This window comes from Mugil cephalus, chromosome 13 (assembly GCF_022458985.1).
Source record: "Mugil cephalus isolate CIBA_MC_2020 chromosome 13, CIBA_Mcephalus_1.1, whole genome shotgun sequence".
Classification (NCBI taxonomy): Eukaryota; Metazoa; Chordata; class Actinopteri; order Mugiliformes; family Mugilidae; genus Mugil; species Mugil cephalus.
The window spans coordinates 19484613-19548876 of NC_061782.1; the positions used below are offsets into that span (position 1 = coordinate 19484613).

Sequence of the window (64264 nt, forward strand, 5' to 3'; positions counted from 1 at the left end):
TTGAAGACCTATGATTTAACTTATTTGCATCTATAGCCAAACAAAGTATTGATGTCAGTCATGACGCACTAACCCAATTCTGTCTTCTGTTGGAAGGAGGAACCAGCCCTAATACTTTCTATCATAGCCAAGAATCAACACAAAGGAGACACAAGAAATGAATCAGATCAATAAGGCAATAGCAAGCCTGTAGTATTTACTTACCACTAGAGCAGCATCTTGTGAATGTTCATTGTAAATTAACGGTTTTGTTCGCATAGTTTGATAAAGACTAATGTTTTTTTCCCCCCAAATACTTACCTCCGATGTCAGCTAAGATATTTAAAGGAACAAATATGCACATCGACGCATGCAGTTAGTAGATGTTCACGATTACAACAAGAGGGACAATTTGTGTTAATTTGAAGTTCCCTTCCACACCAAACGTTTTCCTTGCTATTAACACCCGATAACACTGCAGTCTTTATGGGCTGACCACAGTGCTTCAAACTTCTAATACTTTTTTTTTGACAGGTGGTCTGAGAAATCCGAGATCGACAGAGAAAGTCCTATTCACTGCTCGATGTTTTCTCAGCAGGACACGTTTACAGCTGTGAGAACTATTTTCTCTGCTCCTCTGTGAAAAAAGTTAAGATGATTTTCTGTCCACCTGAATCTCCGCGGCTTGATCACGGACAAAAGGCGATGAAAGGGAGCCCTCCACGGCCACTTGGGGCGTTTCTCTTTGTTAATTTGTCTCTTAGAAAGTCTGACATTCATTTCATGTCTCGCTTACCGTCAATTTTCTTCACATTTCACCGAAGCCTCAAGGCACACCTGAGCTCACTCCGTCACACAACGGTCGAGAACCAGTGCAGCAGAGGATAACAGAGAAGTACACAACTTCTCCCGCAGTTACTCTGCTTCTTATCACAGGCTCATTACTGGTCAGTGTTTGACAAAAACTCCGAGGGGCAGCGGTAGCTGGCAACCAGATTGCCTGTCCCATCTGTGCGCGCACGTTTAGAAGAGAGAGGAAAATTAAAGGCGGCAAAACCAGGGAAGGTGCTGTGGGAAGCTGTGTTTACTAGTACGAGTACATGTGTTCCCCGAGACCGAAAATGCTGGAAACATTAAAACAAGAGGCGATGCCAAGCTACGGGATAGGAGATCAAAACAAAGAAAAGACAACAAAATGACAAGCGGGAGTTGACGTCAAACGAAATGAGGCACCTTGATTTGAAAGAGAAATTCCTTTCAAAAACGGGCAAATATGAAGAACGACTGTGCATTTTTTCTCAGATCATCACAAAGCAGCACTGCCAGTACTGATTAATGTTGAACGAACATCTCTTTGTGTTTGTGTGCCTAGAATATATTCCATTTGTTGCCCCAAGGGAAGGTGGTGGAGCAGCAGCACTTTACGTATTCTGCATCCAGTATAAGGTTTAGCACCGGGGACCGCAGGCTTTCTCTCAACCATATTTTATGTATTTTTTTTTATTTATTCCAGTTTCATAAAGATAAACAAATTAGATAATGCGGATGGGGAGTCTGGGATTAATTTTGACGCCGCTGATTAGTGTGTGTTTGTGTGTGTGCCACAGGATAATTGTGTCTGGGACCATGCCTAAATAGCCTTTAGGCTTTGGTGCAGTCTGGGAGATAGAACCACTCCCACTTCTTTCCTACTATCCCTTTTCTTTTCCACCTCCCCCATCCTAACCGTTGTGCGTTTTCAGATTTTCCTGTTGTCTCAGGGAAAACAAAAACTTGTTCTTTAACTGGTGGCTTCTTTCCACCGTCCTATCCTCCCTGCCTCATGCCAACATCTTTCTGTTCCACACTTGCTCATGCCCCCGCTTCTCCAACGCGAAGGTCGCGCTGCGGAAATCTGTTTTGAGGGAAGGTAAATCAAAAAAGCAAGGGATCTTGGAAATATTTTAATTTCAAAACCTACTCGAAACCAAATAATACAGAAGACATGGCTCCTTTAGAAACTCTGCAGAAAAATACAGAACAAAATATGTACATAGTTTGGAGAGTTGAATATTTACTTAACTGTGTGTGTAAAGTGTATGTTTTATTGTGTTTATAAAAAAAATAAACATTACTTATGAGGCTAGAACGAGGGGTTCTCCCTCGCCGAGTTTCCTCTAAAGATCAAAGATGTGCAGAACGCTAACCAGGAAGTCAACAGACAAGAACAGACTAGCAGGTTTAGTGTTCATTTCAGAAGAAATTACTTGAAAAGATAAACAGGAATCATGACATTGAGTACTACGTGGAAATTTTTCTTCATGGGGAAAAAAGTGGTCCAGCCTCTAACTGTAAGGAGGTCAGTCGGAGTTTTTTGTTTGTTTGTTTCAACAGCTCTTCTTAGAGTGGAATGAAATACATTTCCTCGATTCACTCCTTTGTAAGTGCGGTTTAAATACTTCAAAACCTTGAAAAGAATACAGAAATTTGTTGAACTAAAAGGATATTTCTAGAAATAAACTAAACAGGTTTCCTGTTAAAGGTAAATGTGTTGTCTCTCTTCTAAGAACGATGTCCGCTCTCACTCAACTGTTGTAAACATTAGTAATTTGTCTCCCAGTAGGTTCGAGTTGCTTTTTCTGTCACCAGTCCGATGTGAATTAGGTGAATCTACTGCAGGACCCTGATCAGGTCCAGCCCGATACGTCCCCTCTGGGGGTCGACGTTCAGGACCCGTACCTCCACCCGCTCCCCGGGTCCCAGAGCCAGGCTGCGGCGTCGCTGGCTGGCGGGCAGCTTGTCCAGGGTGATGTGGCTCTTGTGGATGAGGCCCGCGCGGCCTACACCGATATCTACAAAAGCCCCGAACAGAGTTGTGTTGTCCACCCGGCCCGTCAGCACCGCACCCACCCGCAGATCGCTCATCGACACAATGCCCCGCTTAAAGTCGGCCTGCCCAAAATCTGGAGGTGCCAAAAAGAGAGAATATCAAAAATGTGAGGCGGCTCGATGGAAGTGGGGTGGAGAAATCTATGACAAAATCTGTTCTAAGCTGTAAAAAAAAAAAAATGTTTGGGAAGGGGGAATGCAGAAAAAGCAGGGGGCAGGGAAGCAATGGCAAAGAGATATTACATTTCAAACAGTAACTCAATACCTGCGTCTACATACTTCCACGTTTCTCAGCATTCTAGTCAAACCCATTTTCCACTTTCCCCGTTTATAAGATCTTTTCCCTTTCTGTAACATTAACACAAACAAGGAAGGCTTGCACTCCAGGAAATAGTCTGGTCCAATTATCCTCCCCACAGCACTGATTTCATGCGGTAGCCTCAGCCCATCTGTTTACTCAGCTGAGCGCAGGCTAGGAGGCCAAGCATAGTGTTCTGCAACCGAATAGGGCCAACCTGAGAATGAACCTTGTAGCTGCGTTCCTTAATTTTAAGAAGAGTTAGCCAGAACTCACTGGAAACACATGGTTGGCTTTTTTTTTCTTCTTCTCATGAAACTGTATGAAAAAAGGGAACCTAATAAAAAGGCATGGGAACGATTTGGTATGTAACTGACCAGTTTGATCATTGTCTCGCGCTTTCACAGAGGAATTGTCAATTTTATTGACTGTTCAGTCTTTATCTTATATAGCTGTTGCTTAGCAATGAATACGCTTGTTGAATCACACATAATAACTGTAACACAATATACCGGCATCATATGAGATTGGAAAATAGAAGCGGCGCAAAAATTTTCTTAAGAAAATAAACAGCAAAACTGAAGCTGAATTTTTATGCGCTGTTATTGTTGGTATGTTTATCCTTGATGTGTCTCAAGAACTCGAGATTAAGGTGAGAAACAGAGTTCTTTGTGCGTTTGTGTATGCCTGTAAAGATACTCCTATTGTGCAACAACACAATCTGCTGGACCCATCACACCCTGTCAGGAACATACTGCTTGTATTGTTGGGCTACAGGGAGGAAGCCACAGCACTGTCCTATCAAGTTACACTGCCAAGACATGCTTATTATAGTGAAGGCATGAAAAGTCAGAGTGTGTTGTAAGTAGCAAACCGGTCCAAGGTCTGGACAAACATGAGTTCGGTTTTCTAAGTCAGTGGGGACGTGTAAAAGAAAATTATAAGAGAGTAGGAGAGGTTACCATAGCTGATAAGTTGCAGATAAATGTAGTCTATGAAATTTAAGATGTTTCAAAATGCTTTTGAGTCCCTCACTGGGTTTTACCCTTTTAAAGAACTGCACAGATATTGAGTTTGAAAAGTTTTTCCCAGGATTTTTGCCTTTTGGGTTCATGTTCTTTCTTGATTTTAAACCCCTTTGTTTTTGCAGACACTCAGTTGAACAGTAGATATCACTATATGAGTGTGAGCGTGAACCGTAGGAACCTTACTCTGACGTATGTCGAACCCAGGGGGCTGTGTCAGACCGTCTATGATGAGTTGGAGCGTCTCAGGTGTGGTATCCACTTTTTGGGCCAGCTCCTCAACGCCACTCGTCCTGACTTTGCTCTCCACACACTGTCGCAGGACTGCACTCCCAATTTGGTCCAGGCTCCCGCCAACGAGGGACAGAAATCTGGACAGGAAGAAAAAAAAAAAATATATAAAGTGAATGTTAATATAAATATAAATTACACACCAAGCAAGAGTGTTAAACGTAGACTTTTAAAAGTTAAAAAAAAAAAAAAAAAAACACTGACAGCTGTGAGGAATGGAGTTTTTGTAAAGGGAAGGGATAAAGGGAGAGATGACAAAATGAGAAGAATGACGACAAAAAGAAAAACAGACCTGCCAAAAAAAAGTAGATTAAGAAAGAGAAATGCAAAAAAAACAAAAAAAAAACAGTACAAGTTAAAGCAGGTAAAGTGAGTGGGAGCTGGGAGCTGGGGGTGGAAGTGGGGAGGGCAGCAGAACTGTGCTGAAAGAAAACACAAATACACATTTAATTTATCCCCTGGATAAATCAGATGAATCCAAGTCAGCTGTAAACGCCCCGACGCCTTGTCTTGTGAAACTGTCTCTTCTATGCTACGGCTCAACTGTTTATCTATCTGTCAACTGCCTGTCTGTCAAGCACACATGCTTCACTTTACTCCAGCGCGATGTCCCACAACATAACGTCTAGACAGTCAGTCGGGTCACACCATTTCAAATCCACCCGGTCTGAGATGTATAAATCCAAAACTAATTGGCTGGTCTCTAAACAGACACAGTAACTAGCAAATAGGTGCTAAGGAAAAATGTGAGATGTGCGTGGTTGTGTGCGCATTGAGAATACTGTATATATTATTTACACTAGGCCCTCAGCACACGGTGATGGATGTGAATGCATTTGCCTCTATGCATGTGTTCATGTGTGGACCAGTTGGGTAGCTCTCGTGATGGATGTCGCTCACTGGCGGCCTGACGCCAAACTGACTCGGCAGCTGTCCACCCCGTGATGGACGGAACAGGTGGACGCGCACACACAAGAACGCACACGCACACACGGTTGATTCATGCACAGTGTTGTGCAGAAATGCTCATTTGGCAGTGGTGGGGGGACAGTGCCGATGTAACTTGAAACAGCTTGTGTACAAACTATGTGTGAGACAGCTGGGAGTTGAGAGGCCTTTCCACAGTCACCGTCTACCGTCCAAAAAAAGGAGACAAGCGGAATCAATCCCTCAACGCCAGCGAGCCAGATCGGAACAAAATAGTTGCTAAGTATGTGCCAGAAATGGCTTAGTGGTGAGGAAACAACACCTTTGGACTAGAATGAAAGTTTGTCTAACACTAGGGCCTTTGCTCGTGTTTCTCTCTTAGCTTCTTATCTTTACAACCCTACGTGTTTTTAAAGGAATAAGAATCTAGCCAGAGATAGACGACTGGCCAAAAGGTAGGTTACTAGAGCGGAGTACATCTGTTTGTTTGTATTAAAATGCGGCCAAAGAGGGAGTATTTTTTTTCTCCAGTCAAGATGAGCAGAACCACCAAAATTATGTCATAAGGCTCATTTGTAATATTTAAGTTGTCCCCTTCGCGCACACTGAGGCAGAAACGCAACCTTTGCTCCAGTGGTGCTAAAAACCCATTCAAACCATCCCTTAAACTTGAGCTGCAACAAGTATTCCAGGTCTGAGAAGCGAGGAAGTCGAGGAGATGTATTGGGAGGGTGGTGGGTTATACTTTCGCGTGTGTGTGTGTGTGTGTGCGCATGTTGCCCATCTCATTTTTCAGCGGTGTATGTTAGTATTTAAGGGGTACCAGGAGTCCAGAGGCCTACACCACTGTCGGGTTCATACTCATGTAATTACTACCAACACCGTGTGTGCATATGCGCTGTGTGTCTGAGTGAACACGGGGTTGGGTGGGCTATAATATAGATTTTATCCAGGCCCACAGCAAGAATCCACTCTGTCTTGTGTTATAGTAATATTGGGCCCCGACTGTTACTTATCATAGAAATATTCGGCCTAGAGTGGAGGCCCTCTGCGTCACATCAGATTAATACTTAATATCTCAAGGAACGGACCCAGCAGTTTCACAAGAGTACACTTATATATTTATGTGAAATACTCAAACAGATAAGTCAACTTGAAGCTAAATACTAACAGAGCAGTTTCACTTTTAGCGGACAAATTGCCCTACTTCAGAAATAAAGGTGGGTAAACCGTGTCTGTGCCTTTGTGTCCTCGCCTGCGTGTGTGTCTGTGTGTTGTATATGGTTACAAAAAGGGGTTGATGTGTGGGCTGCGAGCTGTAATGGAGGATCCAGTTCCACTAATGTGATGAACATGATATTCCTTATACGCCGTAAACACACACAGGGAGATGCACACACACAGCATTCCTTCACCATCATCCCTCCTAGCGTTTTGTTTTGATCAGTTGTAGGTGAGGATGTGGGAAGATCTGTGAGACATCTCAGCGGTGCCTTCACAAGGAATAACGCACACAGCTTCAGATGTTTGATTTCGTGAGGTTAATTCGAGCCCTCGCAAGTGCTTCCTAAAAAAAACAATTCACACGCTTCACACCGGTATTCACCAAAACAGCACACGAATCAAAGGCTACCGATTACAGTTGCGCTCTGAGGGTGTATGTGAGCCTCGCTGACTGAATCAGCAACGAGCTGTGACAAAATAACGAGACTCACGGCCGGTCGGCTCAAAAAGCCGTGCCTTGTTGTTTAACAGCTGCACCTCGCGCACACTCACCGAAAAAACAATGGTCTATTTTGCCGAGGCATGATGTAACCTCTGATTTAAAGATCAGCAGTAGATAATTATTTTCCATCCCATCAAAGGCCCTGCTATCTAAGCTTGAAGAAAAAACAAAAACAACACAAGTACTGGCACGCCTGTGTTTTCCTTTAGTTGGTGTTTAACACAATATTCACACCCGGGGAGAGATGTGACACACTCTGTAACCACAAGACACACTTGGGATGCTTTTATGTATGTGTATATGTAAACATTCTCAAATTCTACATGGGTTTGCAGATTTAAGACCATTGCAAATTGCATCAATATAAAGTGTAAAACTGAATCCTTACTGAACTGAGTAAACTCCCAGAGCTGGATAATTATACAGCCAGAACAAAGGATTCGACATTTGCCAACACAATATTACAAATTCTGGATTTGAAATTATAAAAGCATAGAAAGATAAAGAGACTGCTGAAAATTAGAGAAGAAAATGATATAACTAAAATAGAGAAAGAATGTGTAGTTCATGCAGACACATTTTAGAACACATAAACCCACAAAAAGTTTCATACGAGCATAGAGACACATCCCCCCGCACACATGTACAGAGGCCATTAAAGGCACATCAGCATGAGGGGAGCAATGCTTAAAGCCACTAGTGTCAGAACTTATGTAGACTAAACACAGTTGAGTGACTACAGCTGCAGGAGAGAGGACCCACTCTCTGTTTGTCTGTCCATCTGTGTCTCTGTCTCTCCCTCTCTCATTCTCACACACACATACACACACAAATACGCACACTCACTCAGGACATAGAAGTCTTGGGCACATGTTCAATGTGGTTTTGATATCAGCATCAGGAGCACTGACAATCAATTCTCTCACACACACACACACACACACACACACACACACACACACACACACACACACACACACACACACACACACACACACACAAAGCAAATGCCTCCTCTCTTGTATCCCATGTCTGCGTAAATCAAATCACAGCCTCCACCTCTATAACCAACCCCATATGAGATGGTGTCAAAATCAGCTCCATCGTAGCCTGAACATGTTTTGGCCAGTGGGGGTGATGTGCTGCACCAGTTTTTGTGTGTGTGTGTGTGTGTGTGTGTGTGTTTAGATGTTTGTGTGTACTGTACCTCTGGGCCACGTGGTAGGACTCTGGGTGTATACAGGTCTGGTCCAGGGGGTTAAATGAGGACGCTATGTTGACACCAGTCTTTCCTTTGCACTTCTTGGCCGCTGGTTTGTCTGGCACCGCCGGTGTAGGGAGAGGGGACGATTTGGCACTGGCAAGAAAGATATGTTGTTTTGTTTTGTTTTTTAAATTCGTGAGCTAGTCAGGACTTCCCTAACGTTGTATTTTCTATCTAGTTATATTTAGCAATTTGTCAAAGGGCACAACAAACATGAATCAATACGAGCGGTTGCATCCATGTTCGGCATGTTGTTGGTATATAAAAGGTGTTTAAAACTCATACACACAAACATACAGATCAACACATATGAATAGAGACAGAAGCATCTTCATCTTCCTCAAGTCCTCATTGGTCTGTATATACAAGATGCAAGATAGAAGATACCTGTGTAGGGTTTGAGGGTTGATTCTGATGAAGCCAGCACACTGCTGGAAGGTCTTGGGGCCCATGCCTTTGACGAGTTTGAGTTGCTCCCTGTTGCTGAAGGGACCTTTCTGCTCCCTCCACTCGGCAATGTTCCGCGCCCTGCCCGCATTTAAGCCTGCTACATGCCTGGGAGGTAACACAGCAGATGAAAAAGGGATTACGCAATCGTTTTTTTGCTGAAATAATGTCTGGAGGTTTGTTGAGATGCACTCGCTTAATTCTGCAGTATCTGATCTCAACTGTCCCATGAAATAACTAATAACTAGTGTTGTCAAACCATTACAAATTTTCAGGTTAATCACACGGTTGCTCTGGATTAACTTCTATTAATCACAATTAAATATTATTTATGTAAATTTAATCTATATCATTTGCATTTCACCCAAGAAATAAGGGAACATATACAGTATATACTAATGTAGTCTATTCTATTTATGAACTTAACGTGTTCATTAAACAACTTCAACAGTTTCAACAAAACAATTTGAAACACCTTCACAACTTTTCGTCTCTTTTTTTAAAAACAAACATTTCTCCACATTAATGTGACCCTGTCCCTCCTCTTTCAGCCAGAAGACAAACTAACTTGTTGACATTGCCTGAAAGGAGAACTGACCGCTTGTTATTTAAAATGTTGCTGCAACTGAGGAGCAGTCTCTCGCATGGGACAGTGGTCAGAGGAGCGGGGAGACGTTTGCAAGGCGGCACTGCCAGCTCGTCTCTGTCTCTGTCTCGGTTTGTCTCAAGCTGGGCGACGCTTTAGCCGAGGCGCTAGCAGAAACTCCGACTAATGTGTGCTTTGCGTATATGTGGCATTTTGAGGTGGAAGTGCTTTCATGAAAACAAAACTCGTTCCTGCAGAGTGTGCATAACACTTGATGTGGGTCAACTGCTCCGTCTTGGTTTTGCTGTACGAAAATTACCAACGTGCTGTTTGGTTTGGTTTTGGTTCTGCTGCCTGTCACTACTGGATCAACTGCCTGTTTGTGCACGAGCGTCGGTGACTACTCGGACAAACTGCCTGAGATGCGTTGCCAGTGATGTTCAGAGTCATTCTACACTGCCGATGGGTGAACTGCGTTAAAATTTTTAATCAGGTTAACTGTGATGATGACTTAATCCGCGTTAATGCGCTAATTTTGACAGCCGCAGAAACAACGCTCGACTCTGGATTATTTCTCCTCGAACGAGGTACAGAACCAATTTCTATAATACGCCAACAAACAGATGAAATTCTTCGGCCGTGACCTGGCATTTAATCATGCGCTGGAAACACAAGAGACACACATGGGCCAATATTTTGTATATTTGTCCAATTTTGGCTAGAAGAGAGGTGATTTGAAACTCAATTAGGTGAGCTCTGTTAATGCCCACAGTGACTCACTCACGCTAAAACATACTGCTATGTCAACACTCGGCATAATACCTCAGTCATCAACACGTCTGTGTGTTTAATGTGTGTGCAGCATAACTTCTGGCAGGAATGGAAAAAGCTCACTCTCAGAGCAGACAGGTAAACAGATGACCTGATGCCTGCCCTACAGCTAATGCCAGCTCATTTCATACAGGGGAAAAAAAAAATGGTGTGTATATCAGATTTGCGCATTTCCTCGACTTTATGCATGCACTGCATAAGTTACACAATATAAGTACATATGTGCGCGCAACGCGGGATTACACCAATGCTTTTGTGACTACACGGGCATATTTATATAAACGCTTCCTTCTCTGCATGTATGTTTCCGCGTGTGTGTAATTGTGTGTAACAGTGTCAAACTTGCCTAATCCGCTCTCTTGATTCCAGTCAGGTCAGTAAGTGGGGCCAGGGTGTGAAGCATTAGTCTAAACAGAAAGCTGGCAAACCATCTGTGTATTTGTGTGTGCGTGTCAAGAATGTGTCTGGGTGTGAATGAAGATTTGCCATGATGTGACCATTAAGGGAAAGTATGTCAGAGGTCTGAGCCCTACTTCATCTCTTTTTCAAAATCTGAATGTGCGTCTGGACGCGTGAGTGCTTGTGTGCGCACATTTATGCGGAGTCCTGCAAAAACTTTAGGCACTTAAGATGTTTCAGTTGTTATCCATCACACAGTAACTTCGGGGAGTGCGACTATCTTCACTGACAAGATGGACATGAAACGTCACAACAGATGGCTTGGTCCCCACAGAGCCCGGTTCTCAAGATCTCGGGCTGGTGCCGGGTTACACGAAGAATCATAAGCAACTGAGACAACCCAAACAGAAGCACTGTGGGAAGTTTCACAAAACGCTCGAAGGAAAACCTGACACGTATTTTGAAAGGTCGCGTACCAAGGAAAACTGGTGCGGCTTTAAAGGTAAAAGGTGGACACACCAAATAATTTTCCTGTTTCCTGCACTTTGTCGGACTTGAACCGAGAAGTGAAAACTGCTCATGTCATTGGTGTTTTTAGTTTAAACAGTGATGCACGTCTCCCTCTGTGTCATCTACCTCATTAGCATCTCGGAGCAGATGTTGATGTCCACCCCCACGAAGCTCACACACTCCTGCACCACTCCGTCCAGCGCTGCCTTCAGAGCTCCAGCTGACACGTCATGCTACAAAAACACATTAACCAAATCACCACTTCAATACACACACAAATATACACAGATGAGAATAACATGAAATCACTTTGTCTGTTGCAAAAAAAAAAACTAAAACAGACACACACACACTTCATCACAATCAGTGTCCACCTGGAATGTCTAATTATATAACTATATGTTTTTTTTAATGGGCTTTTAACTTAACGCAGCACACTAACTCACTATGTCACTCCAAATATTTATTCCATACGCTACTTATCCGGTCCTGGTTAGGCACAATTTCCCCAGTCGGATTAGTAAAATTTCATTCTTAAAGAGATAAACATGTTAGCAATAAAATACAAGAGGAGGCCACTTTGAATGGCAGGTAGTACGGCGAGAGAGAGAGAGAGAGAGAGAGAGAGAGAGAGAGAGAGAGAGAGAGAGAGAGAGAGAGAGAGAGAGAGAGAGAGAGAGAGAGAGAGAGAGAGAGAGAGAGAGGATTGACAGACGGAGAAAGAGCAGATGCGAAAAGAGACCGGAGAATGTTTAGTTTGGCTTGTCAGCAATCTATCTCTTCTTGCTAGAGTAGCTCTCTGTCGATACAGATCCTCCAAATGAACCCTTCACGCTCCTCAAACGCCGGCCAATCAGAGAAGAGAAGAGAAGAGAAGAGAAGAGAAGAGAAGAGAAGAGAAGAGAAGAGAAGAGAAGAGAAGAGAAGAGAAGAGAAGAGAAGAGAATTTTTCGGTATACGACAAAAATTCAAATATTAAATTAATCAAAACAAAGGAGTCAAATGTGATTAAAGAAACTCAATGAGCTCCAGCAGTTGTCTCTGGAGACAAAGAAGCAATGGGCCGTGGGACAAAGCCAAAAACCGAGGAGTTCAGCTGGAGACTGATGTCTCAGCAACTGCCTGAGGATTAGCTGACACTCTAAACTAGACTACTGTGTCTCTGTGTATGTGTGTCTGACAGAGCAAGTCATGTGTATGAGCGTGACTGAGACTAGCATGGGTCGCCCTGTAACACGATCAACCTCTGAACAAACACTGACTTGTAAACAGATAACAACAACGCCAGCTAGCAAACACACCCTCATCTGTCAGCAATAACAGGACAGATGAGGACAGAGAGGAATCTGTGAGCAAGACGACACATGCGACTGGGATACAACCCGTCAATACAATCCTTTATTATAAACAACCCATCCGCATTCCGATTATAACAGGTGCTATTTTATTATTAATACCTAAAGCAAATTAGAGGAGCACTTCTTTAATTTAATAAAAACACTATGCACCTCTCAGTGCTTCGTAAGTATGTGATGAAAAAAGAAAGAACCTACACAAGACAATTGTGTTTTAATCAAAGCTCATCAGTGGTACTTGGATTTATTCATTCTATGCCAACAAACTATTAGTCACACCAATAAAATCCATTTAATCATAATATGCTGGAGGGTATAAAAGTAAAAAAAAAACAACAATATAAATCATCCCCATGAATTACTAACCCTGAGCTCCACTTACTACTTTCAGAATTTCTTAAGCTTGTGACACTGGTACTTTTAATTAAATTAATGATCTTAATTACAAATTTTATCACTGTTTACAATTGGATGCATGTATGAGCGAATGTTTCCCTCTAAAAATGCATTTTAGTAATTAACCACTGATCCCGACCCTAATGAACTCGTAACCAATTCTTGTAGCATCAGCAATAATTACAGGATACAAGGAGGATGATACGTCTCACAAAGAGGAAGAAAGGGATGAAGCAGTACTAGAGGCTGCACAGCAGCCCTGATGAGTCATTTAGTGCCCTGCAGTCTGGTTCTTCGTGAGAATGCCGTTTTACTACAGCCAGAGGCTTTCTGGAGATAATAAAAATAACTTTCCATAAAGGAAGAAGTTCCCATAAACGTGGCATTGAAAGATTTACGATTTCTGGTGAGTGGCTACAGAGAGAGAAGAGGGTCAGAAATAGTCGGAGAGGAAATCACCTGTAATGTCACACCACAAAAGAATGTTTTCACACGAGAAAGGTGGAGGTGTGCGAGGCAGCGCGAGCTTTACCCTGCAGTAAAACCCGGTGAATGTGGTCTCGCGTTCTTATTGAAACCTTATAGAGGTGAGAGCAACACAAGAATATTTGTGCATCGCTACGTAACAGCTCAAATGGGGATGAGAAAATTTAACGAGTACTGATTCCATTCAGATCAAATAGAAATGCAACGGTGAAAAACAGTCACGTCACCTGACACAGCCCCAGGTCAGTAACCGATTTGGAAACATGATTTATGAAGCATTAAGTAAATCATTTCCAACACATATATTTTAATATAACACTGGTGTTTATGATATTAACCGATATTCAAATCCCTGAGGATATAGCTATAAGCAGAGTATTTATTTATATCTATACATACAGTATTTGTTTTGTTTTTTATCGCGTGAATAAAGTTTTTTGTTTGTTAATGACTCTTCTGTGGCATATAACAGGACTATTCTATAAGCAAAGACAAAACCAACACAGTCTGATTTCTAATTTAAGCTCAGTAACATGTAGTTTGATTTCAAAACTAGATAAACAAAACATTAATGACTGATCATTTAAATATATATAAATAAAAGCTCTCTGATATCGCTTAATATTAATAGGAACTGTTTCATGCCTAATGGATAGGCACAACTCAGTTACTGTTACATGGTAAAAAATTGATCCCATGTATGCAAATATAGTGAAATCATAAGGCCAGACAAGCAGCTCATACACACAACTAAAAGAAAAATAAGTTTTAAAGGATATAACTTGAAAAGCTAAGATGAAGAAGAAATCTGACAAAAAAAATGTTTAAAGAAGTGTGTCTGAGGTATTTGAGATATTCAAAAGCTGAAGTGAAAGACAGTAACTGTTCTGCTCTATTAAACACACAGTATGTACTTATACCTAGACAGCAGAGGCCCTCATGGTTTTCCACTCTACTAAAGACGCCAGTGGAGCATGATGTCCTGCATCTTGGCACCTCCTAATCCTGTATCCTATTTTTAGAAATCACATACGCAACTTCAAAAAATGTGCTGAGCATTCACATTCAGAAGAACCCTCTTTTTCCTCTTCCTTTATTATTTCATTTCATCTCAACTCCGTCTCTGCTCTCCCGTACCGCCGTTACTCAGCTGCGCGGGGGCACAGAGAACAAGATTAGCAAGAAAAGGTGGATACTCTATTATCCAAATCACCTTCACTCCCACATTCCTCGGCCCCAACTTCCAGACCCCAAACCTCAAAATCATCCAGAACCAATGGACTGGATCCCTATGTGTGAAGGTCATGTTTTGATTGGCCGGAAACCAACTAAAGCCAGCCAACCAATACGCATGGACAAAGTGCTTCTGTCTGCACCTTGAGTACTTAAATGCTGCCGAGTTACCGCATGTCAATCAGAGAGGGAGGGAGAAGCAAAAAAAGACAGTGGTGAAAAACCCGGGAAAGAAGTTTGAAATCAAAACGAAAAGTTAAAAATACTGAATTTTCTGATATACACACATAGAAGTTTCATATCATGAAGGATCTATAATCAAAGGCACTAATTACAGAGAGGCAGCGAGGGTGAGAGTGAGAGGGGAAAAGGGGAGGTGTTGACTGGCGACGATGACAGAGGAGTATGGGCTGAACGCAGACTGAAATACCGTCTATGAATGATGCCACTGAGAGCTGAGAGGCAACTAGAACCCTGCTGGAGACAGAATGGAGACATGTACCAAGAGCCTAAGGAAAGTAATAAAGGAAGGTTACCTGTAAGAGGAACACAAAGTGTGTTATTAAATGCCCTTTAGGCTCTCTTCATTGCATTCAACCTGGTACATGAGGAGCTATTTTCCTGTCTTACAAATTAGGGTCATTTTCATGTGTCCATTCTTTTAATGTGTGGGGCCGTGACTGTGGAAACAGGCTCGTGTTCTGTTACTGTTCGACTATTGTGAGCAGAGTAATTCCCAAAATCAGAAAATCAGAGACCTGAAAAAATATTTTCATTTGCAAAAGTTCACTAAAGGTTGCTACAATTTGAGAATTGAAGAAATACACCAGTGGTCTTCAACGTTTTTCAGGCCAAGGACCCTAAACAGATGGAGAGATTAAGTAGGGACCCCCAACCTACTATATGTGTTCTATATTGAACTCGGAATAGTGGTATTCATAAATATGCATTATTATCATTTTGCATTCAATATTAAGCTATTCAAACATTGCATAGGTTCAAAAAAAAAAAAAAAATATATATATAATTTTTTTTTTTTCAAAAATGTGCAACAGTAGGGTGGCCGTGCAACTGCCGTAAACATAATCATACCTGACATAAACACACGTACCTACATGGGATTTCACCTGGGGACTGAATAGTCTCTTTAAAATTGTGGGGGAAAATAAAAAAAAAAAATATATATATATATATATATAAAAATGCCTAATCAACCAAAGATTTTGTGACCCCGCCCACCTGCAGTTCCTTCATGGACTCCCTAGGGGTTAGGGTAAGCTCAAAGGGGTTTGAAGACCTATGGCCTACACTCTGATTTGAGGTGGGGGGGAAATACCCCTACAAGACAATCATGGGGACGAATGAGGCTGCAGGGAAGTTTTAACAAGCAGATATAACGAAGAGGAGCAACTGGACCTCTATGACACCTGAAACCCTTCACTCTGCTTTATCAAGAGAACAAAGACCAGAAGCTCCCAGAAACAGTAGGGGTTCATTTTGATGGTACAATGACAAAGAAGGAGGCTTTGGGAATATGTATGGGCGTCTCCAGGCACACTGATACACTGTATCAGTGAGGTGTAAAGTTCAAAAGAGTTCTTTAAAGGGGAATATAGATGAACAAGAATTAACGACAAACACGCTCACTACTGCTGCAGGACCTTGTTCGGAAAGAGGTGGATATCAACCCAACTCCCACCTGTTTACACCTTGTAGCTGTGAACGGTTCACCATAACTGCACTTGGCATCAAATTATGACACAGCTGGTAGATAAAGGATAAAAACGCCAAACTGTCTGGAGGCGTAACACCGCCACAAAAATAGGATTTCACAACTGCTAATAGGAAGTAATAAACTTAGAGTGTAATCAGTTTTAATGTGCGCTGTGTTTATGTGACAATTGAGTGAAACCCCCTCAGTCAGTGAATAATCAGTGAACTATGTAGAAATGAACACGGTGCCTGGGGTTACCTGAAGGTCATGTTCTTCTTGATTGACAGCCTCTCTAAGGCCTATGAGAACTTCTTTATGAGAGAACAGCTCAGGATTTTAGGCACGTAGGGCTGGCAGAGTATGTGTGTGAGTGCGCGAGCGCGCATGTGTGTGTTTGTGTGTGTGCGTGATTGTTATGCAGGAAGTTGAGAAACAGCCATTAGGCTTTCATGAATGGTGTTGGAAAAACATAAAACCATCTCCTTGCCGTCATATCGCTTTCAGCTGTTGATTTATGACTGATATTTAACTATTTTATTATGCATGAATTCACAAAACCGCCTGTGCACACACAAACACACACACCTTCCCAGAGGGCCCAAGAAGTGAACATGAGAAAATCGGCAAAAAATAAAAAATAAGTCTAAAGACAGGCACAGGAACCCAAAATGACTTGAACAGGGTTTTTACTAAAAATGAGTTGAGAATGTTTCATAAGATTTTTTACGATACATAAATTGGACGGGGATGGAAGCAATTTCTGGTCAAGAAATTAGGGGAAACATTCCTTGTCGCAAGAGTTGATTACAAACATTAAAAACTTCACTTTTACTTGTCAAGTTTTGATTTCCTTTTTCAGAAAGTCTAGTATTCTGATGTAAGTGTGTTTGCATTTCCAGCCCTGAGATTATTTCCTTCTATAAACCCTGTGACAACCTCAGTTTTTTGCGCGCAGTTTTTAACATGGAAACACAAACATCCTTACTTAACGTAAACGGTAAGCACCATAATAATTAATCTGACAAGCCAGTATATGTATTATCAAATGCAGAGAATTGGCATGAGCCTGTGTAAATCCATTAAAGAACAAGCAACGATACAAGATTTACTCATCTCACAACCTCACACACGGGCTCTGAAAAACATGCCGGGACAAATGGAAAGGAAATAATTAAAAAAAATATCAGATAATATTTGGCAGCTCCTGTCTCCGATGAAGCTTTTAAGGACCTGTTTTTCTTTTCCCACGCCTTAAAATGTCGAGGCAAAGGCCATCAATCACTGTCAGGCCTCCATTTCTCACTCTTCTTCCTTCCCTCTGCTCTGTCTGCTCCTGTCTCCCCTGTAGGCACTACCATTCAAGAGTGAAAGATAGTACGCTCATGCATGCACATGCACGCACACACACACACTCGTACACACACGAGGCGCTATAAGATTAGTGGGTTTGGTGTGAAAGTGACATCACTCGCACTGGCTCCAGGCAGAAACCTCAAAATCAGTCAACGCAATTTCTTAAGTCGGTCGTGCTTCAAGACGCAGTTTTTCTTAAGTAGAAAGAATCTTATCACTGGTAGGGAAAGAACAATAACTTCTTTTATCCACAAGGTCTGAATACCTTTTTTTACTAGACAGACAGGTCTATCAGGTGTGGAGAAAGTACAGAGTCATGTTTTAGAGGCTGATTCATCACAGTTACTGTGTACTGGTAACAGCCTGTGCTCCGCGGCTTCCTTGTCCGACCTCATTCTGACGCCGAACTCTGGTCCAAACAACTGTCAATGCGGTGTCAAGACGGCGCGATGAATACGACGCTGCCATACATTAGACCTAGGCCCGCAACACGTCGACATGTTGAGAGGAAAACATGACCCGAAAACGAAGACAAATGAACGGGAGACATTGGGACGGGAGAAGGAAAATTTAGGCAGGAAAAAAGGTTGGAATGGAGGGGAGGAGAACGGTTGAAAGAGGTGAGGAGAAGAGTGACAGTTTCTTTAATATCCGGCTGGCGGGCAATGTTTTCTTACACAGCAGTGTGTGTCTGTGTGTGTATTTTCCAGTAGCAGTTAGTTTCGCGGCCCTGGGGATTACCCAGCTGTCAACAGACCATAGCAACATAAAGAGCTGATTGACAGATGAAGGATTTGTTCAAAGGCCACACCGACTAAGTGCCTAATTATGGAGGACACAACACTCCTAATGTTTTTCTATGCAAATGCTCTGAACCGTGACAATTTATCTAGAAATTTGTTTGGTATTTAAAGTGCTGAAACAACTAATAACCCCGTCTCTCCGTTCGAACGCGCAGCTGGCAGAATCGCCACGCAGTAAAAACCTGTCAGCCGGCGGAGCTGTCGTGAAAAACGGTGTTCCCACACCAATACTTAGGTTCAATCTGATTTTAATGGGCCTCACTTTTTTAGCCCTCAGCTCATTTCCGCCTTTCTCTCAGAGCTGTCACTCACTGGGTCAGCAGAGGGGGAGAGAGAGAGAGCGCACGCTGTGCCAGTTGTCTAGAGTTACATCTGCCTTTATGCTTTTTGGGTCTAATGGCAATAAACTTTCAGAAAGCTCAAAATGCCATGAACCACAGAAAAGATCTTTGCTAGAAAACACAGTGGGCGCACTTTTCTCACACATACACGGCCACGCATACGCTAACACCGGCGTATACGCGCACACACAATCGCATACACGTTACCCCCATTGACTCGAGAGAGAGAGGGTGTGTGGGTGTTGGTGTGAGCTCACACACAGGTCAAAATGATGTCCCTTCTCATATCTGTCAGCACAGAGAGTTTATTTACTCGGTTATATTATCATTTGTTGATCTAGTCACATGATCTGAGAGCAGGAGGTGCAGAACCCCGGGCACCCCAGGGATCCCAGTCAGGAGGTGATGAGAGACACGGGCCTGTGACCTAACACACTCAGCCACACACACACACACACACACACACACAGGCACACATGACCTACTCCTTTCACTCTCAAATGTCCATTTTCCCCCTCACATTTGAATCTCCGTCTCCTTTTCCTTTGACTTTTGTCACCCTCTGCTGTCCTTTTTAACCCCCCTCTCCTTCTCTTCTGCATCTAGTGAAGTGCTTTCTTTGCACTATTCTTCTTATGTTAGCACAAGAATAATATTGGCAAACAACAATAAAAAAATACTATGCATGGTGCTGTTATATCTTCTTTAGTTATATATGTTGGAGCCTGTGCATATACCATGAGTATTCTGTCTGATGATTTACTCCATATTGGTTCCATCATGCACAGATGTGAGACTAATACTTTCACCGTCTTGGACTGTGTCACTATCAGTCCCTTCTGTTGTCTTCACATTTCCATTCCCTCATGCTCTTTTCTTCCACGACCTACCATACATGGAGAATAACGCTGCATGTATAGATGATGTGAAAACACGAGCTCTGACCTAATGCTTATCTTGCCTTCCTCACAAAATGACATACATGCTGGCAATGCACAAAATCAACACTGAGCGAACTATTGCTTCATCCGCACACACACACAGAGACACACACACACACACACACGGATGAAGAGCCGCAATCACACAAGCAAACACAAATGTCCAAACATACGTCATGTCTGATCTCCATTAATTAAATTAGTCATCCCCGGCATCATCTGTTGACACAGCCCTCAGACAAGTTTATCTTCTCTCCTGCTTGCCTCTCAACCTGTTTGACTGTTTTCCCCTCATCATTTGTTCTCATATGTCACATCTTCTATCCCCCACTCGAATTCCCTACATATGTCCAGTTGCCTGAAATGTGGAAGTCACACTCAGCAAGGCATTTAAGAAGAAATAACAACACGGCAGAATGGACACTGCTGAGAAGGACAAGATACATGTTTTTAAACACATAAGTGTTGAAATGGTCAAGTGCAAAGGTTTGATTAATACCGTTTTTTTTTCTGATAAGTCAGGACTAACAGTCCGACAACACTATTAAAAACACAAATGACAAATGACAAATCCAAAATATTAATGTCAACATCATGAAATCTTACCTGGTATGTACCGATGCCTATGTGCTTGGGATCAATCTTCACCAGCTCAGCCATTGGATCTTGGACACGTCTTCCAATGGACACTGTCAACATGCGCACACACACACACAAGCACACACATACAGAAGAATGTGAGAGGTCTCATGAGAATCTATGATTTGTGTTTTCATGAACTTCCTATTTCAGTTATTGAATATGCAAATTCGTATTATTTATAATTACTGAATATGCTAATTGCCTGCATATTATAACAGCGGCCTGAGGGCAGGCCAAACCTAATTGTCATTCTTCCACCCCCAGTGATAATAATTAAAGCTGGCGTTCAACTGGAGTCTCTGCACCTGTCATTTAGCTTCTTGATAGATGCAGGAGCCGTGAACCTTTAACGCTACTAATTTATCCAGCCTTATGCCCACTGGCACACGCAGCTAAACGCAGCGCACCGATAATAAACACAGCCTGTATCGACCAGTGTGGGATTGCTTTTAATGATGGAGTGTGTTAAGGCTCCGGCCCGCTATTGTTGATGAAGTCAAATGTCTTTTCCATGATTGTGCTGGCAAGGCCCAGTGACAAGGAGAAAAATTACAAACAACTCGACTCACATACACATGACATCACCGTCGAACACACACAGAGAGGGGGAGAATAACACAACCAAACAACTGTTCACTTTCACCTCCCTGCAAAAGACAAAGGACGCACCAGCTCTGTCTCAACACTATGCCACTGTTACTTCTTTTTTTATTATTATTTTTCAGAAAATGACAATAAAAACTAAAATAGTTTTCTGTGTTGAGGTATTTAATGGTTTAATATTTACCAAGGAAAACGCGATACAATCGAAAACTACAGTCCACAGTTTGTCCCTTCTTTTGTTCTGGCGCTTCCAGCTGTTTCGCACACACACGGTTAAATTTCACCGAACAGCGTGGATGCAGCGTGCTGCATGAGACGCATCAGATTTAGATCTTTGAGGCGGAACGAACAGACAAAGAGAAAGAGAAGGATGGGATGTAATAGAGGGAGTATGTCTGGAATCAATGGCTCTCCTCTCTCTTCTCTGGCTGCGGCAGGAGGCTGCTGCCTGAGATAATATTTAGACAGGGATGGAGTTTCAACCCTCGCCTTGCTCTCTGCACCACCAAAACTCTCCAATACACTTTCCATCTATCCTGCCTCTGACTCTCCCCCTTCTCCCTCCATCTCTCTCTCCCTCTCTCTCTCTCTCCGAGGGGGAGATGATTTGTAAATGGAGTACAGCAACGCTCTCCAGCACTTATTAAAAGTTTATGAGCCAAATACAGTACTACAAAAAAGGGAAGCAATGGAGAAAGCAGCTAGAGATGAAAGCCCTCTTCAGACATTTTGCTCAGGAATGAGAGTGAGGCATTCTGGTGAGACAGCGATAATGAGGCCGCATGGTTTTTGTTGCAGGGCATACGCTATAAAAAAAGTGTCAGCGCAGCTCAACTGTCATTAAAGAAAGTGAGTGACCAGTCCTCAGATGAGAGGAGATAAAAAAAACCCAACAGAAACTCATCTATCACCACTAGGTGTCCCCTTATCACACAACAACCATCGCTGGTGTCTATAACTTACAACTCACAGTACACGATGCTACATGGTTGCTCACGTAGACAGAGACATAAAAACATATACCCCGGTGGGCGATGTGTGTCATAGCGCCACGGCTCAGAACAGCATTGTTTCCCCCACCCCATCTAAAGTCAAGTGTGGTAGATTTCTCATTACTTTCGTTAGGGGTATAAAATATGTCTCTTTGCAGCTCTCTGTGCTGCTGACCACAGGAAACTAGCGAGGAATAATCCAGCCAAGCTTGATTTATGGATTTTATAGAGGAAGTCTGCTGGAAACATTTGTTCTCCAAAACTGTGATTTTTTTTTTTTTTTTTTTTATTCCACTGTGTTTTTCAATGATGTACTATGTGGTGTGAGTTAGGGAGAACTGGCAAGGGAGCAGGAGAGGTACAGCTAAACAGGGGAGAGACATAGGAGAACCGGATAGCAGTGCCAGAAATCCACTGATAATATGACAGCGACGAGTGTTGCTGGAAAATGGGAGTTAAATTCGCGTGTACATTTTCTGAGTGCCCACATAACAGAAAAAAAAAATAAATATTAGTAAGTGCTGAGTAACAGAAAATTATAAAGTAATACAATTTGATTGCACCAATTTTGAATTATATGGGTATAAACCTTTTCCTTGTGTCCCATACTTCAGGTTCAATGAGAATTAAGTGAAAGGATGAATCTTATAGTTTACAGTTAGAGTTAAAATGCTCTAACTAAATCAGATAATCACATTAATCTTGGCACTGTAGTTCTTATCTGCTCTGAAGATGTCTCCATGAGCTATAAGAAATTATAGGTTATTTTTTTTATTTATTTTATATTTTTTACATTTAATCAGCTGACAACATAATCATGATATGTGGCCTTGAACACAATGTCTTCCAAAAGTTTTGCCACATACACATACTGTTTAAAAGCTCAGTAAAAAATAAAATCCATTCAAATTGGCGTACCTGCACTTCTAAGGTTAGGGTCCAAATCTGGCATCTCCTTGACCGCCTCAGGGCTCACACTGTAGATAGATGCTCCGGCCTCATTGGTTATACTAGGAAAACAATGTGTAGAAAAAAAAAAAGTAAAAAATCAAAGACTGACAGCAAAGAACATACCATATACCATTCAGGTTGACCAGTGAGGGAGAACGTTTGCAACAGTGCAAAGGGAGCAAATTAGGGGGTGAGAAGAGACAGGAAAGAACAACAGCTCAGATATGAGTGACTGAAAGAAATAATGGTAGCGCTGTTAAGGAAAATCACCACTGCCTTCTACCTTAAATAATATACCTGACAACATCTTAAATCGACTCTTCATTTGACTCTAGTCGCCCCCTTGACACCACCACAAACATGACGGCTAAAATAGCACCATGACTAATCATCCTGCCTTAACATTAACAGCACAATTACAAGCTTTCAAATACCTTTAGGCTTTCTGACACTTTCTGACACAGCAGATTTACAGAACAGCATACACTCCAAAAGCATGTACGCAAGCTATTGACTTATAATGAGCAACAATAAATACTTGTTCAGAAGAGGTCATGTAGTCATTAAATCAAATAACTGATTGAACTAATGGTACACACTTTGTTTAAGTATAGATTCCCAATCTTTTTTTCCTTTCCTTTTTCTTTCTCTCTGTTATTTAGATTGGCCACTGTTTTAACTGGTTATGGTTGACATTTTCATAAAAGCCAGTGTCTCTTTCTGTGTATGTGTGAACGGTCAAGTACAGTCCAGAAAGTCTGGGGAACTCTTTGCTGCAATTCGTGTGACATGACTGCCATCCAGAGGCTATTGGGGTGAACTGCTATTTGTCAGAATCTTACCAGTTAAACAGATTTTTGTGCATTTTTTTGTGTTGCTTTTTTTTCTTACAAATACCAATCCTGTTAGTATATCAGTTCTGTTGTACATAATACTTACACCATTTGTACAGATTAGATGGCACTTGATTATTGTATTTCTTACTTTCACATTCATTGTATATCTTTTAAGTAATCTATTTAGGTATTATACTGAAAAAAAAATATTTATGTAAGGGATATTTTTGTGAAAAGATGACAAGTTATAAACTAGAATGTACAGTGTAAAAACAGTGAATTCACCAATATTTTAAAGCAACTTAATACAAATGCTTTACAGATTTAATTAATTAACTTGCAAATAGGTTAATTATTTCAGATGAAATCACACTACGCATATTTCTGTGATGAAAAAAATGATCCTAAACTAAAGATACAAATGGCCGTGTTAATGTATTCGGTCTAAAGTAGACTGCTTATCGTCTATCACCACACGGACAGGACAGTGGTGCAACAAAGACACTGATACCCGTGTTAATGCCGGTGACACACAACGGAACCTGTCATGTTGTTCAGTCTATCTGTTCTCTCGGGTGGATGGAGATATGGGGGGGGGGGGCAATTACATGAAAAGAAAGAAAGGGGAGTTTCCTCGGGGCTAACTAATATGACAAGGGGGTCAGGACCTCCCCTATGTCCAAACGTAAGGCCTTCTGTGTTGGACACACACACACACACAGACATAATATCCCAGAGGCCTGGACCTTGCCACAACAACCTTGCCAATTATAAGTATCTTGTTAATGAGGAGTGGCAGAGGCCTTCTGATGAGAATCACATTTAAACGAACTTGTCGCTCCCTCCCTCCTTTTCTTTCTCGTTCCCATCTTCTCTATTCATCCCTTCCTCAGCCCCACTGTTCTTTTTGTCATCTCCCTGTCCATCGCGCTGACAGCTGACATATCGCCATGGTGACGCCACTAACGAGCACTGGCACATGACCTTCAAGGAGGTCAGAGCGGAGCTGGTCATTAGCCTGACACACTGTGTCTCTCACACACACACGCGCACATAAAAGATACCACATCAATATATGAATATACATGAATGCGCCAAACGCACAACACGCTCCATGTTCCAACTTTATATCCACACGTTAACACGGCTTTCAATAATGCAACAAACTTTCATAAAAAAAAAAAAAAACACACACCCAACACACTGAGCTCCCTCATTACCCTCACTCAAAGATAGGACAATGGAGGTCAAATGGAAGACAGCCGGGACCACACTACGGTGTGTTCGAGGAAGAAAGAGCAGGAGAGATGGGTCAGACAAAAGTAAAAACCAAAGTAAAAAGATGTCATTAAGAACACATGGGACATATAGTAAAGGAGAATATGGACGCGTGGCCACAAGCCCCTATAACGTCGAACTTAATTAAGACTACTGCTGGGGCATCTGGGTAACGGCACTGTCATGGATACAGCTCTGAGCCCTCGTCACCACAGCGTCCATGGCTTCCGCCACAGCGAGGGCATCACCCTGGCAGCCAGCAGAAGGTCGTGTGTAGATGGACGGTCGAGGCATGGACAGGGACACACACACACACTTAAAGACACAAAGTCAGTGGTAGCCTCTTGGTGTAAAGCGATGACTTCTGGCCCTGTAGGGTTATCATTTATTCGCACTTTTGTTTGCTCTCTTAATTGCACACACACACACACACTCACTGTACAACAGAGGCCTGCCTTTAGCCTTGTCCCTTCCCGGGGCAAAGTCACAAACTGACTACCCAAACCGTTCCCCTACTGGTTGTGTTTAAGACGCACCCCTGGGGTTGACACACACATCATGACTGGCCTCCTGCCGGCCATCAACAAGCCTAATATTGGAGGAGATAGATACACAATTTGATACCTTGTTACAGCCTCCTGGCCCTCTTGCCCCCAATCTAAATTAAAATCAGCTCATCAGATCAGTCATAAAAAGAATAGGGGCAATAATATCATCAACTGATATGATGTATGGGATAAAAAGTTAGGGGGAGCCGGAAAGGGGGGATAAGTTGATGATTGGCAAGACACCAAGCTACATACAATAGATGCAATATGCATGTCAGTGGTAGAGCAGTGAAAATCAGTGCACTCACTTCATTAGTTATTCTGCAAAATAAAATACATCTGCATATGTGTGACTTATCTAACTTGGAGAGATTGGCCCGAAAAACAACCCGGAAACAGTGCTGTACTTTGATGATGAAGTTTCTATGTTCTAAAGTATTTTAGGCCAATAGATAAAGACAATTAGTGAACATGTTAGCTTAAAAAAAATAAAAATCTTTACAGGCTCTTAAAACTTAAGCTTTTCTTTTGTCATTTTACAGAATTGTCATTGTGGCTATGTACAGGCGTCATTCACTGAGATTACTCCACGGTGAAATAACCAACAATACAAAAGGCACACTGCTAGCAAGCAACATGATTTTGAACTTTTGCTAATTCACTGTTTAGGTGGACACAAATAGCTTGAAATGAAGGTAATTGCACTGAAGACAAGTAAGCTACTAAACACCTGCTGATGTCTTTGGGAGTGCAAAATATTATATATAAAACAGAAATGAATACAAAAGCATACACCTATTAGACATATCATTATGTCCACCTTCCTAATATTGTGTGTCGTGCCTCTAAAAGTTGTGACTCATCAGAGAATGGACATGGGTCCCCTGAGGGTGTCCTATGGTGTCTGGTAACAGCATGTTGTTAGTGGGGGCCTTTGGGTCCTATGAGTTGAGGGGAGGGGCCTCTGTGGATCAGGCTTGTTCCAGTTCATCCCAAAGAATTTGGTGAATTTGGAGGCCAGGTCAACACACTGCGTTGTTGTACAACCTTGTCATATTTTTTGAGATGTTCCTAAACTGTTTTTGTGTGCGTCTGTGTCAGGCTGCATCCTGCTGGGGGTGGCTGCTGCAATCAAGGAGTGTCATTACTATGGGGTGGGGGCGTCTGGTCTGGTCTAGATGGGTGGTACATGTCTAAGGAACATCCACGCAAATACCAGGTCCAAAAGTTTCCCAGCAGAACATATTGTCACAAGATGGACAGTGTTATTTACTTCTCCTGTCAGTAGTCATAACGTTGTAACAGACTGCTGTATGTCCACATTAATAGTTTACATGTTGATGTAAATCCACTTAAATTAAAGTTGTTTTGGAATCCATTCGTGTATTTCAAAAAAAAAAAAACATGGTACGGAACAAGTAACCAAAATGTGTAACAAATAAACACGGTCATGCTCGTGACTGTATATTCTACAACGGCAAGATCTCTCCCACAACTCTGCGACCGCTCTACTTGGACTGGCCTCAATTTACTGCCTTAGAAGCAGGATGTTAAAACCCCAAAATGTTTTCATATAAAAAAACACGCACATAACACAGTAAGTTTCTCTGTCCCGGCTGCTCAAACAGCTTGAAACCATTGTTCAGTCAGCTGCAAAGCTTGACCTCGGGGAGACAAATTGAGGGATGTGCCATCTCTCCCTCTCTCTCTCGTACGCACAAAGACACACACACACGTCAGGTCTGAAGACGATGACATTTTTCACAGAGAAAAGCGTCCAAATGGCAGGTGTCAGGGGCCGTCAGTCTCCATCGAGGCGCTGGCAGGCAGGCATACACACACACACACACACACACAGACACACAAACACGCACAAACTCCAACTGCCAGTGCGAGGCTCGTCTGAAAAGAGCAAAACCTCACAGACACTCATGTCAATCTGGTAGCGGGAAAGCACTGCACTCGTGTGTCACACACACACACACACACACACACACACGCATGCAAGAACCACATGTAAACGCACCCTCCCAAACGACAAACACACACATGGCATGTTGCACAGACCCATCACACATGTTTGTAACACGCAAGACCATCGCAGGGAACACTGTAACCCGAGGGAAGGATGGTTGGTGGAAGGAGGGGAAGCAGGAGGGACAGACGCTGACCACCAGTGAGGCATGGTGGGAGAAAAGAGGAGGGTGTGCGTGATGCGGATGAGACAGGCAGATACTCAGCGTCCACCACCTGTAAATGCCAAGTCCTCGGCCTAAACCTCCAGCCAGCCATGTCAAATACAGTCTTGAAATAAACATCTTGTTTTACCAACAGCTGTAAACTAGATTTTATTCATTATTTCCATTAATCATTTAAGTAGATCTCCCTTTCCTTCCTACACCCCTCTCCCACCGTTCACTCCTGGTCACTTGAGGGATGTTCAGTCCCCCATCAGTCCCACTGACAGGTTTTACCTACAGACACTCCTACTACTTCACAAGCTTAGTATCTGAACCCAAGACCTACATCCATCGACAGTCTTTCCCTGTAGATCATCTTGCTCCAACCAATGTCTATATGTTTTCAGTGCCATACGTAATTATATGTGTCTTCCTCAAATATGCATGGCAAATGATGAACAGCTGTAATATTCTCCGCTTTCGGACCCAGAATTAAGTCAGACTCCTTTTCATTTCCACAGACACACTGCATAATGAGACCGAGACCTTCCCGTGCCTCCAAATTCCTCCGTCCCTCTGCACCTACTTCCGCCCAACCCTCAAACCCTCAGCGAGGCCTGAGTGCCTGGATCCCGCTCAGTCATCGCTCACCCTGCCACTGTATGTTCATCACTCGCTCGGCCTGGCCCCAGGGGGCATGCCTGGACACAGGACATGACAGGGGATACACACACCCGCGCCCGCACCGAGTCATAAATACAGTCTCCACCGCTGTCCTCCGTGTCCATCAGCTAGCCAGTAATAATGATCTCATCCAGGAGTGAGCTAGAGGGCGAGACAGTCAAGGACTTATCGTTAGCGTGTCTGTGTCAGAGCAGGCGGGCGGTGCTAGCTATGAGCGTGGTTTCTGCTGCAATGCCCTGTATTACTATCAGACACCTCTAACTATGAGCAAACCAAGGGAAAACATATGACTACTACTACAAAGACGGACGACCTTCCACTCCTAACAGCTACAAGGCGCACGTAAAGAAGCCCAAATAAACTGGTAGAAAGTTGCGATGTAGCATTTGTTCTGTTTGTTTCAAACTGTTTCTCACTAGGCTCATATCTATACATTGTATTCATCAAATAATTAAATTGAAAAACAAACAGGACTGGTAACTTCAAGGCCCTCGAGGGTCTAATCGTGTGTTTATGAAAAGGAGTAAGAGGGTCGGTCATTTCACAGCCTTCAGGAGCGACTGAGCAAGTGGTCAAGAAATTGGATGTGGTTTCTGTTTGCCTTCAGCTGTGGTCACAGTGTGTGTATGTGTATCATCGCCACTGCCCAAAGATCTCCCTAACCTTAGCCCACATATTCTTGCCCTCTGATATCTTTAACATCAGCCGGTTACAGCCAAACACTGTCAGCTTGTCATCCGTCATGCACACAACCCGAAGCACGCATGACGAAAACTCAAAATGTGTGACAGCTCAATGCCAACACTGCGAGAGCAAATGATGTATTAAGTTTAGTTCAGCAAGCAAAGTGACCGTCGCATACCTCAGCCAAAAAAATGAAACATTTGGACAATGATGCTCTGGTTTAAAAAAAAAAAAAAAAAAAAAATAGATTTTTTTTTTTCTTCTGATCTTTACATCTCAGTCAAACATAAGAGCCTCCTTCAACCACAGACCACAAACATCCAGCATTACTTCTGCCTGTGACGCATTTCTCAAAACACTTACAGGAATATTTATTTTGCTCAAAAGACAAGCTATGGCTGCCACAAACCATAACCAAGCATGAAAGAACACGACTAAACACGACTGCTCTCTGTGTGGATGTTAAAGTTAAGGCACCTGTATTTATAAAGATATTTAGGTTTGTTAGCCAATTATTCATTTCATTAAAACTCCAGCTCTGCATGTTTGGATAGTATTTAATGTTTAATGTAATGTTGATGCAGTTGCCCAATATACATATAATCTAGATCAGGTGTCTTCAACATTTTTCAGGCCAAGGACCCTCAAACTGATGGAGAGATTAATTAGGGACCCCCTACCTACTATACGTGTTCTATATTAAACTCAGTCTGGTGCTAATAATAAATATATATTAATATTATTATATTGGATTGATGTTAATGTGTATTTAAAGAAATTTAAATTTGTGGGGGAAAAATTAAAAAATATCTAAAAATGTCCAATCAACCGAAGATTTTGTGACCCCCCTCCAGTGCATTTGCAAACCCCCAAGGGGTCGCGGACCTCCTGTTGAAGACCTATGATCTAGATAATTATATTATTTACAAAACATGCAAAAAAAACAAAAAATTAAAATCAGGACTCGGTTCAACCCAGTCTCAACACAGAAAAAATAGATCAGACTGGCCGAACACAAATTGATCAGGATATCACTACTAGATTGATCTTTGCATTACTTCCAATTTTACCATCTTCTCAAAAGTTATATATTGCATGTCACTGGATCAGGGCCGTGTGTATGTTTTTGCCTTTCCTAACGATCGGCTTCCCCCTCACAAAAACCTAGAATCACCACCGTCCGACGAGGTGACACAGAGCACTGCGTGACACCAGGCAAAGCGCTGCACTGCAAACCACCGATGCACACGCAGGCATCTGTCCGACCAGCGCTGAGAGCTCTTATGAGCTTTGACAAAGCCTGCATGCTCTGTCGGTGTTAAAACACAATGACAGCCAAGGTCACGCTGCACTGGCCTGTCAGCGAGCCGGAAAGAAAGACACAAACGGTGGCCATTCGAGCTATCCGTGAGCACGTGTTAATGAGAACGGACAAACACTTCACTCACATTTATATACACTGGTTGGATTGGGCCACCTACAAACTTAAAAATTATTTACGGAAGTCAAGCGTGGAGTTTTTTTTTTTTTCCCCCTGAATTAATGTGTCACAAACTGATGGGCAGCAGGAGGTCTTTAAATTATCGGGGCACAGCTGTATGGCAAGTAACCTAATGTGCATTCAGTGAGGGTCATCACAGGCACAGACAAACCTTGTCAGCTTAATAATACCTCATGCTGTATAATGTCCTGCAGGATGCTGGTTATCCATAGAGGCTTTGTTCAAGCTTAATCATGTAAGGTTACTTTGTTGTAAAACTAATGGGGGACCGTGAACTGGGTGATTTAACAGAGAGCTGAGAGAAAACACTGGTACATCTGAGCCACTTGACTTATACTGATTATACTCACCATTCTAAATATTAAGATCTATTATGCAAGTGCATAATATGCAACTACTTCTGTGCTTGATAAAAAGCTATGTAAAAAATGTTGTTTACTTGCTATTAAGCTAGTCTAGTCTGACTGGCCTTGAGTTACTGCACTTGTAGCTTATACTTCTGTAGTTTGCATTAGTTTCTCTCTGGTATAAAAGCCTTTATGTAGTTTCTATTTAATTATTTATAATTCAATTGAATTGTTTAATTATTTCTGTATATTAAGTTAATAAACAAGGACGACCAGGTACACTGAATATGAATAAAAGTTGGTCTGAGAGAAAATAAGTGAATTTGAACCTGTATAATAATCCAATCCAAGACACACATATCAAAGGCAATTGACGCAATATAAATCTAGAAATATATAATATAAGTTCAGGGGTGATAACAGCAACCTGCTCAAATATTTTAGGAGGTCATATGCTTTTTAATAAAACACTCTAAAGTAAGCCATCGTTTGAGTGTAGGATGAAAAATAAAAATAAAAAAATGTAAATGAGCCAGGTTTTACTGGAGCTGCATGCAAATTAGTGCTGAAAGCGACAAAAACATCCAAAGAGAAGAGCTTTCTAAATGTGAGAATATGCTGCTTTCCCATCATGAATTTCTAGGTTTCTGACTGTTTACAGGACAAAATTGAAATGAAAAACAAGTTAGTACGGGTTAATTTCACATTATGTAAAATTTACAAAGAATTTAAAAACAACTGTCAAACTCAAATCAACAAATTAACTTGCTGGTCAGACTCAAATTAAATTACATGAGTGGTGTAATTGTCCTGCTATAATCCTGAAATTATCCCACTTACACAGCTGTATACATGTTCACACCTATCCATCCAAAATGGCAGTACGTCACAACACACACACACACACACACACACACACACACAAAGACACACGAATCCGTGCCCTTTTTTGGCTGTCGCTAGAAAAGGCCACGCTTCTAAAAACGATGGAAGAGGTGACGCTATGAGTACGATGAGTCTACTCAAACAGGACTAAGGCAATAAAAACTCCACGCGCGCACACGCGCACACACACACACACACACAAACACACACATACACACACACAAAATACAAGTAAGGATGTCCCGCAGGCTGCCATTTCTGGCTGTCATTCCAGCTGAGCACTGAGGCAGAAGGGCAGGGAGAGAGAGGGAGACAGGCGGGTGGAAAAGAAAGGGTGGAGGAGGGTGGGGGTGGTGACACAATGAAGGCTCACAGGGAGACAGGAAGCAGACGGTGCAAATGAGGCTGAGGACTTTAATGAACTACCGCACAGTCGAGGCTGACAGGAGCGCAGAGGAAAGCAGAGGAGATGGAGGCTCAAATACCTAAACATACAAGCACATGCGTTTACATGGGCACACACAGAATATGGATACACACATTAACCAAATCTATATCACACATCTAATCGCACATAAATTGGAATAATAACCTAAAAAGGTTTCAGCGCTGGTAAATTTACACTTTCACTGGCTGACCCCGCTAAACAAGGTAATGATGTTTAAAGTTCCCATAATATAACCTCCCTCTTGCTCTTACTGTTTATTGCGCACACAAACATGATTGTGTACTTTCCTTTGGAAACAGAAAGCAAGAGGATGATAGTTGCTATTTGTTGCAGCAGATGTCAAAGAAAAAAACCAGAAGGGAAGCCAAAGGAACGTGGCCTCTAAGGCAGAGATGGAAAGAGTCGGCCACTCTTTCCACTTCTAGAATAGTTTGTCTATTTAAGGTGTCCGTAGGTTTTGGTGGTTTTCCACCGCCATGACTGAGCCAGCTGCAGATGCATGGACTGCTTGAAAGACTTTTCTACACCTGTCAATCAAAACCTGCCGGGTCACGCATATAGAAACACACATGGCGGCGAAAGAAAACCAGAAACTGGGTCAATTAATTACACTGCAGACATTCACAGTGAGCGCGAAGACCCCTCGCTGTTTCTTATGCTACATCGCTAAACCCCGCCACTGCCATCATCCTCGTTGTCGAGGTAATGAGGTTTTCTGTATGGCAAGTGGAGGTCAGCCGTGGGTCAGACAGCAGGGGAGTAAGAGCCTTATAGATAAACCATCATCTTCCTTTAAGGGATATTGTAGTTAAAGTTGACACATTAGAGGTCAGCCTCCATCCATATATTTAAGGAGTCTTAAATATATGTAAAAGAAATCATTGCTACCTTAACAGTGATGTGTGACACCACAACAAATAAAGCAAAGCGGAATGAATACCACCTCCAAAGCCACTTCCCTACATTTCATAACCATGAACAAGGATAAATGAATGTTTAATTAATTGATTATATGTTCATTACATAAACTCACCGGCCGGTTCATTTGATATGAAACTCATTGAGTATTTGTTTAAAATTAGAGAGCTGCTGATTCAACTGTGTTTTCATTTTTCAGGCTGTGGCTTGTAGTACTATTCAACTGTATTGTGTTGTACAGACACATCTTTCTCTTATTATGACAACACTGTTTTAGTCGGGGGGCTAAATAACAGAAACAGCTGTGTTGAATTCATCCAGTTTGGTGTATGTATTTCTTTTCACTTGTGTAGCTACTAAAGAGGCCGGCGAGCGTACAGGCAATCTGAGGTTACCCACCAACCCAAGAAGTACACTGATCAGGCATAACATTATGACCGCTGACAGGAGAAGAGAAACGCAGAAAACTAGTTTTCCAATGTGTAAAAACATATGGACAATCGAGATTCTCGTTCGAGCTGAGAACCGACGACGATGATGGAGAGAACAGAGAGGAGGTTGTAAATGGTAATGAGACGAATGAGGCAGAAGATGGAGAGAAAGGGAGGGCAGAGAAAAGAGTAGCAAGGGGGTAAATTTTAAGCGAGACACACAGATTCAGCTTTTACATCTATTTTCCATTTATGAACTAAAATCAGCCACAGTCCGAAAAAAAAAACAAAAACAAAGCGCGGCATAAGACCAGACGACTCCAGAGTGATATCATCTGGATAACAGCAACCATATTCTGATGGCTAATGTCAAAACAACATCTTTCTGCTCCTCCAGAGTTCATGCACTTGCAAAAGCTTTTATTCAACAAACCGTACCAAGGAAAAGGCAGACTATTTACACATGTGTGCAAAAATGCAGTTAATCACATTGGGCGATATAGGACATTCAGCTCGCACCACATCAAACAGAAGTCTGAGTTTCTCATGTGTTGTGAAAAGCGCGAATGCCAATAGCTGCAGCAACCGAACGAACAAGAGAGACATTATATCAAGATGTGAAATTCAGCTGCTCTGGAGGTGCTCAAAAGGGCTGTCATGAAAATAATCAAGTAGACGTTAACTTAATAAACGCCTCACTCTGTCTGTTTCTGCTCTCGAAAATGGAATTTTAGTGAAGAAATATGGGCTATTACACCGAAAGTATGACCTCTGAATTGTTCATGTGTGCGAACTTAAAAGATACCGGGAGAACTATGCACACACATTCACACACAGCCCTGAATCATTTTAGGCTGAGGTCCCGCTGCAAACCTCAAGTCAACAAACACACATGGAACTAAGAAGAGAGTGAAAGAGGTGGAGCGAGGAGAGGCCACTGGTTATTATGCTTGGATGGAGGATCTGCGCCGTTGTATTCTGAAATTTGGACCGGGCCCGCGCACAGACACGACGTGGGCCACAAAACGTCTCTTTAATTGGACTAAAGCGAAACGAAGTCCAGATGGCTTTAATAGAAAATATTCACTTGAGGACAAATTCCAATTTGTCTTTCTCTCCATCTCTGTCCCGCTTTCTCACTCCCACGTGTATTTCAGCTCAGTTTTTTTCGCTCTTACACATCCCTTACCCCTCTGTCCTCAACACTTCTCTTTATTTTCATACCAAGGTCAACACTTCTTATTCATCATTATCATCATTCCTGATCTCAGTGGCACCCAAGAAACATAATTGAGGATTTTTCCAAACAGTGAGAAATATCAAATGAAGTTTGTTTTACTGAAATATATGAAATGCAATGTACAACATCAACATATAATACCTAATGGGTCCTATTCTGGGGGGTGGTGCAACAACCGCTGAAAACAGCACTGACAGTTTCCTGGCCGTGAAATCTGCTTTGCGCAGCGCTGTGGTATTTTGATGCCGAGTACACACGGGCTGGAAGAGAGGTTTTTGTTGGTCTTTCATACTTTTATTTATATATATTTGATGGGTTGTAGTGGAGAGAGACGGTAAGTGATTGGGTGAGAGAACGGAGACAAGTGCAGTGAGGATTGTGGCCTCAGTTCGTAGGGCGCCCCCTAAATCTTTACACAGTCAAATCAAAGCCAGCAGATAAATGAATGATAAATGAAATATATATTTATATAATTGTGTTATAAACTGGAATGTTAAAACTTCAACGGATCAGAGGATTCTAGGTTTGACTCCTGGCTGGCTCGTTTTGTACTAAATTTCCCTCGGGATAAATAAAGTATTAATCTAATCTCTAATCTAATAAAGCTATTCTTAGAGTAACCGTGGTCCACATCGCCTTCACGCTGCATCACAGTGCTCTACTTTCTTTGACTGAAGCAAGGTATGTACAAGTCTGTCGCAGACACAGGGTGCAGAGCTATTACACGTGAATATCAGCGATGTGTTGTTACATTTATGTGGGAGATTTCAAGTTATAAAGGCTGAAGTGAAATTTCATATTTCGTCAGAACAAAACGCCTTTCTTGTACTGACATCAGCAAATACATGCTAACATTACAGCATCACTTCTTAAAGTTATATTATCTCTATTTAAGGTGTGAGAGACAGTGAATCAGTAAATATCAAACTGTCATCCACCAATCTTCTATGTGCACGTACGTCTGTTCACGGTAACGACTGGATTAAGACCTTACCAGTAGGACACATCCAGTGGGTGGAAGTAACATCTGGAGATGAGGTCAGCGAAGAAGGACTCTGTCTCACGACACGCTGTCCCATTGCCAATGACAACCTTGCTACAACTGGTTTGGACAAGACGAGGATTAACAAAGAACTTAAACATTACTAAAACATGGCAAGGTTCACAAAATCCTTTCCCGGTTGATAATATTTGCTTCAGTGACTGTAACAGCAATACCTGTATTTGATCATGAGGTGGCGCAGTTTGTCAGCTTCTCTTTGCTGGCCTGAATTATGCAGGTACACAACATCAGTATGGAGAATCTGACCTTAGAGACAAGCAGAAAGAGAGAGGAAATAAAATAAAGTTAAACAGTAAACAGCCCATGTTTCTCCACAGTGTGCTGTTTAATAAGGCAGCAATGCCCTTAATAAATTAAATAACTGATGAACTCAGCATTTGCTCCGTGTAAGCCACCACAGGAAATCCAGCGGCTGCCACTTCACTGCTTCCTCCGAGGAGGAGTGTAGATGTGAGTGGACAGCAGTGACGGGAAGTGAAGTGGGATAGAAGCCACCACACCGGTGACCACATCGTGCTGGGCCTGACACCTGATATATGCCTGTGGTACCTATTGTCAGTGTGTCAGCATGACTTGTGGCCACACAATCAGTCACCCAGAGGGTGGGATATTCCCTCGCGCAGTGTGAAGCCGCACCCACTGAGAAACGTGCCAGGACATACAGTAAAGTAGACACAAAAATGAGCGCGCACACACATAAGCGTGGACGCATTATTCGCTCTCCAGGGTCAAGCCAGCTACCATCTAGTGTCTAACGTGCGCACACACCTTGGAGGGGATAAAAAATGTCCTGGTTACCTAGTAAAATAGCATCTTCTCTTATATTTTAGGCTTCATCTCCACGTTGTATAATACAGCGTGGCTTTTCAGTACTTTCATTATTAGGTTTGAATTATAAATAGCAACATAAACAAGAAGTGCGGGTTTGGCTTCATTCAGAGAGAAACATAAGAAAGAAAGTGAAAATTAAACTGATTTGTCAGCAATGTGTGGGGACATGTGGTGTGATAACGTAACGTGTGGGAGAGCAACTCTGTACAGGAATCAGGTCGGCGCATTGTCTGCACAAGTGTTCATGAGTGAAACAACTTTAACGATGTTCCTTAACCATTTTATTAGTCAAGATTCAAGGTACTTTTTATTGTAATTTTTCACTGTGTCATCAGAGAAAAACTAAATATGGTTTCTCGTCCATGGTTTAACTGTTAGAAGGGGGGTTAGAAGGCCTTGTTTCATTAATGGAAGATGTTCCGCCATTATTATTTTAAAATAAGAACCGGGAGTAAATAAAATCTAACTAACATTACTTTGGTCATCTCGTCCAGAGACCTCTGAAACGATAGCTGTACGGAGTGAATCACACCAGCAGCTGAGGGTGGAGTGACGTCTGTTTTAGTCTGTCAGATAAGGATTCTTCTTTTTTTTTAAACATTTTTTTTTCTTTACGCGAGTTCTTGAGTAAAATGTTTGCTTCAAACTGTCTAAAAGAAAGCAAAACACAGAAGCAGCAGATCTTTAAATGACAAAAAGAGGCAATGAGTATTGTGACTATAGTTTATTGATGACCAATAGTAGTTTTGGGCGGCTGTGGCTCAGCTGGCAGAGCAGCTAATCCACTGACTGTGAGACTTGTGAGCACCTTGTATGGCAGTTTCAGTCGTTTACGTGTGAATGAAGAAACTGAAACATGCTTTGAGTACAACTGAGGTAGAAAAGAATTATGGAAGTGCAGTCCATTTGCCTTTTAAAAAATGTTTTGGAACGTGTGTCAGATCTTGTTTCTAGCCAAATGGAAACTCAGATCAAATTTGATGCTTGGCAGATGTTAATCTTGGGCCCAGTTCCCAGGTTATAATGGATCTATTAACTTTACTCATTTTTTTAGATGCACGTTATTTTATTTTGTGTTGTGGGGGCGTTCCTCATCTTGATTGAATCTCTGAGTCTGTTTTTTTATTCTGACTTTTTAAGCAGTGCCTTCATCAGTTTCATCTCCAGTGGGTCTACAGAGATCATAAGATCTATACTGCTAAATACAGACTACTGGCTGAAACACATGTCTAATATTAAAGGCGTCTTATCGTTGTATTTTAAGGATAGAAGAAGCCCACATGATTTCTACTGCTCAAATTATCCTTAATGCAAAAGTAAGTGACACTAACTCTGCATCTAATCCAGTACATTTGTGCTTATTTACCAGTGGGGGAGAGGACAGCCAGTTTACAGCCATGTCTGAAGCCGGGGTCCACACCCATGATGACACAGCCCCTGACCGGACAGACCAACAGGCGCTGGCGGAGGTTGCGGCCGAACATTGCGATTGACTCCTTCTGTGCTGCACTTGTCAGCTTGGTCCTAAAGAGGGGAGAAAACAGATGGGGTAAATAAACAAATAAATGTATGGTAAAGGAAAAATGCTCAAAACACAGAAAATAGACATAGAAAATGCTTATAGCACATATAAAATACCTGTAATTCCTAGTGAGGAAAGGCAGAATAAGCCTTTTATAAGAGTCCTCTACTGCATTCTTGATGATTGTACGAAGTTCTTCTCTTGCAAATGTCTTTGGCCTCCACCTGCATCAAAACCATGGGAGATTTAGTTTTTATTATTATTATCTATTATCTACCAAAGCTCTCAGGAGAAAATGTGCAACACATATTACACCCTCAGCACAATCTGAACAAAGAAATATTTTTAATTATAGTTCAATTTAACTGGAGTGTACTATTTCACAAACAAATAACAGCTTCATGATTCCATATGAAACATATCTTATTTCTAACGCCTTTATTTGCATAAAATGAGCTGAATGGGGAAACAATCAATAAAAGTCATATTTCTCATACTGTATGGTATTCCAAACATAAAGCTTATGATATTCAAATTTAAAACTAAATAAAATACAGTTCTACACAGAAAAAAAAATAATCCTTTAAATTGCTCTTTAACGAAAAAAATCTTATAGCTAAGAGAAAAGGGTTCTTTCTTTTTTCTCTCAAATCACTTATTCCTCAAGGTAAAATCTCCCCTACAAAGCAGTAATAATCTTTGGTCAATAAATGAGCAGATAACCAATAATGACGTCCTATATATGAGTCACTGAAAAAGTATTTAATGTTTCAGCACTAATGAGGTGCCTATTTCAAAGAATTTTATTCATTTTCTTTTCTTCTTCTTTTTTTTTTTTTTAAATCTGTCGTCATACTGTATTGTTAAACCCGTCCACTTCGTATGCCCACCCATAAAACAAATGATCACAGCAGATATATTGTTAACAAAGGCTCTTGTGTGTTACTGCGTTTCTAACCTGTTGTTTATGCACCACCGCATGAAGTCGCTCTTCACCCTGTCGGGAATGTTCACCTTCACTGTCAGAATCTTCAGACTCTCACCTCGGTTAATAGCCAGCGTCTGTACACATGCACAGATGAATTTTCACCTATTAATGCAACGCAATGGACTGTTTGAACGTATAAATACATAGATGAATATTCTGAGAAGCAATGCATTAAATCCACTCTGCAGTCATTTCTATGTAGTTTGTCTATAGCTTGTAATTTACTATTTTTAAACGTTACACTTAATGTGAAGTTGCAATACACACATGAGCACATGGTTTCTTAACAACCATAGGAAAAACATCTTAACTCTCCACAAGCGTGAAAAAAAAAAAAAAAAAAAAAGCGATGAGCCTAGGAGTACATCCAGTGGCCGGGCCTGTTGTGTTGCGCGGTGGTTCCCCCTCGGAGGAACTGTTACATGCTGTTAAGCAAACAGTAGTAAGTGTCTGACCTTTTCAGTGGGGAACCTTTAGCCTGCCACAGAACAGGGCCAAGAAACAAGACATCAATCTGGAGCCCAAGCGGAAGAAGCGAGCTGACAAATGCCACCACTATGCCACCATCAGCACTGGGACCGCGAGGCCAACCCCCACCCACACCCACACCCACACCCGCACCCGCACGTGGTGCCACAACCATTACCACTCAGCAGCACCCTTGGCTGTAGTGCACCCATATGTACCACACACATACAAAAATAAAAATATACAAAACAGCTAATGGCACGGTAAGATAAGGATTAATGCGGCCGGGTTTGCTTGAATAACGATGAAAGTTAGATTTCTCTTCTGTTGGCATGTTAAAGCCCCGGGCCCCCTCGCCGACTGCGACGAGATTTCTCAAACAATCTCCATCAAAGCGCTGAAGTTTAACGTGATGTCAAAGAAAGCAAGCAGAACACTGTCAAATTAAAGTAGTGGAGAGAAAGCAGCCTCGCTAAGTCTGAGTTCGGAGGGTTTGGTGTTTAAGCTTCTCGTATAATGAAGGGTGACACTTATTTTTTTTAAAGGGTCGTCATGCATTATAGGCCAATTCCTGCACTGCTGTCGGTTAAATGCAGGGATGTATTTAAAAAATAGGAAATGATGATAAAGAAAAAAAAAGTACTTAAATATAACATTTGGATGTTCTAGGCAAAACACTATGATGCATGGACAATATACTATTTAGATCCTCTTTTCTATCTAATAAAAACCACTGAATTACCGCATCATTAAAATTGTTGTCTGCATAATGAGCACACATTTGAACTACAGAAAAGCTGCGGCCCATTTAACCCAAGGCAGCTGTTGCTTGTTTGAATCCTGTAATTTCATTAGGGCAAAATAAAAACGGGGCTAACACAACTGCACCCCGAACAAAGATTTAAAACGTCCGTGCTCCCTTTAAACTGGTGATAAACAGTATAGCGTTTCTGTCGGGGGTTGGGTCACTGGTGGGAGGCAAATCTGAAGGGAAGGGCGACAGAAGACAGAGAGAAAAGTGTATTTGTGTGTAAGACGGTGGTGACAGGTAGCCAAGTGCTCGCCAAGCTCTGACGAGACCGGACACACTGTCTCTCCTCGATGCCCCTTAATCCTTCCACCAGCCCCGCGAGCGAGGGCAGTCAGCCAGCAACTATCCTCTCTCTGTCTGTCTCCTCCTCTCTCTCACTATTCCTCTGGAGGAATACTGTCATCAACACATCTAACCATCCGACATATTGAGGATAAACAAACACTTGGTGACCTGGCTGACACGCGTAGCGCACACACTGTGGAGGTCTGATGAATGTGGTTGTATAACGGCAGAATGCCTTGTGTTCCAACAATATGAGCTAAAATGTGTTCAAGGAGGGAGAAACAATGAGAAATAATGAGAAAAGTATTCTTTAGAAAGCACAATTCCATATAAAGTTCAACAATCGGTCCAGCAAGAAATTTTTTACAGGAATCTAATAGATGGAATCTTAATCAGAAACAAGAACGACTTCTTTGATGGTCATGACTCTACATGTTATTATTATCTTGGTTCAAGTATGTGTAACATATGTAACTATTGTGTTTCGTTCATAAGTGTGAAAAATGTATTTGTACATGTACAGCAAATACATAACGTATGTACTGCAACCAAAACACCACTAGAAGAAGTTAACTTTTAAAGCGTTTGAGTAAACAGACGCCACAGATGTTTCTTGTGTTCTTGACAATGCAAAGAAACTTGTCTTTCTTCACCTCTCCATCAAAAAGGAGCGATTAATTGATGAAACAGCTCCATAGACCAAAGCTCCTCTGCAGGCGAGCCTCTGACTGGAGCGCTAAACTACCATTTCATCACGACACAAATCGCATTAACAAAAAAAAAAAAAAAAAACCTTACCCGTTCAACAAATCTACCCTGGCATACGCGAGCACGTACAGGCTGATAATAGCTATAAGGTAAATGTGAACCTTTCGACGAGGACCTCAAATCAAATCAGAGCTGATGGAATTAAATCTGAGCATCATGCTTCAAGACATAGTGAATATCAGAGCTTTCTATACACTTAGACTAATGCTGGATAGATTTATTACAAGGTTGGATCATTTTAGAAAGGAATGTAGTGGGGAAATGTTTACTTTTTTCGCTACATTAGACCACATTTACAATAGAAAACACTTTAAATACTTTTCTTGGCTCCTCTTTTCACTTGCAGATTTACAATATTAGAATGTCTTCGGATAAAACCAGCAATTTGGTAGCATAATACCAGACAAGTAATGTAGATTACTTAAACTGTATGAAGAAAATATAAAGTAGCATTAGTTGCAACCCCATATTTTTAATCCCAAAGTCAAACAGGCAGTAAATGCTTAATTTGATATAATAAAATAAAAAAAATAGGTCAGGAGAATTTTTTGGCTACAGTATTTCTTGCTTTTACAAAATGCATTGGTCTTTGTATGTAAACGTAATCTTAACCACATATAAATTCAATTTGAATCTCACCCTTTGTCCTCTCCATCTGTAAAACACAAATCTTATGATGGATTTTATTCAATAAGCAATTTTGTTTTCCACCACAGGGTTTTTTTTGCCACCTACACATGAACTTGTTCACTGGAACAACTCTTACATCACTCCGCCCCCGTTCAACGCCCCGTCCTTCGCCTTTAACAAACCACCGGGGCCGGGGCCCTTGATAAAAATGTGTTAAAGCAAACGGGCAAGTTTGTGCTCACACACATGCCTCCTGTCAAAACACATCTCCCACCTGCTACCACCGCCCCGCCAACTTGACGGCTAGAAAAGGTTCATTTTAGCCGGAATCTGACAGCTAGCAGGGTCACAGCAGCCTGTGGATTAACGCTCCGTGACAAAGGCGAGTCATCGAATTAAAGGCCTTGCGTACGCGGGAGAGGGGAGGGGGGGGAGTGGATGGGAGGGCTTAGTCAGAAAAAAAAGAGGGAGGGAGACAGATGAAAGGAGAGCAAGAGAGATAAGTGAGGGACCCACCTCAACGCCGCTCATCTGCTCAGGCTCCCCCTCCTCTTACTGCCCCCCCCCCCCTCCCTCCCTCCTTCCCCACCCTTTCCACTGCCCGTGGGCCCAGCAGCAGTAGCTGTCACTACAGGAGGGCGCCTGTCAATCAGGGCTTCCTAATCCAATGGCATGTCGGCAGGGGACATGTCACATATGTTAAGAGGAGAGAATGAGGGGACTTGCAGGGTGTGCGAGCGAGTGTGTGTGTGTGTGTGTGTGTGTGTGTATGTGACTAAATGACTGTAGGGCAGAGTGCGGTTGCCAGAGAGTGTGGTGTGGCAGAGACAGCGGGTGATGGAAGCTGTGGTGACACATGAGGCCCAGGACCAACTCTGAGTAACCCACCAGTCACTAGAGGGACGGAGGGGGGAGCAGAGCAGGGCACAGGAGGGGTAAATATGAAGGCGCAGACAAGACTAACTGCGACTGACGTGGCTAGCGTTCAGAGGAGGCGCGCATGAAGCAGACGGGATTTACACAAGCAGATGGTGTGCATTTGTTCGTGCGTACGTGCGCTTGCGAGCATCATTTAAGTCACGGCGCACAATACAGGTGTAAATGACGTTATTTGCTTCGTATTCATTTTCTTAACGTTAGTTATTTTTCCTGACAGTAACAGTGCCTTCAGGTCAAAATAAATGGCCACTTTTTGTTTAAGGACTCGGTTGGTAAGAACCTAAAATTTGTCAATATATTACGTGTATTAATATGAGTAACATTTTATTTTTTTGGTAAGACTAAAAAATGGGTATACACAGTGGGTAAGAAAGAGCTATACAGACTATAACAGACTTATAATAGACTATAAGCTATATTAGACTACGACACGGCAATTCTGTAAACATTATTAGGCAGAAGGAATTCTTTGATTAATTTACACTTGCTAGATTCTCAGCAATTTAGGTCATGGTCCCTGAGAATAAATAAATGAAAAAGAGCAAAGGCAACAGAACTTGTTGTGTTTCCTTGAAAACGTTTCACCACTCTTGATAAAACGTCCTTAAGGAATCTCAACAAGTCAAGTTGCCTTATCTTATCTTATCATTTATCTTAACCATAACAAACGATTAAATAAAAAGAGTAAAGATTAAAAGTGATTGAGATTAATGTGCATAAGTAACTGACCTATTTTCTGAGGTTTAAAACAAAGGTTCCTATTCCCTATTTGTGATTTTTTCACGTTGCTGAAGGTACACCATTGTGTATCATCAGTAGAGCTGAGAACCAGTGAAATTGTTTTAACTGGGTTTTAACTTTAAATGCTAGAATAGGACCAGGAGAGTAAACCATCAGACAGTTTCTTGTTTTTGTTTGTTTTTGATTTCTTTCATCAGCTCTTTATTTGTGCTACATTTGTTCCAACTTGTGAGAATACCTATACTGAATAATCTATAAACTCTCCACATTAAAGGAATAATAGCTTTACCGGTGTATAAAAGTAGCATATTAATTGTTCAGTTTTCCAGAGACTATACGAGTACAAATAGCTAACGCTCTAGCCAGGACCTGTCATTCAGACTGCTACAGTGCAACTCAAAAAATGTAATGGTACCACAGAAATATGCATACTATCCTCCAGACTGCTGCCCAACTTTGCCTCAGTGCTTAAGAGGCAACAAGGACAAAGAGAAGGGTGGGGATGATCAGTAGTTATGCTGGGAGAATGCTAAAGTGGGGGCAGACTACCTGATGAGGCTGGATGCGCTGGACGTTGCAGTTGAAGTCAAAATAGAGGTGGAACTTGTCAATGTCCTTGTTTTTGTTTTGCTCAGCTCCTGATTTGTTGTGGCCTTGGAACGGTTTATTTTCTTCTTTTTCCTTTAGGGCTGACTTAGAAACAGAGGACTGGAGGGTCACAAAGCTCTTCTCACATCTGACGAGGAAAAAGAAAGACGAGAGTAGAACACAGAAATATAGAGAAACATGAAATACACAGTGCTGTTAAAAATGTATACAGAAATGATCAAAGAGAAAACAATCACAAAAAATGTGCATGTGGACTTTTACTCACAATGTCTTCAAGTAGGTGAGTGTGTCAGGGTCTTTTGATATTATATCAGCTAAGATATGCTCCACACCTGTAACGACTTCTTCCATCGATGATAGACCTGTCGCACACAAACACACAATCACACTGTATATAGAAAACATACTATTGTGGGTTTTCAACGAGTCTTATACATTTGTAACAGCAATTAAACTACAAATAAAAATGATTGTATACGTACATGTGGCATCCTGTACATCATAACCATTTAAATTATTAGGCATTTGCCCTTTTTCATACAATAAACTAAATGACTATAATAAATAAAGAACCTCTGTACTTAAAAATAATATTCTTGTGCAAGCATCATGTTAACCTTCACTACTATGTTTGATTATGTCTCAATTGTGTATCTCTTACCTTCAACACCATCTTTTACCCATGCATTTAAATCCAGAGTGTGTGGTGATTCCATCAGTGCAGAGGCAGCGTCCTCAAGGCCAAGTGCTTTGGCCCTGCGAGCTTTTGTCAACTTGCTGCCTTTTTTATAGGGTGAATACTGCAGATAAAAAAACAAGCACTTGACTGAGGTGGCGTGTGAAAGAACCTTCCAGGTGTGCATAAATTATATTACCCAAACCCAAGAATGAGATCTGTAAATCACAGTAAAATAATTGATATTAATTTGGCAAAAATCTTTTATTCTGACCACATGATCCAGTTCATCAGCAGACTGACAGCTCCTCAGGTTTTGTTCCAGCTCAGCTGTCAAAACTCCATCCTTCTTCAGGGTCTGGATTACAGACTGGGTCTTCTTGGCCAGACAGCTGAATTAAAACCAGATACATACACAAATCTAAACAAAAAAAGATTTGTGTAACATCCACAACTGATACAGTTTAGTCCCTCAAAGCTTGGTTACTAGCACCATCTAGTGGCCAAAGTCAAATATGCACTCTAGAAACAAACAGTTCTTCTAGAATAGAATAGAATAGAATAGAATAGAATAGAATAGAATAGAATAGAATAGAATAGAATAGAAAAATACTTCATTCATGCCCTGGGGGAAATTCGAGTGCCCAGTAGATTGTACACAAACATACACAGACATCAACACAACACACCAACAAAATCAACATATTAGTAACCATTTCAAGAATGCAGTTGTATTTATAAGTCTCTCTAGATAAGTCCCTAAATATGCCTCTCTGGGTATTTAATGAATGTCAATGAGAGCATGAGCATGTGATGAAAGGTTATATTTGCCTACCATAATTCCTCATACACCATCTGGACGTCTCGTACAGCATCGGCATCCATGTGGTTAATCATCTCTTTGCGGTAGCGCACCATGAACGGCACTGTGTTCTCCTCACGAAGCAGAACAATGATATTTACACAAACCCATCGCTCCACACAGGTCATCTTGGACAGTAGCTAAGGAGAATGACACACACCGTTATGCGTCTATGCAATCATTTAGGAAAGTGGGGAGTAAGACAATGTCATATGCATTATTAACTTGGCAATAGAGCCTGCAGTACCTCTATCAAGTCCCAGTTCATGTTGAGCTCATTTCTCAGAGACTGAGCCTCTGATGTTGGTAAAACAGTTGGTTTTCCCAGACAGGCACCACTGGTCTTCTGCTTCTTTAGACAAGGCTCATCAAAAGTGAAATCCTCTTCTTTCACTTCCTGTTTCTCTACTTTCAGAGCGAATAGTGATGTCCCCTCATCTGCCCATGTGTTAGCCTGCTGGGCATCTGACACAATAAATGATATTCTCTACAAAGAAGAAAAACAAGAGAAAGAATTAAGAACAAAAAACAAAATAAGACAGATGACATGTGCTTTATTACAGCAACAACACTAATACACAAAATATAACTTTGCTACTCGTCAATTCTGATGCACACAATGCAAGAAGATTCAGATACATCTTAAAATAGTTTTGTAGATTATGCTACTAAATGTATTTCTTCTTCTGTCAGGTACACGTTTGTGCAAAGCACACAATCATACTAAAATAGTAATCCTCCTCACCTCTTCCTTCGTTCTGATACTTGTACCAGTCGCTTCTACCCTCTCTTCCTCTGGACAAGCACTTTGTGTTTCTCCAGCACTGTCATCCTTCACTATGTTCTTTGTTTCAGCCAATCCAGATGAAACAGAATCCTTTAGATTTTTGGATACCTGTGCTTTACGCCCTGCTGCAGGTTTGCGTGGTGCTCTTGGCTTAGGCTCTTTAGGCACTTTGGGCTCTTTAGGTACTTTGACGGTTTTGGGCTCCTTCGTTTTGGGCACTTTAGGAGCTTTGGGCTCTTTCGGGGCTTTGGGTACTTTAGGGGCTTTGGGCTCTTTTGGTTTAGCAGGTCTCTTGGCAGCTGCTTTCCTCTCTGTTGCAGCAGCTCTGGTAGTCTTGGGGGGAGCTTTTTGCTCTGGTGGCCTCCATTCATCACCATCCTCATCGCTACTCTGTGACTGGCAAAACGACCTTATGGCGGAGAAGGGACAAGGTGTGCACATTATAACGCTATTACCATCTGTATACTCTGTATACAACGTTGGTATACTGGTAGTCTGGCTCTACTTACAGGTCGGAGTCTATATCTTTGTACTCCACAGCCTTGGCAGCTGTTGTTCGGGGTTTTCGCGACATCTGCTAGAAAATGTATGTAGTTAGCTAGTGTCATTTTCACATGATTTAAAAAAACATTACCCGTCTTAATTACACAATAACGTGGTCTGTGGAAAGTATAATATTTACTAAAGTAATGTAATGTAGCTATATGTCGCTAAACATTTATATATGCTTACTTTGGCATAAAGACTGCTAGTGTTAGCCAGCAAACATTTACAGGTCCATGTCTGCTCTAGAAACTGCAGCGTTGCTAGCTAACAGGTTTCAAATTTGGCGCTTTACGATGTGACGCTACACAAGTTAGCTCACTGATGACACGACAGCAAAGTATATTAATGACCCCACAGCATAAAACCCGTGTCTTACTAGCTTTATACCTTTATACCGCTGAAGGTGCTTTAATGGCTAGTGTTTATCCCGTTAGAATCGTTGTTAGTGAAGCCAGGACGTCTTCTTCCTGCAACAGAATAGCTCGACCAATTACAGAAACGCCGCTTCTTCCTCGTTTTTATTGGCGCGTCACAAAATTCATGCTGCCACCTAGTGTATCAGTTCATACATAGCATTAAAACGACTGAACATTATCTGGAAAAAAATAATACAAAAAAATACAAGCTATGAACTATAACATGTAACACACAATGAAGACACCAGAGCTTCCTCTTAGTTATATTTTCTACAATATATTATGATATTATGATATGTTTAGCATCTTATTTACTACAATCCATCACTCAGGGGTGTGAAACTCATTTCTGTTTGGGAGCCACATTCAGCCTAATTTGATCGAAAGCAGTAACATAACAGAGTAATAAACTATAAGCCATGAAAACTAGAGATTTTCCCAACTGTTTTAGTGCAAAAAAGATCAAGTAAATCGGGAGAATGTTTACATTAATAAACTATTCTTTAAAAAATAAATAAATAAAATGAAATTTCTTCAGAAAAATAAAAATTGCTATCTGTTGATGAGTCCTGGGTCTCAGTGTTGTGTTCTGTCCATTTCTCTTTCTAAACAGTGGATAAATTAAGGATAGCAGTCTTCTACATAATTTTGTGACTTTGCAAATTAATGCTCTGAACCACATGAACCACATTAGACCTTTTACTTTTGATCCATTCTTCTAATAAAGACAAACACCTATGTCAGGATGCTGTTTGGGGATTTTAGCTCAGCTTTTACTACCGTCACCCCCCACAAACTAATACATAGTCATCTAATCCAGGATTGTCCCCTGTGTCTCCAACCACACTCTCACATCCTTTATTCAGTTCAGTTGTGCCATTTGTCAAAAATGGTTTTTGTTCTTCAAAATTCAAAATTTCATAAAAAAAAAAAATGTAGTTGTTGAAATGGATTTTTACTATTGAGCTAGTGAACGTCTTACAAATTTGTATCACTACAGAAAAATACAAACAAGAAAAAAAAGCAGAAACTAGGTGGACATGAAACTACTCAGTAGCAATGGTACCAAAGTGCCACATATTAGACCAGGCACATATATTCACTGAACAGGGGAACTCTAAGAGAGGGTACATAAACTCAACTAAGGCATTTAGGAACAATACATTCCAGAACGAAGATAAAAGTGCTGTTCCTCTCTCCTCAATTCCACACAAACCGCTTAACACTGCACCAGGCCCACCTAAAATGAATATCAAAATACTCACTTGTAAAACTGTAAATTTTAAATTGGTTAACTGTAATCTAACTGGTTGATTTTGTTGGTGTGTTATGTTGGTGTCTGTGTATATGTGTGTAGAGGCTACTGGACACTCGAATTTCCCTCAGGAGATGAATAAAAACATTTTTCTATTCTATTCTATTGTAAAAGAAGGAAACCAAAAGAACCACACACATGAAACAAAAACAGCACAAATGTGAAACTATTTGGAAACAGGGGAAAAAACAAACAAACAAACAAAAAACAGTGACAATCACTACAGCCATCATTCCTATAAAACCTGGGTGTTAAGCTGAACATGTTATGAAACAATATTCTTAATAAAATCATCCAGCATGTTGTACCTTCAGGTATTTTTAACAGCACCCAGACCAGCAGTTACTTTGTCCTGTTATTACCGGATGTCTTAACTAGCACCCAGGCCATGTCACAGAGCTAAAACAAATCACACCAATATAGATTCACAGTTTGACACATCTGAACAAAAGTGCATAACTTACAATTAAGGCCACTCAAAGTTAGCACTGCTGGACGGGCAGGTGGCTGGAGGGCACTACAGAAACAAAAAAACACATAGTCAGATTGCAAATATAACTGGCACTAGCTCTTAGAATCCCTGTTACAAACAAATACACCACTCTGATTGTTTTCATTGTAACTGGTATAATAGCAGGGTATGTACACTACCTGTCAGAAGTTTGAACAAACCCTCTAAGTTGTTCATCAGATACCATAAATCTGTCTGGGTCAAATATGAGATAGATATAAAGAAGGAGAAACGACGTGATCACTGCAGATTCCTACAACATAACATGTCGATATTTAATGGAAATGTGTATTTAAAAATAAATAAATAAAATAAAATAAAATGAAATAAAGACATCTATTATATCCTCACTGTATTATCCACTTCACAACACCACCATAATTCACGATAAAGACATGACAACTTTCTCAGCAGTAGTTTGACAAACTGAATCTGTTTCCAATTCATTCTTGTTTTATTACTAATATCTGAGACCATTTGAACCGCTGAATGTCGGTATACTCCCTCTCCCTAGCAACACATGAGTGAACACGAGCAGCCAATCAGAAATTCAGCTTGGGGAAAAAAATGAAGACGAGCACACCTCTCACTGTTGCGCCCTGGACTGGGTCGATGGGATTTCCCAGCAGGCTGCTTTCACATCCTCCTGCCTCACCTCAGCCTTAAGGATAAACATTTTACTGAATCGGTCATTACTGTCGAGGAAGAGATCGCAGTTTGTCGTGAAAGAAGGTATGTTTCAAAGCTGTGTCAATACTATTTTTGGTTAATATTCCTGCACTCCTATATTCTGTTTAAACAGTGTTGTGGTTGTGTTTATTGTGTACTTTCAGGTTTGTGTTGTTGTAGTAAATATGTCGGACTCCGAGACCCCAAACCAGCCTCTCCTCAACCACCAGACAGCTGTCAATGTGGAGGCCCAGCCACAGGGGTAAGGACCGTGTGTTGTACTTATTTTTGTATCCTGTTGGGACACAAGTTATACAAATCATGGGAGAGCTATAAAGCTGGCCCCGAACAGTGTTAACAATATACAGAAAAATTACTTTTATTGCCCTTTCGGACATGTGTTGTGTCTGTTGATAAAAGTCCCCAACTAAAATAGAAAGGGCAATTCCAAAAAGCTGTTTACACGGTCACAGTGTGGGGACTTTCTTCCTATTTAGTGTCAGAAATCAAGTTGCCATAGTCTAAATTGTTACATCTTATAATCAAGGCATTCAAGTAACACAGGAAGGAAATTAATTTAAGTCACTTACAGAAACAAGGTTGTACTCAGAGAGAGAAGTTTAGTGATAATTTTTTGTCAAGATAAGATAATGGAAAGCGGATATGAATATGTTCACCTGAAATTGGGCTGAGCTAAAATGAGATTTTTAAAGTTCAACTTTTAAATATTTATATAGCAGGCAAGCATTTTATAAATCACAGCACTGTAATTTACATACTTTTTTTAATACATACATTTCTAATACAAATATTCACTTCAGTTAGGACTTAAAAAAAAAAACACTACCCCAAAAAGATAATATGAAGCAAGCTTTGAGGGTGTGATAATTATTTTTCATATTGTACAAAAAAAAGGAAAAGAAAAAAGAACGCAATGGCTTTGTGAAAAACACACTTAAGGTCCTTTATTGTAATTCTACTGAAAGAGAGGTGTGAGAGAGGACCTGGAACTAAAACTAAAGAGTGTTTGTTCAAAGCCGTCCTTGGTGAAAAGAAAAGATAGCTATAAAAATGTCCCAAACTTTCAGTTGGTCTGCTTAGCAACATCTGATTCGTTCCTTGTTTGGTTGTGACGTGTAAGGCACACACCTTGGTCGTAGTTTCGGTGTATTTCCTTTATTTTGAGCCGCCCATCAACCTTCATGGTTAGTTACTGATACTTCTACTTCTCCTCTGCTCAGACACATTTCCTCAGTCTCGTCTGCTATCTACCCTCTTGCCACAGCAAATGATCTTTGTCCCATGACCTCCCACAGCAGGTGTCGGTTAACACTGTTTTAACCAGACAGCCATTATTCATCAAATGTGTCTTTTTCCTCTCATTTTTTCCCCAGTGGCCAGTCCTCCTCCCGGGCCTATAAGGTAGCAGGACTGGTCCTTTTGGCCTCTGTGCTGATTGTGGGCCAGGTCTTGACCGCCTACTTCGTCTTCAGCCAGGGCAATGACATCAAAGCTCTGGAGAAGCAAAACGTGGAGCTGCAGTCGGACATGACGAAGGGACGATCTGGTGAGGAGGCCTAGTCAACAGTCAAGTAAAATGCAAAAACAGGAGAGAAATTATCCTGTGAATTTACCAAGATTTATGATATGATCCCCCATCAGTGCTGGGTACAAAGAGACAAACCACGTAATAAAATTCCTCCTTCTTTTTTTTTTCATAAGTCCATAGAGGAAAGAAAATAGAAACATGATCGCCAATCTGAATCTGAGCGATGGATTAAAGTAAAACAATTAGTAGAGTAACCGGTCGGGACATGTCAACTTGCTTTCGTTTGTATCTCTTGGACTTCTGTTGGCATTTTTTCGTGCAGTGTTTTATAACCTCTCTCTCACATCCTGTTTCTCTCTCTCTCTCTGCCTGCAGTTGCAGTGCACGTTCCCATGAACGTCCTGCCCGGGCTGATGGACAACACCATGGATGTGGTAAAGACACTAGACTTTTTGCTGCTGACATCAGTGCTTGAGATTAAAGTGTTCCAGATGAGAGAGATTAGGAACTGAGTTGTTTCATTTTATTTGCGAAATCACGTAAGCAGCGAGGTTTATCTGAATTTCTTTTCTAACCAAAGGTAGAGGTGCAGGTATATTCTAAAGATGTGATCAGTAACAATTTCAGCCATTTTCTTGTAAATGACTTTATTGGCTGTTTTTTTTACTGTTTTCTCACTTCTGTGTTGTTGAACTGATTGCCTTGCAGATGTCATCAACTGGAGAGCCCGAATCTGGTATGCATTTATTTACAGTATACACAACTGGATTACAGTTTGTGATTACACATACTCTATCTCTGCCGTCATATGTCCTTTTAAAGTTATTATTCACTGTTTTCTCCTGACAAGGTTCGGTCTCATCTCCTCCTCTTTTCTTCCAGACACTCCCCTCACCGCCTGCCAGCAGGAGGCCGCCGGTAAGAAGCCGTTGCAGGTGCCAGGTTTTCGCCCTGACTGCGACAGCAACGGTCTCTATCGGCCCCAGCAGTGCTTCGAGCAATACTGCTGGTGTGTGAACCCAGTCACTGGGGATCAGATCCTTGGATCCCAGCGCCAAGGACCAGTCAGCTGCGTCCGAGCTGCCATGCCTGGTAAGACAAGATAACTGCTTATGAAGTCCGACTGAGAGTAGAATGAGGGAATCGCTGCAGAGCTACAAACCAGTGTGTTTTTCCTGCTTCTATATAATGTGGTTCAAATACTTCAAGTCAAGGTTTATTGGAGCAATCGCTACGTTGGTCTATGGGACATTCTGTTTCTATATTGCAGAGTACAAATAAAAATTTGTTTTACTGTTGGTTTCGCCTCAAAAGTAGTTAATTTCGCATTTGTAGTCGTTGTCTCACAATCCCTCAGAGAAAGAATTTTACTTTGACCTCCTGAGACCTGAGCTTTAGTTTGGTATGCGTTTTTAATTTCTCCATATCTCCTTATTTATAATCTATAAAAAGCTAAGCGTCATCTTTGAACAGGAAGTCATTTTTGGAAGAAAAAAAAATGTCCTCATGTGTGGACACGGGGATCATTGCACTCAATATTATAATAAAGTCACAAATATGTGACAAAATGTCAACCTGTTCATTCTCATGTCTGACCATGGCTGTGCAAAAGTTGAATTGCATATAATGAAGTCCCATCGTCCTCAATCGACCACTTGCTAATTACAAAGTTATAGTTCGTTGCTAATGATAGAACTTGCATGTTGAACTAGAAAACTAAATAAGCAGGATGCAGGGTCTCAGGAGGTTAAAATGTTAAAGAAGCTTGTGATGGTCTGTGGAGCTTCCCAGCAATCTAACTAAAAGATGCTCACTATTTCCCCTTTTGAATTAGTAATACAGACTCCTGCCACCTGCTGAGCTGTGAGCTATTCTCAATTCTTGTACCGCTCCAGTACTAAGTATGCATCTGACCAAGTACGGTCCAATTTCCTGGATGGGTTCTTGCCCCGCCCATTTCATCGAGGAGGCTGTGCTTCGGAGCTGAACTGAAGTTTTAGCCACTTTGTACTGAAAAACCTCCCACATGAGCCGTTGGTTATGGTCCTTGCAGCGCGTTCAAGTGCCGCTTTTTCTTCCAGACACAGATGACAAAAGTTGATTTCGCAATCTGCATTTGTTTTTGATACATACACCTTTGATGATGGTTTAGATCGCCCCTACCTCAACGTGTGTGGGTTACTGCTACTACATTACTACTGCATACTGATTATAAAATGTAAAACATTTCTATTGTAAGCTACAGTACAATGTCACTGATATTCAAACTTCTGTGTTTGCAGGCAGAATGAACATGTTGACTCTGGACACTTCTGATAACTGAAGCTGTGTTGTTGAATGAAGGTATCTGACTGCAGCCCTCACCATGTTTACAGTCATGTGTAATTGTGCACTGCAGTGTTGTATGTAATATGTCTTTCATTGTGTTTTCTGTTTTGTAGGTAATCGAAGCCCACTTAATCACCTGAAATCAACATTGCTTCGACTCTACGCTTGCAGTAGTTAATAAATGAGAGGAGTTTCGTGTACTGATAAATTACCACATGATAATCACTTAGCTGCTTGCTATCATCTTACAAGTCTGTTTCATCGTCAGTTAATACATTAACATCAGAGCCTTTTAACTTTGACTTCAGTTTTCAAGTATGATTAATTTCAAAGCTTCTGATGTTTTCTGAAATAAATGTCATTAATCAAAGTGTATCCCTTGTTAATTTTAGAAACAATTGTTTTAATTTGGGAAAAAAAAAGGTCTGTAAAAATCAATTATGATAAGAGACCAATTTTAAATGACCAACCTTAAGAGTAGAAAGAAACACGACTTTCCACTCCTCAGATTTGAAATGTCAAATGTTTGGCTGAGGTTTTAAAAAATACAACTGTTATTAAAGGTACTAACACATTGAGACACAATTGGAATAAACACTTGAGACAATTAAAAAGTGCAAGTCCCAATGTATTTAAACAACCCAAATAAAACTGTTAAAAGACAGTTGTCGCGGGTTTCTTTGTTGTATTATTTCTGTAATGATGTTGTATGAGAGAAAAAATACAGCATACACCATTAATTTGCATGTCTTAATTCTCAGGGAGATTACAACATTAAAAGATATTCAAAGTATAACAACAGACAGGAAATAAAGGACTGAAGAACGTGCAATACAAAGGCAGCAACGCAATGTTTCCCAAATAGGCACAAGTTGTCTGGATTCCAGTTTCAGTACACATATTACACTTACAACTCTGATATGTTTCAGCATCATGGCTTATTCTGTCTAACACAGCAAATTTTACACAGAGATATATATGGTATCTATAGGCCATGTAAACATCTTAGTGCAGGTTTGGAGTTATTATTTAAGAATGTGTGTTTATACTGTGCTATATAATTACTGCATGGGTTAAGTCTTTCCATGTTTGTGGGTTTAAGTCATAAACTGTGAAAGGCATAACAATACCCAATTCTTCATCTTGAAAAATGAAACAGTAAGTTTTTGCAGACACCACATTTTAAATAACATGTTATTTTCTTGGATGGATTTTGACAAACCCTAAAGAAAAATGTAACAGCTTCAGATCCCCATAACTGATCTAAGTGCAAAAGATAAGCTAGTTTCCAGCATATGAAACAGGCCACCAGATCTCATCAGACAATGGCTATTGCACCCATGGTATAAAGTGATAATATCATTTCCAGATCACAGTAGGCACTGATAATGTATATTTTACATAAAATACTTATTACCTCCCTATTTTGCTAAAAGTCCTAAGAGACAATCACAACTTTATCTTTAAATAACACATTCGCTTTGGCATTTTCATCTGATTGCCTTCACTGTTCCCAAGGCTTTGCAAATTTGAATCTGAATTACTTTATGTAGAATACTTACTTAGAATACTTTTTGGAGTGATTCGTGAAAATTATGAGTCTCTGAAAAGTCTAATAATTGCTGCAGAGATTAGGTCAACAGTCTTAAAGTAAATGCAGGAGTCCTATACCTTCACAGACGCATCTCTTCACACCATAGACTGTGATTTAACACCTGCAAACAAGGTGAAAACTAACAAGTACCGTGTTGGGTTGTGTCAGGGTTTTCAGCACCTTGAAGATAGGAAGTGTGGTATTTTCTAACCCCTGAGCAAAAAACTGAATTAATTAAAGCTGCTATAACTGCCTTCTGACCACTAAAGGGTAGAGGATGCCAAATCAGATAACAAAACACGTTTCTAAAACTCTTCAACTACACAGAAGAATTAGTTCAACACAAAACTAAGCTTTCAATTTTGAAAAAAAAAAAAAAAGTGCATATCTGTAAACGGCACATGCAATGTCAGACAGAACAGGTTTTGGTTCAGATTATCAATTACAGCAGCTATTAGGATTGAGGATAGTCTCCATGTTTCTATAAATCATTACACGTATAGAAAAGAAATGAGATGAATGAGATTTTCTGTGTTGAAAAAAATGTCTAAGGCTTTCCACATGCATGTTAATAGACTCAGTCGAATGCAAATTATGCTTCTTCCTCTCTACATACTAAAGTTGAATAGGTTCAGGTGAACATGGTTCAACTTATTTAGACAAATATGAAAAGAGGAGATGAATCACTAGCTTACCCAGTATCTTGTTTTCTACTTCAAACTGTTCCTATTAGTGCATCCATGTGGAAAGAAATGTTTTAACATCGTAAAATACATGTCTCTGAACCTGAATGTCTGTTCCCATAGGCAGCTCTCCCGGCATCCTCTTCTTGCAGATGTCGGTCTCCATCATTTTCTTCCTCTCTTCTCATTTGCGTCCTCCTCTCAGGTTGTTTATGTAGTCTTTGACGGTGTTTTCAATGTTGGGAACAGCATAATTCTGTGCTGCATACATTCCTGTACACGTTCCTACGGCAACACCCAGCAAAGCTGAAGAGCGTAGCCTAGCAACAACGTACCCAGCCAGAAAACCCTTCAAGAACGGAGAAGCCAGCAGACTGCCTCCCTAGAGAGGAGAGGAGAGATAAGACTTGGTACTAGGTAGTCTTTCCGTTGGGTTTACATCTGCACATTGAAAATTTTAATCAGTGAACAAAGACAAGGCAAGATAGCATGAGCATGTATAAATTATTGTACAGTAAATCAGTGTGAGGCTTACGGGAGGAACCCCAGCCTGTATCTCATCCTCCACCCGTCTCTGAATGTCCTCCAGCTGATCTTTCAGCTCCACCAGGTCCTTGAGCTGTCCCAGAGGATTCTGTACACACATGCATAGACAGAGAAACGGATTAGTGGAGGCTGCAGGATTTCCTAAAACACGAGCAAGTGTAAATAACAAAGTATTTACATTGTTTTTACATTTGCTGGTACCTGTGGTAAAGCTGGCTACACACTATTGACGTTTTACCAGCTTTTCATCATGCTCGCAGTTAGTAAGTAAGGAACTCTGTGGCATAAGCCTGATTTCCTAAAAAGGCCGGTAGTCCAAGGGTTATTCAGCAGTTTATTTCGTGATTACTGTTGCTGCTGTTGATGATTCACACATGATAAAAAACATTATAAAACAACAAGCAAGAAGGCAAAGTGCGAGGTGAATGAACAAATGAATTAAACAACTCGGTCGGTCTTTTTGTGAAAGTACAACATTAAACAACTGAAGACAGTTCGATTTAGTCGCGCATTTAACGTTATATGTGAATAACGTGCAAAGTGTTCCAGTTACCATCCAGGTAAACAAACAAATAGACAAACCTTTTTTTTTAAAGTTCCTACGAGGCTGGCTAGTAATTTACGTCCATAAGCGCTGGGTTAGCAGAAAACAATCACTGGATTTCGGCCTTGAGGCAGTAATTGTGAATTACTTAGGAAAAGGCCACGACCAGATCTACAGTTAATTACATTCATGTAGTTATGAAAGTTAGCCAATTAGCTAATTAGCCCAGGTTAACTAAAAATAAGATAAAAAACGCTAGGATTTTAAGACCAACATTTTATACATCACAAGCTAACGTTTATATCTAACGCTAACGTTAACTGACGGTTAAGTTAATATTACAGTCTTACATAAACGTAAAGTTATCTTAGAAGGTTGAGCACCGACCTTGTCATTAGCCATAGCTACACTGTGTTGTTGACTTCTTCTTCTGATGTGGCGGTGGTAAAAAGAGCGCTTACTGCCACCTAGTGGTCACTCACTATAACCACAGTCTGATAGCTAAATCAAGTTTGCATCAAAGAAAAGAAAAAATGTATATATAACGCGTGGGAGTTAAACATTGGACAAAATTAACTGAAGTATAACAACCTCATTACTATAACAGTGTGTATAAAAACACTTTTTCCTACAGCCGCCTGAATCTGATCACGTCCTTTATGCTGAGACATGCTCCACATTAAAATATTTCTGTCTTTCACAAAATTATTTGCAAATCTCTCCCTTGTTCTCATTCCTACATAGCTGAGAGGAAGATGAAAAGAATCTGTGTAATTAATTTTCCTCTGAGCGGGCTTGTAGAGCACAGATGATGAGAGTCTGAGGGAGAGGAAGAAAGTGTGAGTAAGTAATTAGAGAGGCAGAGAGACAGAGGATCACAGAAGCAATGAAGGAATGAGATGCTCATTAATCCAGGCGGTTAAAGTTAGCGCTGATTTCTTACCAGTGTTGTATCGCACAGCTTAGAGAAACAATAGATTGTGAGGAACATAACAAACACAATTTAGGTGACTGAGTTGCAGTAAGAACTTTGTGTTAATTCCTTTTCCACAAGTGCTGAGAGCCTGGATGATTGGTCGCAAATGGGATTTTCTGTGAAAGGGAGGGCGAATGGCAGAGCCCGGAGTCACAGAAGGCGAGAAGGAGACTGAGAAAGATGGAGAGAGGAAATACTAAAGACTAAACAGAGTTACTGTCATCTGATAGAGGGAGATGAAGCGGCAGAAAGTGCATGAGGGAACAATCTGTAAAGGTCTCCGCTTTCACCTCAAAAGATTCGTCTTGCCACAATATGAATGATGACTTTCCAGGCTGTACTTGGTGAATTCTTCTGTCCCTCACAGAATTTAATCCTCGCACTTGGCAGAACAGAAAGTCCATTAACCTTTTATTATGCAGGGTTACGTGATATGGACCAAAGTATTTAACGGGCAGCAGGAATAAAGCACTCTGCATACTTTTAAATGAGATGAAAAAGTGGTCACACTCGGCTCTGGACTGCAGCTGTTTAAAAGCTGGACGGAGGGATGGAGGTAAGGTGTCTATGATCTTCAGCGCTGTTGATAGCTGTATTGATTTTGGCTGAGGCATATTGGCTGACTAATCTTTGGACGCCTCTTTAAAGGAAAGGTCATGGGAGCTTATAGTAGCAGCATTACATTGATGTGCTTTGGAGAAATCTGTACTCGCGTGCCATCAACGTCAGACGGTGGATTTATGCTGAAACTGTCAGCTCTTAAACTGAGAAGTGGTTTAACAATCTGTCATAATGTCATGTAATGTCAATGTAGAAAGCTTGACAAAGTGGGAAATAATCATACAACTGTTCATATTCAGTGAATACCAAAGACCTGACTAAAAGCTTCATCAATTATTCAACAAGCCGTTGAAGATTTTTTTCTTTTACATGATAAAAGAGGGCTGTGTTAACGCCCCAAAGAGCAGTTGATAGGACTGTTGATGCAGATACTGGTACTCAAATTGGAAGTGGAAAAGAAAGCCTTGTGCACATCAATTTCAGCACATAAAAGCATTTGTTTTGCAGAAAGCTTTAAGGAAAAAATCAAAATGTCACTCTTTTGCCAATGCACTGTGCATTTTTATGTCTTTCACTGTGTCTTTCACTTATTATTTACTCATCGGTACAATATGAGTCCCAGGGATTCATCAGCTTTTCTAATTACCACATCATCAAATGTGTGTCACTAAGAGCGTCTGAACAGTGTAACCTCAACACCTTTCGTGTCAGCCTATCCCCCGTGTAGCTTTTGCGGTAGAAATGACCTTTTAAAAGTTCCCTTGAGACAATATTTGTTTGGAAATACACGTATTTGATTCTTAGAAGAAAGGAAGTGTACAGTAGAGAATACAGGTTAATGACTGGGCCTATGTATGAATTACCCTCCACTGCCTCCTGTGTCAAAAGCTCTGAGTTATAGTTTCATAACCCATGCGCTGCCTCGGGAGCATTGCCTTTTAAACAACGTTCTGCCGGCTCTGTTCTGCTACGGTTGGCTCCACTGCACTGTGTTAGATGTTGTGTAATGTTGTGTATTTACAGATAAAATCACACGTGCTGGTCAGTTAAAAACAACGATGTACATGACACGTCGAGAGCGAAAGTTTTGAGTTTAACAGCAGCGTTTTTCAATCTCATTCATCTCCTCTGATCCGGCTGAGTGAAATGAAAGTGGCGTTTCATCAGTGCCTCACAGCGCGCCAGATGATGTGATTCATTTCTCGCTGGCTTAAACCTAAAAGCCTTCAAGGAAGGCGCAGTGTGTTTGTGAGCCGAGCTGGCCTCTGTTCAGATAACTTCCCCCGTTAACCTCAGCGATCAGTATTCAGCACGCGTCTCCGCTGATGCCCAGTGGTACAGTACTCGCAACCAGCAGAGAGAGGCGAGCGTGTAGGGGGATCTGGATAGTTTGAGGTGCAAATTTTGGGATGACTCAGCATTGTTGAGATTCTTTGTCTTCTGTTGAAAAGACAAACGTGCGATCAGACATATATCTGAGATAAGAAAGGGGAAGGTTAAAATGTATTGTATGTATTGTATCATTTATACGTGTGGATCAGGCTCTTTAGGAGTTATCCTTCGTGATCCTGTGCATCACAACCGTTTAACAGACCATCAGTCATCAGAAATGGCGGCCTATTTAATGGCAAACAAAACAACCTATGTGACAAACAGAAATTCAATTTTATTATGAAGCTAGCTGCAGCACTAGGACGTGGGAGTAGTTAAGCAGCTGGGGCTCTTTCCAAATAAACATCTGTTTACGCGGTCTCTCCTGATTGTTACACGCAGTTAATAACATTCAGTGCAGTGAATTAAATCTGACAGCAAATGGTGCAGCGTTGCTAATTTGTTCTTTTTCAGGTTTAATTCGGTTGAATCTGTGCTCTGCGGAGGCAGATTCTCCCAATCGTGTGCCTTTTCTTTTACACATTAAAACCACTGACAGGAGAAGTGAATAACCTTAACCATCTTGTGACAATTCAGTGTTCTCCTGGGAAACTTTTGGACCTGGCATTCATGTGGATGTTATTTAGACATGTAGCACCCACCTAGACCAGACCAGACACCCCCAGCCCGTAGCAGTCACACTCCTTGATGGCAGCAGCCACCCCCTGCAGGATGCAGCCTGACACAGACACAGTTTCCGAATAGTTAAAGGAAATTGTTTAATGGTTTTGTCTGAATGCTCCAGGTGATGGTCGAACTCCCAACTTGAGCATTGCTCTGCAGCGCACTGACTTATAAGTACCACACGCTGACCGATTGCACCACTGGAGCTTATTGTAGGAGGCCATAATGCTATGTCTGTCTAGTGTATGCCCCATATGATAAGCAGAGAATATGTATGTTGTCACCCTGTGGCAGGCGGGGAGAATTTTATGAGCAGTAGCTGGGAGTCAAGGCACGTAGCTAAAATGGATTGTTTCCATTTGAGTAACATTTCAGCCGCTAATGGTTTCAGTGTTTAGATGGAGGGTGTTTGTGTTTGAGGGAGAACACGTATCACTCATGCTATGGGGACATGAAGCTGCTCACAGAGTTATTTTGGGGGGTCCTCACAATGTAAACTTACAGGATGAAGACCGGTGTTAAAAGTTAGGCGTAGATTAAGAGAATGATAAGTCTGAGGCTAAAAGGAAGCCGATGCCCCCTGCTTGGAAACGGAAACAACCGCGTGTGTGCGTGTGTGGCACTGTACTGTATGAGATTCCCCAGATGCCAGCTATAAGCCAATTAAGGGTTTTAAGCTCTGTTGCTTCCCTGGCACGATGAGGCGAGGTAAGAGAAGGGAAGAGAGGTGCTGCAGCCCCACTGCACCACTCTGCTGTGATGTGCCAAGGCATATGTGTGTGTGCCTGTGTGTGCGTGTGTCAGTGTAATCACAGTAACATACGTGTAAAAGAAAAGAAAGTGCAGATGGAGGAAAAGTACAGTACGCAAATGTGTACCATGCACGTGCTGTGGGCAGCTGTGGCAGACTGTGAGAGATGGAGAGAGATAACATGAAGTGACGAGGAAGGAGCCACAGAGAGGAAAGGAAATAAGAAGCAAAGTGAGGAGAGAATGTGCTGGCATTTTCTACACGGGGTCTTTCCTCCCTCGGTGACGCTGCACCAGCATCACCACAACTCTGTCTGTATCTCCTCTCTTTCCACCTCGTTGTCTGAGTTCCTCCACCCCTCCCTTCTCCTCTTCCCTCCCTTCAGTCTCACACACACACACACAGCCTCACTGGGGATGCCTGGATCGGTGGAAGCCCTGTTCAGTCCCTTTCCTGCTGAGAGCTGAGCCTAACAGGTCGGCGACTCAGCTAAACTCACCACACACTCGCTCAGCACATATTGAGGATCTCTGCACTGTCATGAGAAGGTGAAGCCATGCAACCAGGGGGAGGCACACTGGAAGGGTTTTTTTCAAACAGCCCGTGGATGTTTGCCAGCCGTGGAGAAGACATGGATGCTCCCACTTTATGACGACCGGCTGATGCATTTGCAAAGCTTTGACAAATGCATTGATTGGATATTTGTCCTCCACCTCCTTTAAGAAGAGAACCCACTGGATGCGTTCAGCAAACAAACCCAGCCTTTACTGATTACAGCCAAACAAATGTATTTTTTTAACTGTGTGCATTAAAAAGTGCAGTCAAGCGAAATTTCCTCAATGCGTTTAAAAAAGTTTACTTCAGCCACCAACAGGAGGCCGACCAGCTGACTGATCGTTCCGTCAAGACCGAGACCGTCTCACCATGGAGATGCGGGGGATCCGCGGGCCGATGGGCGGCCACGAACTGAAGGGTCAGGGGTTAGGCTTTGGCTTCGCCGCCACGGCGATTCCGGCCAGCTCCGTCATAACGGCGGTGCAGCAGCAGGACTACTCAGCCAGCGTCTGGCTTCGCAGGAGGGATAAACTGGAACACGTGAGTTCTCGGCACCGTAGCTCGGGTCTGAGAAGCAGGAGGAAGGGGAATGAGATGCTGAGACGAGAAGCGAGGAGCTAGAACGCTGCGGCCTGAGTCAGTGAATTAATGTGCGAAGATGCAAATTGGTTCACAAGCTATTCTGTCGAGGTTCAAATGACGTCGCGCTCGAGGCATTTTTCACAGATTGAACACTCACTTGTGCATCGCTGCTGAGATATGTTCTTCCACAGTGATCAGGGGTTCGTTAGGGTGTTGTCTAAACACTTATACGCTGGTGCCAGAGTGTTTGGCTGTTTAACCGTTGAAGGACACTGATAACACCAGGGTGTTGGCATTAAAATATGATCATATCTGAGGGGAAATTGGTTCCGGTGATTGTTGCACAGTCTGGAGGCTGGAGGGAGGGGGCTGGCATTTTGCAAGGAGAAGGAGCAGCGTGGTTTCAGCATGCAGCTGTTCAGATATTAAATTTTAAGGCTGTGTGATCTGTCAGCTCTAATGCGGAGGCAGTTTCCAGAGCTTTGTGTGGAGCTTGGGCACTTAAGAGCAGATTAATTGATACAGAGATCTAATCACTTTTAAGTCATTCTTCAAAATAAAAATATCAATTACTTGCTGATTCCTGCATCTCCGCTGAAGGAATTTGAAGCTTTTCTCAGTTTTGTTTCTCACTGTGTTTATTTAGTTCTGGCTTTACCAACATTATGTTAGTTTTATTAACATAATCAGTTAAGAAATGAATGATATTTATCTAAACAGAAAAAAAATAGTTGCATACATATAAGAAAGTCTGTAAACCATGTTTGAATAAGGCATACTGTACATGTTTCTAAAAAATCTTATGTTTATGAGAGGTCAGTTGTTGTAAGTGAAGAAACGTGTTTTTTATTGTGTATTCCGCAGCACTACTTTGTGATGCCTTTGTGATATTCAGCTTGTGTTTTGCATTAGAAAGAGACTCGCGGCTTGCAGGTAATCACTATGAGCATTCTTCAGAGGCTTTCCAGGGGTAGAGATTTAGCATCGGGGAAAGTAAAAGGTGTGTGCTGAATATTTGATGGTGGCGGCGAACGGTGCCACGTCTAGAGAGCAGCTTCTAAGTCTGTCTGCATAACCAACTAGGATGATGAAGCAGCCTGTCCCCTCACTGCAGACCTGCACACACAGCAGCGCTTTACAGACACTCTTAAACACGCATACA

The 64264-nt window shown here is 41.5% G+C and overlaps 3 protein-coding genes across 4 annotated transcripts; 1 reads left to right on the forward strand and 2 right to left on the reverse strand.

Moving 5' to 3' along the window:
- Positions 1-1907: 1907 nt before the first annotated feature.
- srbd1 (S1 RNA binding domain 1) lies at positions 1908-47948 on the reverse strand. 2 transcript variants are annotated; one of them, XM_047602276.1, is made up of 21 exons: positions 47855-47948; positions 47431-47495; positions 46880-47330; positions 46382-46621; positions 46108-46274; positions 45547-45664; positions 45258-45396; positions 44862-44958; positions 44537-44723; positions 39316-39419; positions 38474-38581; positions 38202-38359; positions 36160-36250; positions 35936-36043; positions 22929-23020; positions 20380-20462; positions 11278-11384; positions 8766-8933; positions 8322-8471; positions 4357-4541; positions 1908-2921 (listed from the first exon to the last, which is right to left on the reverse strand). In XM_047602276.1, exons 2-21 carry the CDS (start codon positions 47493-47495, stop codon positions 2629-2631), a joined length of 3111 nt encoding a protein of 1036 aa, XP_047458232.1. In that variant the 5' UTR covers positions 47855-47948; the 3' UTR covers positions 1908-2628. The 2 variants fall into 2 exon arrangements, with proteins under 2 accessions (XP_047458232.1, XP_047458233.1); XM_047602277.1 differs by having other exon boundaries at positions 47431-47498; positions 47855-47906.
- Positions 47949-50282: 2334 nt separating this feature from the next.
- Positions 50283-54919, forward strand: cd74b (CD74 molecule, major histocompatibility complex, class II invariant chain b). Its single transcript, XM_047603422.1, has 8 exons — positions 50283-50441; positions 50543-50640; positions 51773-51945; positions 52303-52361; positions 52636-52663; positions 52810-53019; positions 54210-54270; positions 54369-54919. Exons 2-7 carry the CDS (start codon positions 50564-50566, stop codon positions 54248-54250), a joined length of 588 nt encoding a protein of 195 aa, XP_047459378.1. The 5' UTR covers positions 50283-50441; positions 50543-50563; the 3' UTR covers positions 54251-54270; positions 54369-54919.
- LOC125018959 (SLC35A4 upstream open reading frame protein-like) lies at positions 54863-58083 on the reverse strand. The gene is made up of 3 exons (XM_047603424.1): positions 58010-58083; positions 57068-57166; positions 54863-56914 (listed from the first exon to the last, which is right to left on the reverse strand). The coding sequence occupies exons 1-3, from the start codon at positions 58022-58024 to the stop codon at positions 56717-56719; spliced, it is 312 nt and encodes a 103-aa protein (XP_047459380.1). The 5' UTR covers positions 58025-58083; the 3' UTR covers positions 54863-56716.
- Positions 58084-64264: the final 6181 nt, after the last annotated feature.

Excerpts from the sequence above, each read along its gene's own strand:
- LOC125018959 (XM_047603424.1), bottom strand. Across the intron at positions 56,915-57,067 it reads TACAGGCTGGGGTTCCTCCC|GGAGGCAGTCTGCTGGCTTC; the intron begins GTAAGCCTCACA and ends TCTCCTCTCTAG.
- srbd1 (XM_047602276.1), bottom strand. The coding sequence starts at position 47,495 with ATGTCGCGAAAACCCCGAACAACAGCTGCCAAGGCTGTGGAGTACAAA. Across the intron at positions 45,665-46,107 it reads ATGGTGTATGAGGAATTATG|CTGTCTGGCCAAGAAGACCC; the intron begins GTAGGCAAATAT and ends GTTTTAATTCAG. Across the intron at positions 11,385-20,379 it reads TAGGCATCGGTACATACCAG|CATGACGTGTCAGCTGGAGC; the intron begins GTAAGATTTCAT and ends GTGTTTTTGTAG.
- cd74b (XM_047603422.1), top strand. The coding sequence starts at position 50,564 with ATGTCGGACTCCGAGACCCCAAACCAGCCTCTCCTCAACCACCAGACA. Across the intron at positions 52,362-52,635 it reads TGGACAACACCATGGATGTG|ATGTCATCAACTGGAGAGCC; the intron begins GTAAAGACACTA and ends ATTGCCTTGCAG. Across the intron at positions 53,020-54,209 it reads CGTCCGAGCTGCCATGCCTG|GCAGAATGAACATGTTGACT; the intron begins GTAAGACAAGAT and ends CTGTGTTTGCAG.